The following is a 72089-nucleotide window of genomic DNA, read 5'->3' as shown; positions in this document are numbered from 1 at the left end:
CAGGATATGATTTATTACTTCTCTGCTAAATATTTCCCTGCTCATAAGAAACAAGCTGCCTTAAGGGATATATATAATTTTGTGCAAATTGAAGAAGAGAGTCTCCCACAAGCTCGGAGGAGGCTTCTCCAATTACTTAATGCTTTGCCTGATCATCCTCTTAAGAAAAATGAAATACTTGATATCTTTTATAATGGACTAACCGATGCTTCCAGAGATTACCTGGATAGTTGTGTTGGTTCTGTTTTCAGGGAAAGAACACCAGATGAAGCTGGAATTCTATTGAATAATATGTTGAAAAATGAAAATAATTGGACACTTCCTGAGCCATGTCCTGAGCCTATTCCTAAACCAACTCCGAAGAAAAGGTGTTGGGGATATAGCTATCAGTTATGATCCGCCCAGGAGGGGCCGGATCAGTCCCAATGACAGATCACAAAGGAAGCCCAATAAACATTCAAGGTGATAGTTTATTAAGGCCTATAGAAGGCCTAAGTCCAGAGGCGGCTTAAGGCCCAATATTGTAAACCGCCGTATGTAAAGAAAGACTTGTAAGGAAAGGCATGTAAAAGAAGTCACCGAGCCGGACACGCTTTATGAGCCGGCCGGGACTCTGTAGGCCACCAGGCGTTAGCCCGTGTATATAAGGGGACAGCCCGGTGGCTGCTTAGGGCAAGAAAGAAGAGATCGAGAACCAAGCTGGCGAATTAGCCTCTTGGTGATCGACACCCCAGCAATTCCAACACAACTAGACGTAGGCTTTTACCTTCATCATAAGGGGCCGAACTAGTATAAAACCTCTCATGTCCTTTGTCCCGATTAACCCCTTTAAGCTTCCTAGTTGCAATGGCCCTACGACTAAGTCCTTTTGCTAGGACATCTGCCATTACGATTCCACGACAAAAGGGGTGTTCTATTTCTCAGTCCCGAAGATGTGCAAGAGGCAAAGAAATCCATGAAAGAAAAGGGTATTAAAGCTGAAGATGTTAAGAATTTACCTCCTATTGAAGAAATACATGGTCTTAATTTACTGCATGTTGAAGAAATATATTGTTTTAATCCATCACCTATTGAAGAAACACATGGTCTTGATAACCCGACACAGGTAGTAAAAGTAAATTCTCTCTCTATATATGATAAAGCTGAAATCCCTCCTACTAAGTTTGCTAGCCAATGTTTGAATGAGTTTTATGGTTAAGCAAGAAGACTTAAATGCTTATTTTGGTAGAAAATTGAAACAAAATGCTTATATGATTGAACACTTGGGTGATTATATGTCTAGAGTTAAAGGTGAACTTAAACTCATTAGTAAACATGCTTCTATGGTTACCACTCAAGTAGAACAAGTACTTAAAGCTCAGAATGATTTGCTCAATGAATTAAATAGTAAGAAAAATGATAATGTTGTTAGAGTTATGACTAGAGGTGGTAAAATAACTCAGGAACCTTTGTGTCCTGAAGGCCATCCTAAGAGAATTGAGCAAGATTGTCAGAGAAATATATAGATGCACCTAGTCCTTCTAAAAGGAAGAAAAAGAAAAATGATAGGACTTTGCATGCTTCTAGTGAACCTGTTATTGACACACCTGAGAATCCCAATGATATCTCTATTTCTGATGCTGAAACACAATCTGGTAATGAACATGAAACTAGTGATAATGTTAATGATGATGTTCATGTTGATGCTCAACCTAGTAATGATAATGATATAGAAATTGAACCTGTTGTTGATCTTGATAACCCACAATCAAAGAATCAACGTTATGATAAGAAAGACTTTGTTGCTAGGAAGCACGTAAAGAAAGAGAACCATGGGTTCAGAAACCCATGCCTTTTCCACCCAAACCATCCAAGAAAAAGGATGATGAGGATTTTGAGCGCTTTGCTGAAATGATTAGACCTATCTTTTTGCGTATGCGATTAACTGATATGCTCAAAATGAATCCTTATGCTAAGTATATGAAAGAAATTGTCACTAATAAAAGAAAGATACCGGAAGCTGAAATTTCCACCATGCTTGCTAATTATACTTTTAAGGGTGGAATACCTAAGAAACTAGGAGATCCAGGAGTACCAACTATACTATGCTCCATTAAAAGAAACTATGTTAATTAAAAACTTATTTGTGTGATCTTGGAGCCGATGTTAGTGTTATGCCTCTCTCTTTATATCATAGACTTTATTTGAACAAGTTGACACCTACTGAAATATCTTTGCAAATGGCAGATAAATCAACCGCTATACCTGTCTGTATTTGTGAGGATGTGCCTGTTGTGGTTGCAAATGATACTATTTTAACGGACTTTGTTATTCTTGATATTCTTGAGGACGATAATATGTCTATTATTCTTGGAAGACCCTTTTTGAATACTGTAGGGGCTGTTATTGATTGCACCAAAGGCAATGTCACTTTTCATGTTAATGGTAATGAGCATACGGTAGACTTTTCGAGGAAACAACCTCAAGTCCACAGTATCAATTCTATTGGAAAAATTCCATCGATTATTTTTGGAGGTTTTGAATTTCCTCTTCCTACTGTCAAGAAGAAATATGATATTCTTATTGTTGGGGATGTGCATATCCCCGTTGAGGTAACCTAGTGTTATTCGAAAATTCTCCGGTTCCATGTTATTCGGAATGAGTTTGTTAACAAGACCTGATCAACCTTGTTAGTGGATTCCTTTTGATGAGCATGAGATGGATGAATTTAGAAAACAGAATTCGCTGTACCATCCTTTTACTTTCTGTTATTTGGTTGAAATAAAGTAAAAATAGTATTTTTCTGTCTGTTTTCTGATTTAACCGTGCAATATAAAAATACCCCAAAAATAAGAGTTCTCCAAATGCCCTGAAATTTAAATATGATTTTTTCTGGAATATTTGAGAATATCTGGCACTGAGAACACAGCAGGGGGAGCAAGCACCTGGCCACGAGGGTCCACGGTGCGCCCCCTTGCCTCGTGGGCCCATGGTGGCTCCCCTCCACTTATTCCTGCACCCACACACTTCTTCTTCCTCCCAAAAAAATCACCATCCAGCTCAAGCACGAGTTCTAGCTCATTTTGCTACGATTTTTGATCTCCTTGCTCAAAGCACCTCTCACAAAACTGCTTTGGGGGATTGTTCCTTGGTATGTGACTCCTCCATTGGTCCAATTAGTTTTTGTTCTAATGCTTTATTCATTACAAATTTGTGCTACCTAGGTGACCATGTTCTTGAGCTTGCATGTCAAATTTATATGGTTCCAAGTAGTTCTAATGCATGATATAGGCTCTAAGCACTTGTAGGAGTAGTTGCTATCAATTTTGTTGAGTTTGGTTTACTTTTATTTGAAGTTACTAAAAATTTCAGAAATTTTTAAGCAGAAGAAATATGTTTAGGAAAATGTACCAAGGAGGTCCATCAAGGAAGCAAGGACCCAGGCTTGCAATGCGTGATGATGATGATGAGCCACCAAGGGACGCTCCAGTGCGGCCTTGTGAGTGGCCTTCAGAGGACTTCATGGATCGAGCAGGAATTAAGGAAGAATTTAACACATATTTGCGTAACATTGATCTTGTGAGCTTCGAGGCAGAAAAGTGCCGTCAGTACCACTATCTCACTAGTTCCTTTGTGAGGAGGTTTGAATTTTCATCTTCACGCAATTCTCAAACTGTCCTGTTTGATCTTTATGAAAATTCTTATACTATGGACTTGGAGGATTTTACCACTGCTTGCAAATTTCCACAATGGGGTAGTACTTGTGAACCTTGCAAATCTGAGTTTAGAGATTTTCTTGCTAGTATAACTGTGGGGGAATCTAGAGATATAGCACAAGCTACCATAGGGAGCATTCATTTCCTGCTATACATTATTTCACTCTCTTCATAGGTAGGTGCATAAATGGTAAAGATGAAGCATGTCATATGTGTGTCCCTGACCTCAGTATTCTTAGGAGTGTTGTGTTAGGAGATAAATCTTATAACTTGGGAGCCATTGTTGCATGTAGGTTTAATGGAGATTAATGGAGATTTCTTTGATGGAATTTATGCAACCCATATAGCTAGTTTTCTTGGTATAACCATACGTGAGGATGATATTGAGTTGCCTCCTGCTTATTTGGATTATCGGGCTATGTTTCGTCATCATTTTGTTGAGAGGAACGATCAGTTCCTCCAGTATCGACTAATCTTTGACAGACGACGCACCTATCACGTCGCTCTCCCTGCTTCTACTTTCTTTGACTTTCGGGCAAAAGGAGATATTTTATAACCAGAGAGGAGGCGTAAGAGTATAAGAGGAGGGCTGAGATAGCTCGCCTCCAAGCTGCAGCCCACGATGCAATGACTGTTGCATCTCAGTACGACCCCAACTGCAACTTTGGATATCCGCCAGGCCATCCGTGGCATTAGACCAACTTAGGCCAAAAGCCTAAGCTTGGGGGAGTACGTATTTCTCACCGACATTACATTTATGTTCACACACTCATTGCTAGATATCGGTGCTCATACTTTTTCATTGTATCATCCATGCTAGTTTATTTCCTTTTTATGCTTTCTTCTTGTGTGTTTGATAAACCTTAAGAAAAACAACAACAAAATTAGTAGTATCTTTTATCTATTTTATTTTTCTTGCTGTAGTAGTAATAACTAAAAAGAAAACTCAAAAAGATTTCCGTTTCTTCTTTTGTTTGTTGGGAGCTTTCCCGTGTAAATAGTTTTATTCTTTTCTTTTCTTTGGGGGTCGGGAGGACAAAACCATAATGAAAATGTTGAGTGGCTCATATATGCATTATTGTTGATCTAACAAAGAGCCCATATTACCTTGTCTTCTCTCTTGAATTGAATGCTTGCAGATTCCAGCTTAGTCCAATGCACGTGCACTATTATTATTATTCACATCATTCGCTCGTGCAAGTGAAAGGCAATTATGACGATATATGATGGACTGATTGAGATGGGAGAAGCTGGTATGAACTCGACCTCTCTTGTTTTTGTAAATATGATTAGTTCATCATTCCTGATTCAGCCTATTATGAATAAACATGTTTGCAATGACAATTAGAGATTATAGTTGCTTATGCCATGATTAATTAGCTAGGAGCTTATAATGGTTTACCTTGCGTGCCAACATGCTATTAAAATGGTTGTGATGTGGTATGATAGGGTGGTATCCTTTTTTGAACAATTCGAGTGGCTTGACTTGGCACATGTTCACACATGTAGTTGAAACAAAATCAACATAGCCTCTACGATATTTATGTTCATGGTGCATTATATCCTACTCATGCTTGCATTCGGTGTTGATTAATTTTAATGCATGTTCATGACTGTTGTCGCTCTCTAGCTGGTCGCTTCCTAGTCTTTTTCTAGCCTTCACCTGTACTAAGCGGGAATACTGCTTGTGCATCCAATCCCATAAACCCCAAAGTTATTCCATATGAGTCCACCATACCTACCTATATACGATATCTACCTGCCGTTCCAAGTAAATTTGTATGTGCCAAACTCTAAACCTTCAAATAAACATTCTGTTTTGTATGCTCGAATAGCTCGTGTATCAACTAGGGTTGTCCTTATCTTCCATGTTAGGCGGGTTATTCTCAAGAGGAGTGGACTCCGCTCCTCACTCACGAGAAAATGGCTGGTCACCGGGATGCCCAGTGTAACACCCCGGATGTATCCTACCTTATTTGTACTCCAACTCTTGCCGTTTCCGGCACTAAGTTATGATATTTCCTCGTTGTTGGGTTTTGCCTTCGTGTGCTTTTGTCTTTGTCATGCATCTCATATCATGTCATCATGTGCATTGCATTTGCATACGTGTTCGTCTCATGCATCCGAGCATTTTCCCCGTTGTCCGTTTTGCATTCCGGCGCTCCTATGTCCTCTGGTGTCCCTTTCTACCTCTTTTCGTGTGCGGGTGTTAAATGTTTTCGGATTGGAACGAGACTTGTCATGCGGCCTTGGTTTACTACCGGTAGACCGCCTGTCAAGTTTCGTGCCATTTGGACTTCGTTTGATACTCCAACGGTTAACCGAGGGACCGAAAAGTCCTCGTGTGTGTTGCAGCCCAACACCCCTCCAAAGTGGTCCAAACCCCACCTAAACCTCCTCCATCACCTAGGTCATTCGATCACGATCGCGTGGCCGCAAACCGCACCTCATTTGGAGCCTCCTAGCTCCTCCTACCTCTATATATAGACCTTCCCCAAATTTCGGATCCATTCCAGCCGAAACCCTAGTCTCCCCCTCTCCTCGCGCGCCGGACACAAGTCCCGCCGACGGACACGTCCGGCTTGCCCCGACGCCGCCACGTGTCACGACGCGGTTGGCCCGGCCGCATCTCCCCCGCCGCCGGCCCGGGAAGCCCGAGCGCGGCCCTCCCGGCCCACGTCCTCGCTTGCGCCGCCCGGTGCCGCCTCCTTCGCCCCGCCGCCCGCTAGCTCATGCCGGAGCTGCGCGCTGCCGCCGCCGACATCGCCGCACCGCTGCCTCGCCCGGTCAACACCGCCCCGTCCTCGCCGCTGCTGCCACCGACGAACTCCTCTGGTGCCGCCGACGATCTGCACCGGCCGACCCCCTCTCCGATCCGGCGATCCCCGACGTCTCGGGCGACCTCGAAGCTGCGGCCGGCGATCCTCGAACTCCGCGCAGCTACAGTGCCCGATCTGGATCTGAGATCCGCGTGGTTGACTTTTTCCCTCCCAACCCTAATTATTTTGCATACTTCGTCAGCTCATAACTCTGCAACTGTTGCTCCGATTCGTGCGTGTAGCATATCGAAATGTTCGTCTCGACGAGTACATCATTGCATCATTCTCATCTGAGCTCATCTTGATGCCCGAAATGCTGTTGGAAGAGGGCTATGTGATGATAGTTTCAGATCTGTTTCAGCAAATGCACTTTTGTCATTTTTGCCATGATTAATATGTGCATGCTATGATCTTGAGCTCTACATGTGTTTTGTAGAATGCCATGCCATCTTTACAGGGGTGTATGCCATGTATTTTTGTGATCTTTGTGGTGACTAGCACAAGCATGCAAAGTAGCTTACTCAATGATGCTGATTTCGGGGACTTAGAATTTCACTAAGTCCTTGCCCTGTCATTATTAGTATGCCATATGTTCATGTTGTTTCCTAGTGATCCGTGCCTCTTTTGAGCATGATCAGTAAGGATGTTTTGTAGATAATGTTGTGCTCTATCCATCCATGTCTTTCTTTGCAATTATGGAGCACCCTAGCTTGAGTCAATCGAGCTCTACTTTTGCTATAAAATGTTCCTGGCAGATTGTTAACATGTTTTGCAATTTTGCCGAGCTTGTTGTTGTTGATCCATGCATGCTATGTTGTTGTTCTTGCCATGTATAGCTTCTATGCCATGTCTATTTGCTGGGTGTATGCTTAGTTTGTCATGCAATGCCTCGTAGTGAGTGCATCGAGCTCGTAAACATGCCTATTCGTTATCTGTTTTGCATGCTCCAGTTTTTCACTAAGTCGGAATCTGTTTATGTTTTTGCTATGTTCACATGCTTGCAATTGTATTTTCTGATCCCTTTTGGCTCATGGTCACTAAGGGACTTTTGTTGTATGCTTTGAGTAGCTTCATGCCATGCCTTGCTTTGCCATGATATGTTCCTGTAGCATGTAGTTATCGTGCTCTAAACATTGCTTCCTGATGATAAATTCCTGACTTGCTATTAATTTCACTAAGTCTGAAACCTGTTATCTTTTGCACTTTTGCCATGCTTGTTTGAGCTTGCTATTGAGTGAATTAGCCGTAGCTCAGTGTTCATCTTTTGTCAAGAATTATGAGTGGATCCCTGACATGTATTTTGTTGCCATGTTTGAGTGCAGTAGCTTATTTATCTTGATGCATTTACAAGGCTACTTGCTGTTAATCGTAGATCGGAGCCATATTTGTTTTGCTTGCCATTTCCAAACCGTGCATCCGATTCCGGTGATCTTTATATCAATTTCAGCCGAAATCACCTCCCCTTTCCAGTGGCACTCTTGGTGTTCCAAGTTGAGGCCAGGTTCAATCATTCCTTTCCAAATCATGCCTATGCATCACATATCGCATCCCGCATATCATACCATGTTTGCATCATGTTGCTTGAGCTTTGCACGTGGTTGATTGTGTTCCTTCTTGTTTGTTGTTCTTGCTTGGGTAGAACCAGGAGACGAGTACATGAACGAGGAGCCCGTTGAGTATGCTTACGAGGATCAAGTCAACTCTGAGAACTTTGCAGGCAAGATGACCATACCCTCGAAATCACTTCTATCTTTGCTTGCTAGATGCTCGCTCTTTTGCTATGCCTATGCTACGATACCTACCAATTGCTTATCATGCCCCCCAATTGCCATGTCAAACCTCTAACCCACCATGTCCTAGCAAACCGTTGTTTGGCTATGTTACCGCTTTGCTCAGCCCCTCTTATAGCGTTGCTAGTTGCAGGTGAAGATTGGAGTTTTGTTCCTTGTTGGAACATGTTTATTGTTGGGATATCATCATATTATCTTGTTTATCTTAATGCACCTATATAGTGGGTAAAGGGTGGAAGGCTCGGCCTTATGCCTGGTGTTTTGTTCCACTCTTGCCGCCCTAGTTTCCGTCATATCAGTGTTATGTTCCCGGATTTTGGTTCCTTACACGGTTGGGTTATAATGGGAACCCCTTGACAGTTCGCCTTGAATAAAACTCTTCCAGCAATGCCCAACTTTGGTTTTACCATTCGCCACCTAGCCTTTTCCCTTGGGTTTCGTGGACTCAAGGGTCATCTTTATTTTAACCCCCCCCCCCCGGGCCAGTGCTTCTATAAGTGTTGGTCCAACTGAGCAATGTCCGGGGCTACCAGGGGCAACTCTGGGCTGGCCTACCCGACGTCTTGCTCATCCGGTGTGCCCTGAGAATGATATATGTGCAGCTCCTATCGGGATTTGTCGGCACATCTGGGTGGTGTTGCTGGTTTAGTTTTACCATTGTCGAGATGTCTTGTAACCGGGATGCCGAGCCTGATCGGATTATCTTGGGAGAAGGAATATCCTTCGTTGACCATGAGAGCTTGTGATGGGCTAAGTTAGGACTCCCCTGCAAGGATTTGAACTTTCGAAAGCCGTGCCCGCGGTTATGGGAAGATGGGAATTTGTTAATGTCCGGTTGTAGAAAACCTGAAACTTAACTTAATTAAAATGTATCAACCGCGTGTGTAACCGTGATGGTCTCTTCTCGGCGGAGTCCGGGAAGTGAACACAGTGTTGGAGTAATGCTTGACGTAGGTTGTTCTAGGATCACTTCTTGATCATAGTTGTTCGACCGTGCTTTTGCCTTCTCTTCTCGCTCTCATTTGCGTCTGTTAGCCACCATATATGCTAGTCGCTTGCTGCAGCTCCACATCATACCTTTACCTTACCTATAAGCTTATATAGTCTTGATCGCGAGGTTGTGAGATTACTGAGTCCCCGTGACTCACAGATTACTTCAAAAACCAGATGCAGGGACCGATGATACCGCTCCAGGTGATTCAACTGAGCTCAAGTGGCTATTCGATGAGGACTCAGGACAATACTATGTGTCTTTCCCAGATGATCAGTAGTGGTGCCCAGTTGGGGCGATCGGGGACTATGTTGCATTTGGGGTTTATCTTCATTTTGGTTCTGTAGTCGGACCTTGAGTGTATTTGGATGAATGTAATGTTATTTATGCTATTTGTGTGACGTGGCGAGTGTAAGCCAACTATGTATCCTTTCTCCCTTATTGTATTACATGGGTTGTTTGCGAAGGTTACCTCACTTGCGACATTGCTTTCAATGCGGTTATGCCTCTAAGTCATGCTTCGACACGTGGGAGATATAGCCGCATCGAGGGCGTTACACCCAGTCCCATGCTTTATGCAAATCAAATCAAAATAATTGCAAACAAAACTCCCCCGGGACTATTCTTAGTTGGAGGCACTTGTTGTTTCGAGCAAGCCATGGATTGATGCTTGTTGGTGGAGGGGGGGTATAAACTTTACCATTCTGTTTGTGAACCACCTATAATGTGTGTAGTATGGAAGATATCGCCATCTCTTGGTTGTTATGTTGACAATGAAAGTATACCGCTCAAAATATTATTCACCTCTATTTCAAAACCGAGCTCTGGCACCTCTACAAATCCCTGCTTCCCTCTGCGAAGGGCCTATCTATTTACTTTTATGTTGAGTCATCATCCTCTTATTAAAAAGCACCAGTTGGAGAGCACCACTGTCATTTGCATTCATTACTGTTAGTTTACATTGAGTATGACTTGACTGGATCTCTTTTACCATGAATTACAATGTCTAGTCAGTCCTTGATCTTTAAAGGTGCTCTGCATTTATGTTTTGCGGTCTCAGAAAGGGCTAGCGAGATACCATCTTGTTATATCATATTATGATTGTTTTGAGAAAGTGTTGTCATCCGAGATTTATTATTATTGCTCGCTAGTTGATTATGCAATTGATATGAGTAAACATGAGACCTAAGAGTTATTGAGAATATGGTTAGTTCATAATCTTTGCCGAAAACTTGAATGCTGGCTTTACATATTTACAACAAAAAGGGCAAACAGAGTTTGTAAAAGATTTTCTTTATCACTTTCAGTTTATCAACTAAATTGCTTGAGCACCTAAGAGTATTGAGAATATGGTTAGTTCATAATCTTTGCCGAAAACTTGAATGCTGGCTTTACATGTTTACAACAACAAGGGCAAACAGAATTTGTAAATTTTTTTCTTTATCACTTTCAGTTTATCAACTGAATTGCTTGAGGACAAGCAAAGGTTTAAGCTTGGGGAGTTGATACATCTCCGTCGTATCTACTTTTCCAAACACTTTTTCCCTTGTTTTGGACTCTAACTTGCATGATTTGAATGGAACTAACCCGGACTGACGCTGTTTTCAGCAGAATTGCCATGGTGTTATTTATGTGCAGAAACAAAAGTTCTCCGAATGACCTGAAACTCCACGGATATTATTTTTGGAAATAATAAAAAATACTGGCAAAGAATCAAGGCCAGGGGGCCCACACCCTAGCCACGAGGGTGGAGGCGCGCCTGCCCCCCTGGGCGCGCCCCCTGCCTCGTGGGCCCCCTGGAGCTCCACCGACCTCAACTCCAACTCCATATATTCGTGTTCGGGGAGAAAAAATAAGGAAGAAGGATTCATCGCGTTTTACGATACGGAGCTGCCGCCAAGCCCTAAACTCTTGCAGGAGGGCTGATCTGGAGTCCATTCGGGGCTCCGAAGAGGGGAATCCGTCGCCGTCATCATCAACCATCCTCCATCACCAATTTCATGATGCTCACCGCCGTGCGTGAGTAATTCCATCATAGGCTTGCTGGACGGTGATGGGTTGGATGAGATTTATCATGTAATCGAGTTAGTTTTGTTAGGGTTTGATCCCTAGTATCCACTATGTTATGAGATTGATGTTGCTATGACATTGCTGTGCTTAATGCTTGTCACTAGGGCCCGAGTGCCATGATTTCAGATATGAACCTATTATGTTTTCATGAATATATGTGAGTTCTTGATCCTATCTTGCAAGTCTATAGTCACCTACTATGTGTTATGATCCGGCAACCCCGAAGTGACAATAATCGGGACCACTCCCAGTGATGACCGTAGTTTGAGGAGTCCATGTATTCACTATATGTTAATGCTTTGGTCCGGTACTCTATTAAAAGGAGGCCTTAATATCCCTTAGTTTCCGTTAGGACCCCGCTGCCACGGGAGGGTAGGACAAAAGATGTCATGCAAGTTCTTTTCTATAAGCATGTATGACTATATTCGGAATACATGCCTACATCACATTGATGAATTGGAGCTAGTTCTGTGTCACCCTATGTTATGACTGTTACATGATGAACCACATCCGGCATAATTCTCCATCACCGATCCAATGCCTACGAGCTTTTCACATATTGTTCTTCGCTCATTTACTTTTCCGTTGCTATTGTTACGATCACTATAAAACACCAAAAATATTACTTTTGCTACCGTTACCTTTTACCACCATTGCCACTACTATCATATTACTTTGCTACTAAACACTTTGTTGTAGATATTAAGTTTCTAGGTGTGGTTGAATTGACAACTCAGCTGCTAATACTTGAGAATATTCTTTGGATCCCCTTGTGTCGAATCAATAAATTTGGGTTGAATACTTGTGGGTTATCAGAGGGGGAAAGGAAGGGGGAGAAGGAGAAGGAAAGGGGGGCGCCCCCTCTCCTAGTCCAATTCGGACCAGAGGGAGAGGGGGCACACGACCTACCCTGGCCGGCCCCTCACTCCCTCTCTCTCTCTCCACTAGGGCCCAATAAGGCCCATTAACCCTTGGAGGGTTTCGGTAACCCCTCCAGCACTCCGGTAAAATCACAATTTCACCTGGAACTCTTCTGATGTCCAAATGTAGGCTTCCAATATATCAATCTTTATGTCTCGACCATTTCAAGACTCCTCGTCATGTCCGTGATCATATCCGGGACTCTGAACTACCTTCGGTACATCAAAACATATAAACTCGTAATACCGATCGTCACAGAACTTTAAGCGTGCGGACCCTACGGGTTCGAGAATTATGTAGGCATGACCGAGACACGTCTCTGGTCAATAAACAATAGAGGAACCTGGATGTTCATATTGGTTCCTACATATTCTACGAAGATCTTTATCGGTCAAACCGCATAACAACATACATTGTTCCCTTTGTCATCGGTATGTTACTTGCCCGAGATTCGATTGTCGGTATCTCAATACCTAGTTCAATCTCGTTACTGGAAAGTCTCTTTACTCATTCCGTAATGCACTATCCCGCAACTAACTCAGTAGTTGCATTGCTTGCAAGGCTTATAGTGATGTGCATTACCGAGAGGGCCTAGAGATACCTCTCCGATAATCGGAGTGACAAATCCTAATCTCGATCTATGCCAACTCAACAAGTACCATCAGAGACACCTGTAGAGATCACCCAGTTACGTTGTGAGGTTTGGTAGCACACAAAGTGTTCTTCTGATAATCGGGAGTTACATAATCTCATAGTCATAGGAACATGTATAAGTCATGAAGAAAGCAATAGCAGTAAACTAAAACGATCAAGTGCTAAGCTAACGGAATGGGTCAAGTCAATCACATCATTCTCTAATGATGTGATCCCGTCAATCAAATGATAACTCATGTCTATGGTTAGGAAACATAACCATCATTGATTCAACGAGCTAGTCAAGTAGAGGCAAACTAGTGACACTCTGTTTGTCTATGTATTCACACATGTACAAAGTTTTTGGTTAATACAATTCTAGCATGAATAATAAGCATTTATCATGATATAAGGAAATAAATAATAACTTTATTATTGCCTCTAGGGCATATTTCCTTCAAGACTCACAGTTACTATGGTTACTATGACTTCACACTGAATCATGTTACTAAAGACGGGTCGACCCTGAGGGGTACCCGCGCGAGCTTAATTGCGAGTGATGTGGAGTTGGGTTGACCTGGAAGGTGACTGCGAGATACTTACGTGGCGTGGCCGGGCATTCTTAACCCTTGCCGCAAGTACTCGAGACGGGGCGACGGGGTCACATCTTTCGTGAGTCTCTACTCGTGACCGCACTACAAACACACTAACGGTTTGGATATTTGATCCGAGGGGTCTCTGGCCTGATAGCACTAGCCATCATGTGGGCATAGTATGGGTGTTCTGCGTCGTATGCATCAGCCGAAGCATAATAAACGTTATGCGACTGAGCGGCGCGCGCCGGGTTGGACTGCGTAAGCACCTGCCTTTTTAAGGAGGTAGTTAGGTCTGCTCACCGGCCGCCCACACAACATGCAGGAGTTCCTGGGGCGATGGCCCAAGACCCCTGGGGGCATAGGTTTAGTCCGACGTGCTGACCTCTATTAAGCCTAGGTCGGGTTGCGGCGTATTGTTTGGCCGAGGCCGGGCATGACCGAGGAAAGTGTGTCCGGCCGGAGTTAATCGAGCGTGGTGGGTAAGTTGGTGCACCCCTGCAGGGAAGAAAACATCTATCGATAGCCTGTCCTATGGTAACGGACACTTAGAGTTGTATCCCGATCGATTCAACTAGAACTAGATACTTGAGGTGATAATTGAATAGTATGGCTCTGGGATTGCTTTCTCGTAGGGAGTCGAGAAAGGATCTCTGGCCGAGGTTGATCACACTGCTACTACTTTACTTTATGCCACTCTTATCTCTTCTGATGCTGCAAGACGCTTGAAGATGCTAGTCTTCGATAGGCTAGGCTTTCCCCTTCTTTTCTGGCATTCTGTAGTTTAGTCCACAGATACAACCCATTCCTTTGATACAGATGCATACTTAGTTTAGATCTGATGTAAGTCTTGCGACTACTTTGGATGAGTACTCACAGTTGCTTTGCTACCTCTTTTTCTCCCATACCCGATTGTTGCGACCAGATGACGGATCCCAGGAGCCAGACGACCCCACTGATGACTACTACTACTACTCCGAGGGTGCCTACTACTACATGACGGCCGCTGATGACCTGGATTAGTTAGGAGGCTCCCAGGCAGGAGGCCTTGCCTTTTCGATCGATGCGCTTTTGCGCTAGCCTTCTTAAGGCAAACTTGTCTAACTTATGTTTGTACTCAGATATTGTTGCTTCCGCTGACTCTTGTGTATTTGAGCTTATGTATTCGAGCCCTCGAGGCCCATGGCTTGTAATATAAAGATTGTATTATTTATTTTGTGTCTAGAGTTGTGTTGTGATATCTTTCCGTAAGTTCTTAATCTTATCGTACACATTTGTATGTATGATTAGTGTATGATTGAATCGAGAGTGTCACAATCGCCTCATTCGAGCTCGACGCGGCGCTTATATGCAGCTTTACGTACCAAAAGTGAAGCCATTTCCGTTGAACGAATCAGACCGGAGCAACACCTCAAACACGTCATCGAACTCCAGATCCGACACCCCACCACGACTAAGACATCGAATGAGGAAACCATACCTGCCATCCACAAACCACGAGCCTAGCACACGTTCCGTCTTCCAGATAATGTCGATGCATACCACAATCTACATCCGCTCCTGGACTATCTCCCAAACTCTGCGCCGACGCTGGAGCAAACGCTATCGCAATGGTGGAGCCAGACGACACAAGTTCAGCACAAGGATGCCGCCGCCGCCACACCATCCTTACTTGAACAGACTGATTTCCAAATCCATCTCCAACCATTGGACCGATGGCCTCGTCAGACAAGAATCCGAAGAATCTTTATTCAGGGCCGTCATCATCACCGCCGAAACCAAGACGATGAACAACGTAAAAATCTAGACTACAAGGGAGTAAAAATGATCCACGCGCGTGGATCCGGCGACCCCCTCACCATCAACGACTGAGGTCGCCGGCGGAGGAAAGCCGCCGGAGGACGGCGCTGAAAGATTATCCTCTTTTGGCGGCGGCAAGGGTTTCTTTCATGCAAGCAGGTCTGACCCCACGGACCATGTACTTGACTTGCATACGTTACTCCGTCTCTACCGGAAATATACCCGTACGATTATTCGTTGCGTGAGATATTGGCCTCTTCGCTGCCACGGCGTGCACGAGGTGCACGCGACGGTGACCCCACACCCGCACCACACCACTCACCACTATTAACCACTGCTTTGGTTCTTGACCCAAGCCAACCACCAGTCCCCACGTCGCCGCCCGCGCGAGACCCACAGCCTGCACAGCTACACTCACTCCGGCGCCGCCGCCGCCGTCGCCACCAGCCCGCGATGTCGGGCGCCTCCGGGCCCCTGGCCGTTCTGCTCCTCGTCCTCGTCGCGGCCGTCTCCGCGTCGTCGACGGGGAAGGGGGAGTCTTGGCGGGCGGAGCAGGAGCGGGACCGGGTGCCGCGGGTGCCGGGGCAGGCGTTCAACGCCAGCTTCGCGCACTACGCGGGCTACGTCACCGTCAGCGAGGAGCGCGGCGCCGCGCTCTTCTACTGGTTCTTCGAGGCCGCGCACGACCCGGCCTCCAAGCCGCTCGTGCTCTGGCTCAACGGAGGTACTACTCCCCTTACCGCCGCCGCCCATTCCTTCTGCGATCCGCTCCTAATTAGAATATCGTAATAATCTGTTTGGTTTCTACGGCTGAGGTTACTGCTACTGCTACAGTGCTAGCACTAGGTAGTGGTGGATACCTGAACATCTGTATGTTGTTGGATGGATCATGGATGCGTTGCACCCTCAGCTGGCTTACTGGCATGATGGTGTTCTTTTAGGAACGCTGCCTTGCCAAAGTATGAAACTGCTATTACAAAGGTTTGTGTAGTCTGTGAACTGTGATACATCTAGGATTGGTATCTGGCCACTGAACAACTGTTTGTGGTATTGCTTTACAAGCGGCTAGAATCTTTAAGTTCATATGTACTACGTGCCTATCCAATCCGGTCATCAAGCCTGTCATCTGGAAGATGACCTAATAAAATTTTCCATGAGGAATGTCAACTTACTTGGCATCAAATGATTGTGAAGTTTTGTGCACGTATTCATAAATCTATCTGGGATGTTGACTTCTACTTCGTTCATCAAGTTCATTTTTTAACAAGACTGTAAATAGACTGAGAGTATAATGGTGGCTTACTGCGTTTCATTTGTCAGGGCCTGGTTGCTCATCAATCGCTTTTGGTCTCGGGGAAGAAGTGGGTCCTTTCCATGTCAATGCCGACGGAAAGGGTGTGCATATGAATCCTTACTCTTGGAACCAAGGTACCATTCAACAGAAGCAAATTTATATTCTTGATGAATATTCTTAATTCAAATTTAGATGCTGCTACATTCTTGTTCCAACCCTTCCGTTTCTTGTTTCTAAAAATGTAGATGTTAGCAGTAATATCAAGCCTTTTTCTCTTAACAGGGAACCCTTCGTTCTTCCTCTTTTATCGAGAACAAGGCCCTTAGTAAATATTTTGACCAGAAGTTCCCAAATTAATCAACTCTAACAATAGTTTTTTATTGCTAAAAGCAACAAGAGGCTTGGTAATGGATCACAACATTTGTGATAAGTGGAGTGCTTCACTTTTGCCCATAGCCCATATGTATCATCATTGCAATTAAGTTCTGAAAGAGCTTTCCCATGTTTTCTGTATTATAAATTGAGGTTTAGCTGTGTTGTAGTCATTCATGGAAAATATGTTTTTTTTTCTTCTAAAGAATTGAAAGCTAGAGAACCGACTCCTGAGTCTGCCCCGTATTTTGCTAGAGTACTGAAAACTGATTGGTTATTAAACTGGAAGCTCAGCTTTCTTGGCACAAATCATTGCTTGCAATTGGCTATGAAATTTGATCAACTGGTGGATGGAAAGTGCCAGATCTAATTTGACAAAGCTTGAATGTACCACACTTGTGCAAAACAAGTACCTTATACATTTTGCCATCGGATGCTCACCTTCACCACTGACTGAGTGCACAAAAGTCGACTGCTTGCCTTTGTTTAGTAGTATTTTAGTTTTGATGAATTGGATTCTTGAACTGCTACTTACACGCATATTGGAGTACAGCCTTAGTTTTCAGTCTTACAACCCTTTTTTTGTTTCATATCAGTTCCCATTTTCTTTTGCTAAACTTCTGAGAGTGTGCTGTTCCTTGCACCCCAGCTTGGTTTGGAAGATATGTATTTTAACAGTTTCTTATATTTGCAGTTGCAAATATCTTGTTCATTGATTCACCGGTTGGCGTTGGTTATTCATATTCAAACACCTCTGCTGATATTTTAAGCAATGGGGATGAGAGGACTGGTACTGCAACCCCATTCACTATGTCTATCATTTGGTTTACATGAAATTCACATCCTCCAAAATAATGATATATTATTGTTGGATTTCACTCATTTTTATTCTCAATATATTGTAGCCAAGGATTCGTTGGTGTTCCTAACAAAGTGGCTTGAACGATTTCCTCAATACAAGGAGCGTGAATTTTATTTAACTGGAGAGAGTTATGCTGGTCTGTAGAATCTTTACAGGCTTTTGTTTCTTCATACGCAGTCTACTGCTTCTTTCTTTCCTTTTCCCTTTTGGAAAGTTTCTGAAACTTATTTATGACTCTGGTTTGGTTAGGACACTACGTTCCTCAGTTGGCTCAAGCCATAAAGAGGCACCACGAGGCCACTGGAGACAAAACAATCAATCTCAAGGGTTATATGGTATGGCTTTGGTACTTCTGCATTTTGATTATTGAATTCCATCACATATTTTCTTTTTATTGTTTAGATAGAACTATATTTCTGCTGTCGGGCCTTGGACTAAAATGCCTTCGGTGTTCTGTTGTCGGCTTGTTGCATACCACTGCCCTTACCAATGACCTACGACACATAATGAAATGATTCTCAACTAAGTCCAATAGCGTTTCCTCAACTACCTTGTAGCTTGCCTTTTGACTTGATTATTTTGTTTATGCTTTTGTATCTTACTATGTTTTCGTTGATTGCGTTATAAAATTTCTAGGGACAACAATCAGATAATCAGTAAGTTCACTCTGTTAGAGTTATAATATAAGTCATGTACCCCTTTGTATTTATCCCGTTGTATGAGGGGTTTCCTGCATATGTTCCATACCTGTACATGTATATATATATATATCGGCCTATGGCCTCATGGGAATACAAGTTGCTTATTCCTAACATGGTATTAGAGCTAGGTCAATTTTTTGCACGCTGCAACTCGTGCGTTTGATCCGTCTGTTCGATCGAAGCAATCCGCTCGATCTCCTCTCCGTCTCTCGATCGAAGCAGGGGGCTCGTCCGCAGGAGCCCCGCTCTCCTCTCCAGCCGGCCGCTCGCAGGGCTTCTGCTGCCGGCCCGTCCCGATCGGGAGTCATCCAAGCCGCCCGTCCCGCAGGCGCCCAGGGAGCTCGGCTGCCGGCCCGTCACGATCGGGAGTCACCCAGCCGCCCGTCCCGCAGGCGCCCAGGGAGCTCGTCCTAGGGGGCTCGTCTCGCTGGCGCTCTTGATCCCTCTCCAGCTGGCTTCCGCTGCTCCAGTAGCCAGCGCCTGATCCCGATCTGGTCGTTCTCGTCGGATCTAAAAAAAAATGTCTGCTGCATCGGGTTATGTTGCTGTCCCTCGCTGTCCGGTGATCTTTGATGGTACTAACTACACCGAGCTCACTGGCTTCATGCGCATTCACATGCGTGGCATCCGTCTTTGGGGTGTTCTTTCTGGCGAGGTCTGCTGTCCGCCACGTCCAGTTCCTCCGGTGGCCCCTACTCCGCCAACTCCATCGGTTCTTCCTACGGATGCTAATCAGGCCGCCAAGGATGCGGCTAAGGTTGCTGATGAGGCTGCTGATCGTGCTTATGATGAGAGGGTTTTGGCTTATGAGGAGGCTCTTCAGTTGTATCATGGTGCTCTGTATGCTTACACCCAGTGGCTTGATGATGATGCTCGTGCTGCAGCTGTTCTCACTGCTAGTGTTCTGCCTCAGTTTGCTTCTGAATTTCTGGGTCTTTCTACTGTCTTTGAGATGTGGACCCGTCTTCGTGAGCGCTATCAGCCCTCTGGTGATGCCTTATACCTCTCTGTGATCCGTCACTCTTCAGCAGGGTGACTCTACTGTTGATGACTTCTATGCACAGAGTTCTGCTATCTGGCGCCAACTTGATTCTCTCCGTAGTGCTGGGTGTCGTACCTGCCCCTGTTGCCAGGCTGTCCAGGCCAATTTGGAGTTTCATCGCGTCTATGAGTTCCTGTCTCGGCTCCGTAAGGAGTTTGAGCCCCGGCGTGCTCAGTTGTTTGCTCGTGGCCGTATTTCTCTCATGGAGGCGCTTTCTGAGATTCGTGCTGAGGAGACTCGCTTACGTGGTGCTGGTTTGCTGGAGGTTCCCTCTGTGCTCGCTACTCGTGCTCCTACGCCACCTGCTCCATCGACCCCTTCTCGCTCGAGTGCTCCGCCGCTCTTGCCCACTCCTTCTGGAGGCTCAGGTCGCCCCCGTCCACATTGCGCCTATTGCAACAATGATGGTCATCTTGAGTCTCAGTGCTACACGAAGAAGAAACACCTGCGCAAGGCTCGATCATCATCTTCAGGGACTTCGTCATCTACCTCGACAGCTTCAGCCATTGCTTTGACTGAGCAGGATATTCTGAGACTTAAGCGTCTGCTCGCGGCTTCAGGTTCTTCCTCGACGGGTACTGCCGGTTCTGTGACTGATGCTTCCCGCACTGAGAAATCACCCTCTACACAGTCAGGTACATCCCCATGGGTTCTGGACTCTGGAGCTTCTTTTCATATGTCTTCTCATTCTTCCACTTTGTCCTCTCTTCGATCACTGGATTCTCCTATTCATGTCTTCACTGCTGATGGTACTCCACTTTCTGTTGCTAGTAGAGGCAATCTTACTACTCCTTCTTATTCTGTTCCTGATGTTGCTCATGTTCCTCGACTTACCATGAATTTGTTTTCTGCTGGTCAACTTACGGATTCTGGTTGTCGCGTCATCCTTGATGTTGACTCTTGTTCTGTCCAGGACCGTCACACGCACACTCTGGTTGGGGTTGGCCCTCGCCGCCGTGATTCTCAGGGTCTTTGGGAGTTGGACTGGCTTCATGTTCCTTCTGCTGCCACCACCATCGCCAGTTCTTCCGCTTCTGTCGCCTCCGTCACTGGTTCCTTCCAGCAGTGGCATCATCGACTTGGTCATCTGTGTGGTTCTCGGTTGTCTTCTTTAGTTCGTCGAGGCCTTCTGGGGTCTGTCTCAGGAGATGTCTCTTTAGAGTGTCAGGGTTGTCGCCTTGGCAAGCAGATTCAGTTACCATATTCACATAGTGAGTCAGTGTCTAAGCGTCCTTTCGATTTAGTCCATTCTGATGTATGGGGTCCGGCCCCTTTCGCTTCGAAAGGTGGTCATAAATACTATATTATTTTCATAGATGATTTCTCTCGTTACACATGGCTTTATTTCATGACTTCTCGTTCTGAGGTGTTGTCTATTTATAAGCGTTTTGCTGCCATGGTTCATACTCAGTTCTCTTCACCCATTCGTGTTTTTCGTGCTGACTCCGCTGGCGAGTATATCTCTAAGATGTTGCGTGGTGTTCTTGCTGAGCACGGGACTCTCTCTCAATTCTCTTGTCCTGGTGCTCATGCTCAGAATGGTGTGGCTGAGCGAAAGCATCGACATCTTCTTGAGACGGCTCGTGCATTGATGATTGCTGCCTCTCTCCCGCCTCATTTTTGGGCTGAGGCCGTCTCCACATCCACCTATCTTATCAATATACAGCCTTCCGCTGCTCTACAGGGTGGTGTTCCTTTCGAGCGACTTTTTGATCGTTCTCCCGATTATTCGATGCTTCGCTCGTTTGGTTGTGTTTGCTATGTTCTTCTTGCCCCTCGCGAACGCACCAAACTGACCGCTCAGTCTGTTGAGTGTGTCTTCTTAGGCTACAGTGATGAGCATAAGGGCTATCGTTGTTGGGATCCTATTGGTCGTCGGATGCGTATCTCTCGAGATGTGACTTTTGAAGAGTCTCGTCCCTTCTACCCACGCCCATCTTCCTCGACTTTTTCAGTGCAGGATATCTCTTTCCTCACTTTTCCTGACTCACCTATCACCCCCGCCGAGACTGTACCTCTCCGTTCCACTTCCTCTCCTTCTCCACATCTAGTTGATTTGCAGCCACCATCCTCCCCGGTCTCCTCGCCTAGCATGTCACCGGGTTCTCCACCTTCATCTCCGGTGACTTCCTCCCCGGTCTCCTCTCCCAGCCTGTCACCGGATTCTACACCTTCATCTCCGGTGACTTCTTCGTCGCCACCCCCTGATTCTACCTTGCCGATTCCTCCTTCTATTATTCCATCTTTTCCTCAGCATTACACTCGTCGTCCACGACCAGTCGATGCCTCTGTGGATGGGTCGTCATCTTCCTCTCAGCCTACTTATGGCTTGCGTTCTCGTCCTCGTCCGCCTGTTGATCGCTTTGGATTTCCCACCGCTGGTGCTGCTGTTCTTGAGCCGACTTCTTACCGTCAGGCTGTTGTTCATCCTGAATGGCAGTTTGCGATGGCAGAGGAGATTGCTGCTCTTGAACGCACTGGTACCTGGGATCTTGTTTCTCTTCCTCCCGGAGTCCGTCCGATCACTTGTAAGTGGGTCTACAAGGTTAAGACTCGCTCCGATGGTTCTCTTGAGCGTCACAAAGCTCGTCTTGTGGCTCGTGGTTTTCAGCAGGAGCATGGTCGTGATTATGACGAGACTTTTGCTCCTGTGGCTCATATGACCACTGTTCGTACACTTCTTGCCGTTGCCTCTGCACGCCACTGGTCTATATCTCAGCTTGATGTTAAGAATGCCTTTCTTAATGGTGAGCTGCGTGAGGAGGTGTACATGCAGCCACCACCTGGGTATTCTGTTCCTGATGGCATGGTATGTCGTCTTCGTCGCTCTCTCTATGGCCTTAAGCAAGCCCCCCGCGCCTGGTTTGAGCGCTTTGCCTCTGTGATCACTGCTGCTGGTTTTTTAGCAAGTGCTCATGATCCAGCATTGTTTATTCACCTTTCTCCTCGTGGTCGGACTCTTCTTCTTCTTTATGTTGATGACATGATCATCACGGGGGATGACCCCGAGTATATTGCCTTTGTAAAGGCCCGTCTTAGTGAGCAGTTTCTTATGTCTGATCTTGGACCTCTTCGCTACTTTCTTGGGATTGAAGTCTCTTCTACCTCTGATGGCTTTTTTATATCCCAGGAAAAGTATATCCAGGATCTTCTTGCTCGTGCTGCTCTTACTGACGAGCGCGTTGTTGAGACTCCTATGGAGCTCAATGTTCACCTCCGTGCTACTGATGGTGATCCTCTCCCTGACCCGACGCGTTATCGTCATCTTGTTGGCAGTCTTGTCTATCTAGCTGTCACTCGTCCGGACATCTCTTATCCGGTTCATATTCTGAGTCAGTTTGTCTCTGCCCCCACCTCGGTTCACTATAGTCATCTCCTTCGTGTTCTTCGATATCTTCGAGGCACGATCTCTCACCGTCTATTCTTTCCTCGCTCCAGTTCTTTACAGCTCCAGGCCTATTCGGATGCTACGTGGGCTAGTGATCCTTCTGATCGCCGTTCACTTTCTGCTTACTGTGTTTTTCTTGGTGGTTCTCTCATTGCCTGGAAGACGAAGAAACAGCTTGCAGTTTCCCGTTCGAGTGCCGAGGCTGAGTTGCGAGCAATGGCTCTTTTGACGGCAGAGGTGACTTGGTTACGGTGGTTACTTCAGGATTTTGGTGTTTCTGTCACTACACCGACTCTGCTTTATCTGACAGTACAGGTGCTATCAGCATTGCACGCGATCCTGTGAAGCATGAGCTCACCAAGCATATTGGTGTTGATGCTTTCTATGTGCGTGCTGCTGTGCAGGATCAGGTTATTGCTCTTCAGTATGTGCCTTCCGAGTTACAGTTGGCGGATTTCTTGACGAAGGCTCAGACTAGAGCACAACATGGCTTTTATCTCTCCAAACTCAGTGTTGTTCATCCACCATGAGTTTGAGGGGGGGTGTTAGAGTTATAATATAAGTCATGTACCCCTTTGTATTTATCCCGTTGTATGAGGGGTTTCCTGCATATGTTCCATACCTGTACATGTATATATATATCGGCCTATGGCCTCATGGGAATACAAGTTGCTTATTCCTAACACACTCAACTCTTTTTTTGTATCTAATGTCATTTCTTACAGGTGGGAAATGCCCTGACTGATGATTTCCATGACCACTATGGAATATTTCAATATATGTGGACCACTGGCTTGATTTCTGATCAAACATACAAGCTACTGAACATTTTCTGTGATTTCGAGTCCTTTGTGCATTCATCTCCACAGTGCGATAAGATTCTTGACATTGCTAGCACTGAAGCTGGGAACATTGATTCATATAGCATCTTCACACCTACTTGTCATTCATCTTTTGCCTCCTCAAGGAACAAAGTGGTGAAAAGGCTTCGGGTACGTTTTGAGGCTCCTGCAACTCAAAGTCATGTTAAACAAACAGTGTGCCATTTTACCTGATAATTTAATTGTTATATAATTTACTCATCCATGCCTTCCTACCTGAGGAGTTGCTAAGTTTTGTACACCAATTTTTTAAAGAAAGAATCTTAAGAGTTTTGCGCTTTGGCGTGAATATCGACTTGTATGAACTAAGTGGGGGAATGTTGCCTTGATCTGTACTACTGTCCATAAGTGCATACCATGTTTCATTTTTTTTGAAGACAAGGGACCTTGTCACCAAATTCATCAACAGAAGTACAGAACCATGAACAAGAAATACTTACCACATTTCATATCATGTGACGCACACTTATTGCTCATAAAATAAGTTTTCTAATGCTAAATGAATTCACACGTTTTGAGTACATGTGATTCATATCATGATGTGTTTTGACAGTCTGTTGGAAAAATGGGAGAGCAATATGATCCATGCACTGAACAACATTCAATCGTATATTTCAATCTGCATGAGGTGCAGAAGGTACTTCATGTTAATCCGGTCATTGGCAAATCTAAGTGGGAGACCTGCAGGTAATGTATGGAGCAGCTTTTTACCTATTGAATTGATTTCACCATCCTTACGATGTAAGTTTGTCCATTGCATTGCTATCATAAGTTTGTGGGAAAATCGTTTTTCCCCACAAATGATCAGTAATTACTTTGATTCCACGCTCCATAATGTAGGGTTGTTCGCTGAATTCTTATCCTATAAAATTATGATTAGACTTTAAAAATTTATATTGTCATGTTTATGCTTAGTATTAAGGGCGTGTATAGTGGTTGAGAAGGCAACATTCTCTTTCCCTTCCGCCATATAGAGATGACAATAAATATGTTGTACCATCAGCTATTATCTCTCAGTATTATATTTAGCATATCATCAGTTATCTCTCAGTATTATCTTTAGCAATCAATGTTCACATGTCTTTAAATTTATGTGGTGATCAAATTTTAATTAAAAACATGCTAAGAGACGACACCTAGAGGTTAATCTTAGTAACTGTAACTGGAAAACGTGAAATGCCAGTGACATGTAATTCCGATAAGCAGATCCGCTAACATGTTTCCCGTTCTTGTTTACTCTTTTAACATGTTGGTATTACTGATATTCTTTCAGTGAAGTTATTAACACCAACTGGAAGGACTGTGAAAGATCTGTACTGCATATCTATCATGAACTTATTCAATATGGGCTTCGTATATGGATGTTCAGGTTATTCCTTACTCTCTGAAGCTTTACCCACTCAGGCACTCAAAGATGGCTCTGTACTAAACTATGCTCTATGCCGTAGCCTTAGGATTCGTTAGTTTATTTCCCTAAAACTGTAACATATTGTCACCGTGGAAAAGTGGGTTTATAGGATGGTTGTGTACAACCTAGTTCAATGTCAATTAATTTTTGTCAGTCTCTGTTCACATTTAGCATGGTTTGTAATTTTGACCTACCATAAGATGCTGCTAAAGCCTTTGTCACTTTTCCCACTCTATGTACTTCAAACATCATGTAAGAATGGCTTGTATAAATGATATGATATATAAGTATATTCTGTTTTAATCTTTTCTTTACTTGGTCCAGTGGAGACACAGATGCAGTAATTCCAGTAACATCAACTAGATACAGCATTGATGCCCTCAAGCTTCCAACAGTGATCCCGTGGCATGCTTGGTATGATGATGATGGCGAGGTAAGGCTTGTTCTTGATCAAAACGCCCATGATTCCATGAATGTTCAGTACCCTGAAGCTTTGTGGGTTTTTTGTGTGCATAATTTGTACATCCTCAGACCATCATATGTTTTGGACTTGGTTATGTGTCTATGTGGAACCTCTGTCCTTATAGTTTACTGACGTATTACTGTAAGTAGAGAAGTCTCGCAATCTATATGTGATACCCGGAGGCCATCGCAGGCATGATATGCTTTCATTTTGATTTCCAGCCTGCCATGGCGGTAACTTGCTATATACATGAATCGTAGTACTTTTGTTCCCTTTTCAACTAGTATAGGTTGTGTTCTATGTGCCTTTATAGTGCAACCTTTGTGTTCTCCTTTATTGTTTTGCTACTTGCTCCAGTATGTTTAGCTATTTAGGATATTCGTCTTCCATTCTGTTCCTAGCTTCTGAACTGTTCCGTGTTTAAACAGGTTGGTGGCTGGACCCAAGGGTACAAGGGTCTCAACTTTGTGACAGTAAGGGGTGCAGGTCACGAGGTTCCTCTTCATCGTCCCAAGCAGGCTCTTACGCTCATCAAATCATTCTTGGCCGGGAGCCCAATGCCTGTGCTGTCTGATCTACGCAGCGATATGTAATATGATACATTTGGTTTGAGACACGACCAGCACCACACGATTCCAGCTCACCAAGGCAGTTCAGTAGTTTAAGTTCCATGCAGAACTTTCACAATATAAGGATGGCCATAGCTGTTGTCATTTGTAAGTGCTATTGGCGCCAACCAATCCCCTAAGACAGGGAACAGAACTGTGGAACAGTTTTCCTGCCATTAATTGACACTACAGCACTGCCTGTTAAATTAATCTGAAATTAAGGATAAAGATGAATCGAATTTCATCGTCCGTCTTATACGCCATTTATAGCAAGCACTAGTATGTACTCCCTCCGTCTGAAAATACTTGTCATCAAAATGGATAAAAGAAAGAAGATGTATCTAGAACTAAAATACATCTAGATACATCCCCTTTTATCCATTTTGATGATGAGTATTTCCGAACGGAGGGAGTAGCATACAGAACGGATAGCAGGAGTACTCTTGCTGTCTTGCATCTGTGCAGGCTGCATCCGTTGCAACATTAGTCTTCATGTTTTCGGGAACCAGGGGTTATCTGATGAACTGTGTTAAACTATCCACGGTTATCCGACCTGCAAATTCCTTGCACCAGTTCAGTCTATACAGAGTGCAAAATGGCCAAAACTGTCAGTGGAATAACTGCACATGGAGCAGCTGGTGAAAGTAACTTCAATGGGATCCGAATGCAGATACTGTTCGTAGCTGTTAGATATCGACGCCTTAACATACCAAATGGCTGGAGTTGTCAACTGACGCTCATCTATGAGCAGCACAAGATAAGAGGTGATCCAATCTAGGATAGTGAATTATCAGGCTGAGGTATATCTCTCATATAGACACACTTCCCATGGCTTAAACTTGGAACCTTGGTCTCAACTCTGGTCAAGCCTTAATGTAACCTAATCCATTCCCATATCTGCAAAATATTGCCTCCGTAGTATGATAGTCTGTCTATCTTATTTCTCCCTCATGTGTTTGCCATTTAGATTTCTTGCTTCTGTGATTCCATTTATGACCAGACTCCTGAATATATATTTTCCCCCTCTGGAAGAGGTTTAAACCGAGATTCCATTATCATACGACGGAATACAACACCCCAGTCAGCAATATTGTTACTTTTTGTTCGTTTGATTTCAGAGGGGACGATTTGCTTACCTTTAATCATTTTAAGATAATTTCTTCAGCTTGTGCAACCTTTCTGCTCTCGAGTCTGTTTGGTTTCTCTTTCGCTCAAATGATTACTACTTCATCCATTCACTATTATAAGTTGTTCGAACTTTTTTTTTGAATCAGATGTATATAGATGTGTTTTATTGTATTTGTTCACTCATTTTAATCCATATATAGTCCATATTGAAATGTCCAAAACATCTTATAATCCAAATATAAAAGTTTTGAAAAATACCGATTTGTTTTGTACAAATATATATACATGTTTTTAAGTTTTATATTATGTGCACTTGCCAATTTGCCACCCTGTGAGAATGGATCTGTGTATTATTCACAATGAGCTTGGCGCTGGTTAATAACATACATGTTGACTGTTTCCTTTTATACTCCCTCCGTCCTCAAGCTTAGTACTACTTGATAACTTTTCATGGGCTTGCGTCTGAAAAATGTGAGAGGAAGAGAAATATACTGTAATTTTTGTCTATTAGTTGGGTTTGTGAACAATTAATTGTTTTTTTCTTCAGATTGTGCTGTTTTCACCTTAATAACTCAAAGCTATATGGATTTGTGTATGATGCTAAGCTTGATCAGTGTCTTTAGGTCTTAGTTTGTTTTATTCGGATCATGCCATTTCCTCCTTTATCTACAATTATATATTTTTTGTAATCCATCGGCTGTCAAACGAATGTGAGCCCTTACATTTGGAGGGGACACGTACTTCACTACAAGCAACTCTTATGCTTCTGAGAATGTCGTAATATCGGACATGGAGAAGCCATTGAAAATGGGAGCCGGAGCCAGAGCCGATGGAGTAGGGGCCCATGTCACAGAACACGAGCCAGTCCCCGCGCGTATCTCCGGCAGCCGGTACCGCGTCACCACCGTGTCGAGTGAGTCACACGTCGGCCTGAACACAGTCGATGTGTACGTCTCCTGGCCAGCGCGTGGGGTGGCGAGCGGCCTCGGGCGGGGCACGTAGTCGTCCATGAGGACGCAGTTGAGGGAGCCGTAGAGTCCATCGTCGATCCAGTACTCATGTACCTTGCCGGCCGTGTGCTTCCCGATGACGCGCACCATGAGCGCAAAGGCCGTCTCGATTGGCGAAGTACCATCCCGGCTTGCCGATCACCTCCACAAACGGGAGGTGTCGCGGATGGCTGTGGCGGCCTCGTCAAACACGCCACCGTTTGCCATAAAGTCGTTGCCCATGTCGAGCACACACAAGCATTGATGGCCCCGCGGTACACATTGGTGTGGGTCCCATAATAAAATAGTCAGCGCAACTGAAGCATCAGAGTTTTGAAATAACAATTTGGGGTTTACCACGACCTTAAGGCTAGTCATAGCGGGAGTAACTTAGCTAGTAACATAGTGCACTTCAAGAAATTTTTGCTTATGTGGCAAGTATTTAATGTGAGGTGGTAACATAATATGTTACTGTAACATAGCGCTTCCTAAGACAAATGAGTCTACAAGCTAATAAATGAAGCCATCTATGGCATTACTATTATGTTGCTTTGCATTATGAAGGTAGTAACTTAGACTAGTGTCATGCATATGACACTAGTCTAAGTTACTCCCCACTATGAACCATAGTACCAACAACAACACAAGGAGTCGCCTTAAAAGAACAACAACACAAGGAGTCAACCTCGGGAAGGTAAAATAGCTAACAACAAGGTACCAACACAATTAGGTTCCTCAAGAAGTCTTATTCAAAGTCATAATGACTAAACAACTGGTTCCAGCCACCCGCAGTTTCTCATAGTCAGGAGTTTAACAAGGTGATTTTGCATCAGGTACCCTACTGTTCTTACTCTTCCGCCTTCTTGTGAAGCTCCAATATCATATTGGCAGCTGCCGAGCACTTCGCCTCATGTGGGGTAGGACGAAGACCACCAGTGAGGCTCATCTCAAAATCAGGGCATCTCAAACATACACTGGCGTGGTACATTCCTGAAAAGATAGGAAAATAAACGGTGAAGAAGTGCTCAAAAGTCAACACGCACACACAGATGATAGTCAATCAAACATCAATTCTGGTTATTGCTAACTAGGGACCTAATCAGTCTGATCTAAGATAACCACTTATCGAATGTTAAACAAACCTAACACTTCAACGGAGCATAACATGTGATAAATAAACAAGCGGCTTATTTAGATTGCTACTTTGACATCAAGAGAGCAGCAAGCCCTGGCTATTGATCTGACACCTTGAAAACTCTTTTTATCCAAGCATGGTTAGCGCAACACACTATGTATGTTATCATCTCAATGCACAAAACGAATCAGTACCTATAGGGATTAAATTCGATAAATGAGAATCAGGAAGTATGTGGCACATGACCCATTCATATGATATTCCTAATTGTTATGCCTATATGGTCCAAGGACCTAATACTTGCCTATCTAGAATATCTAAGAGATAAAAGTAAACATTTGTACATACCATCTGATACTGAAGGTAATACTGTGTATCTTGGGAGTATCCAATGGCCCCCACGACAGATCTCATCAAGCTCCTGCATTGACAAGTGTCAAGGCACTAGTAGAAAAGAGGGCTTTGGTTTGGGCCGGGTCAGCCCATTAGTCCCGGTTCAGTCCAGAACCGGGACCCATGGGGGCATTGGTCCTGATTCGTGAGGCCAGGGGCCTGCCGGGCCTCGTGGGGGCATTGGTCCCGGTTCGTCTGGCCCCTTTGGTCCTGGTTGGTGGGACGAACCGGGACCAATGGGCCTCGCTCCTGGCCCACCACCATTGGTCCCGGTTGGTGGCTTGAACCGGGACCACATGCTTCCCTTTAGTCCCGGTTCATGCCACGAACCGGGACTAATGAGGTGCCTATATATACCCCTCGCCCGCAAGCAGAGCACTCCAGTGCTTTGTTTTTCTCTGGCCGGCGAGGGGAGGGCTTTGTGGTGCTCTAGCTCACCTCCTATGCACATGAGGTGTTCGATGAAATGCCCGAGCCACACTAGTTAAGCTTTCTCCTCTCGAAGCTCAACCTCAAAGCTCCATTTTCCTCGAGATTTGTCTAGGTTTAGCGGCCCGTCACGTCCCATTCCCGTCTTCACCGCCGTCGATCACCCGCGCCGGCACCACCGTGGTGAGCCTCCTGTTCTTATCTTCTTTCTGAAAGAAAAAAAATTCTTACTTTAGATAGATACTTGTCTAATTTTCTTACTTTTATTATTGCTTGTTATTATATAGTGCGATGGTTTTGGTATCCTCCCCCGTCGGCCCTCGTCCTGGCTATGATTCGGATGTGGTATATATTATCTTTTTATAACTATTTGGTTCATTTATTGTTTATGACAATTATGCCGACCAACGTGACATAGATTTTATTTATGTAGGAGGTAGTTGAACCAGAAATTCCAACCGACCCTATTGTCGAGAGGTTAAATTTAGTTGAAGAAGAAAACAATTACTTGAAGGAAAAAAAATTGAGGAGGAGAAGATGATATTGGAGTTGCATGTTGCGGATGTCATCGATGATCACAAGATCAAGATGGATGCAATGCGGTTGAAGATGAGAAAGATTAGAAAATATGCCACTCATACCGAGGCTTGGTATCATTATGCCGTTGGATCAATTGTTACCTTGGTTGCGATTATGATCGCATTTGTTTTCGCATTGAAATGTTTTATATAGTTTCAATGTATGGTTTAATTAATTAGATGCTTCGGAGAGCTATATGTTGTTAGATGAGAACTATGTATGTACTTTGGTTTTAGTGTGATGATGAACTTCTATTAATTTGGTCACTTAATTATCTATTCATGATGTTTTGTAATGGTTTTTGACACACTTAATTATATATAATGCACGCAGATGAACCGGCAATGGATGTACGGTGACAGACACACCTCCAAGTACATTAAGGGCATGCATGATTTTCTCGAAGTGGCTGAGGCAAACAAGCAGAATGGTTTTATGTGTTGTCCATGCCCTAAATGTGGGAATACGAAGTCTTACTCTGACCGGAAAATCCTTCACACCCACCTTCTTTACAATGGTTTCATGCTACACTATAATGTTTGGATGAGGCATGGAGAAATAGGGGTTATGATGGAAGACGACGAAGAGGCAGATGACGATGACAACTATGTGCCCCTGAATGCGGTGATGCTGCAATGGGGGAAGCTGCTGAAGATCAAGAGGAACTAGACGATGTGCCCAATGATGCTGCAACAGAGGAAGCTGCTGAAAATCATGAGGAACCAGACAATGTGCCCGATGATGATGATCTCCGCCGGGTCATTGTCCATGCAAGGACGCAATGTGAAAGTCAAAAGGAGAAGCTGAAGTTCGATCACATGTTAGAGGATCATAAAAAAGGGTTGTACCCCAATTGCGAAGATGGCAACACAAAGCTCGGTACCGTACTGGAATTGCTGCAGTGGAAGGCAGAGATGTTGTGCCTGACAAAGGATTTGAGAAGCTACTGAAAATATTGAAGAAGAAGCTTCCAAAGGATAATGAATTGCCCGACAGTACATACGCAGCAAAGAAGGTCGTATGCCCTCTAGGATTGGAGGTGCAGAAGATACATGCATGCCCTAATTGTTGGAAATATGCCCTAGAGGCAATAATAAAAGTATTATTATATTTCATTGTTCATGATAATTGTCTTTTATTCATGCTATAACTGTATTATCCGGAAATCGTAATACACGTGTGAATACTTAGACCACACTATGTCCCTGGTAAGCCTCTAGTTGACCAGCTCGTTGTGATCAACAGATAGTCATGGTTTCCTGACTATGGACATTGGATGTCGTTGATAACGGGATCACATCATTAGGAGAATGATGTGATGGACAAGACCCAATCCTAAGCATAGCATAAAAGATCGTGTAGTTCGTTTTGCTAGAGCTTTGCAAGTGTCAAGTATCTCTTCCTTCGACCATGAGATCGTGTAACTCCCGGATACCGTAAGAGTGCCTTGGGTGTATCAAACGTCACAACGTAACTGGGTGACTATAAAGGTGCATTACAGGTATCTCCGAAAGTAGCTGTTGGGTTGACACGGATCGAGACTGGGATTTGTCACTCCGTATGACGGAGAGGTATCTCTGGGCCCACTCGGTAATGCATCATCATATGAGCTCAATGTGACCAAGGTGTTGGACACGGGATCATGCATTACGGTACGAGTAAAGTGACTTGCCGGTAACGAGACTGAACAAGGTATTGGGATACCGACGATCGAGTCTCGGGCAAGTAACGTACCGATTGACAAAGGGAATTGCATACAGGGTTTGATCGAATCCTCGACATAGTGGTTCATCCGATGACAACATCGAGGAGCATGTGGGAGCCATCATGGGTATCCAGATCCCGCTGATGGTTATTGACTGAGAGCGTCTCGGTCATGTCTGCATGTCTCCCGAACCCGTAGGGTCTACACACTTAAGGTTCGGTGACGCTAGGGTTATGAAGATATGTATATGCAGAAACCCGAATGTTGTTCGGAGTCCCGGATGAGATCCCGGACGTCACGAGGAGTTCCGGAATGGTCCGGAGGTAAAGAATTATATATAGGAAGTGCTATTTCGGGCACCGGGACAAGTTTCGGGGTTATCGGTATTGTACCGGGACCACCGGAAGGGTCCCGGGGGTCCACCGGGTGGGGCCACCTGTCCCGGGGGCCACATGGGCTGTAGGGGGTGCGCCTTGGCCATCATGGGCCAAGGGCACCAGCCCCTATAGGCCCATGCGCCTAGGGTTTCCCCCTAGGAGGAGTCCTAGTGGTGGAAGGCACCCCTAGGTGCCTTGGGGGGGAGGGAAACCTCCCCTAGGCCGCCGCCCCCCTAGTAGATCTCATCTACTAGGGCCGGCGCCCCCCCCCTTGGCACCCCTATATATAGTGGGGGGGGGAGAGGAGGAGAACACACCAGCCCCTGGCGCCTCCACCTCCCCCCGTTACGTCTCTCCCTCGTAGTCTCGGCGAAGCCCTGCTGCTGTGACGCCCTGCATCCACCACCACGCCGTCGTGCTGCTGGATCTTCATCAACCTCTCCTTCCCCCTTGCTGGATCAAGAAGGAGGAGACGTCTCCCGTCCCGTACGTGTGTTGAACGCGGAGGTGCCGTCCGTTCGGCGCTGGTCATCGGTGATTTGGATCACGTCGAGTACGACTACATCATCACCTTGCAAGCTTCCGCACGCGATCTACAAGTGGTATGTAGATGCAAACTCTCTCCCTAGACTCGTTGCTTAGATGAACTCATAGATGGATCTTGGTGAAACCGTAGGAAAATTTTAATTTTCTGCAACGTTCCCCAACAGTGGCATCATGAGCTAGGTCTATGCGTAGTTCTCTTTGCACGAGTAGAACACAACTTTGTTGTGGGCGTGGATTTTGTCATCTTACTTGCCTCTACTAGTCTTTTCTTGCTCAACGGTATTGTGGGATGAAGCGGCCCGGACCAACCTTACACGTACTCTTACGTGAGACCGGTTCCACCGACTGACATGCACAAGTTGCATAAGGTGGCTGGCGGGTGTCTGTCTCTCCCACCTTAGTTGGAGCGGAATCGATGAACAGGGCCCTTATGAAGGGTAAATAGAAGTTGACAAAATCACGTTGTGGTGATTCGTAGGTAAGAAAACGTTCTTGCTAGAACCCAATTGCAGCCACGTAAAAGATGCAACAACAATTAGAGGACGTCTAACTTGTTTTTGCAGCGATTGATCATGTGATGTGATATGGCCAGAAGTTGTGATGAATGATGAATTGTGATGTATGAGATCATGTTCTTTGTAATAGGATTCACGACTTGCATGTCGATGAGTATGACAACCGGCAGGAGCCATAGGAGTTGTCATTATTTTTTGTATGACCTGCGTGTCATTGAATAACGTCATGTAAACTACTTTACTTTATTGCTAAACGTTAGTCATAGAAGTAGAAGTAGTCGTTGGCGTGACAACTTCATGAAGACACGATGATGGAGATCATGATGATGGAGATCATGGTGTCAAGCCGGTGACAAGATGATCATGGAGCCCCGAAGATGAAGATCAATGGAGCTATATGATATTGGCCATATCATGTCACAACTATATAATTGCATGTGATGTTTATTATGTATTATGCATCTTGTTTACTTAGGACGACGGTAGTAAATAAGATGATCCCTTATAAAATTTCAAGAAGTGTTCTCCCCTAACTGTGCACCGTTGCTACAGTTCGTCGTTTCTAAGCACCACGTGATGATCGGGTGTGATGGATTCTTACGTTCACATACAACGGGTGTAAGACAGTTTTACACAGCGAAAACACTTAGGGTTAACTTGACGAGCCTAGCATGTGCAGACATGGCCTCGGAACACGGAGACCGAAAGGTCGAACACGAGTCGTATGGAAGATACGATCAACATGAAAATGTTCACCGACGATGACTAGTCCGTCTCACGTGATGATCGGACACGGGCTAGTCGACTCGGATCGTGTAACACTTAGATGACTAAAGGGATGTCTAATCTAAGTGGGAGTTCATAATTTGATTAGAACTTTATTATCATGAACTTAGTCTAAAACCTTTGCAAATATGTCTTGTAGATCAATGGCCAACGCTAATGTCAACATGAACTTCAACGCGTTCCTAGAGAAAACCAAGCTGAAAGATGATGGCAGCAACTATACGGACTGGGTCCGGAACCTGAGGATCATCCTCATAGCTGCCAGGAAACAATATGTCCTAGAAGGACCGCTAGGTGACGCTCCCGTCCCAGAGAACCAAGACATTATGAATGCTTGGCAGTCTCGCGCTGATGATTACTCCCTCGTTCAGTGCGGCATGCTTTACAGCTTAGAACCGGGGCTCCAAAAGCGTTTTGAGCATCACGGAGCATATGAGATGTTCGAAGAGCTGAAACTAGTTTTTCAAGCTCATGCCCGGGTCGAGAGATATGATGTCTCCGACAAGTTCTACAGTTGTAAGATGGAGGAAAACAGTTCTGTCAGTGAGCACATCCTGAAGATGTCTGGGTTGCACAACCGTATGACCCAGCTGAACATTAACCTCCCAGATGAGGCGGTCATTGACAGAATCCTCCAGTCGCTCCCACCAAGCTACAAGAGCTTTGTGATGAACTACAACATGCAGGGAATGGAAAAGACCATTCCTGAAGTGTTCTCGATGCTGAAGTCAGCAGAGGCTGAAATCAAGAAAGAACATCAAGTGTTGATGGTCAATAAGACCACTAAGTTCAAGAAGGGCAAGGGTAAGAAGAACTTCAAGAAGGACGGCAAAGATGTTGCCGCGCCTGGTAAGCCAGTTACCGGGAAGAAGTCAAAGAATGGACCCAAGCCTGAGACTGAGTGCTTTTATTGCAAGGGGAAGGGTCACTGGAAGCGGAACTGCCCCAAATACTTAGCGGATAAGAAGGCCGGCAACACCAAAGGTATATTTGATATACATGTGATTGATGTGTACCTTACCAGTAATCGTAGTAACTCCTGGGTATTTGATACCGGTGCCGTTGCTCATATTTGTAACTCACAGCAGGAGCTGCGGAATAAACGGAGACTGGCAAAGGACGAGGTGACGATGCGCGTCGGGAATGGTTCCAGAGTCGATGTGATCGCCGTCGGCACGCTGCCTCTACATTTACCTACGGGATTAGTTTTGAACCTTAATAATTGTTATTTAGTGCCAAGTTTGAGCATGAACATTGTATCTGGATCTCGTTTAATACGAGATGGCTACTCATTTAAGTCTGAGAATAATGGTTGTTCGATTTATATGAGAGATATGTTTTATGGTCATGCTCCGATGGTCAATGGTTTATTCTTAATGAATCTCGAGCGTAATATTACACATGTTCATAGTGTAGATGCCAAAAGATTTAAAGTTGATAACGATAGTCCCACATACTTGTGGCACTGCCGCCTTGGTCACATTGGTGTCAAGCGCATGAAGAAGCTCCATGCCGATGGACTTTTAGAGTCTCTTGATTATGAATCGTTTGACACGTGCGAACCATGCCTCTTGGGCAAAATGACCAAGACTCCGTTCTCCGGAACAATGGAGCGAGCAACCAACTTGTTGGAAATCATACATACCGATGTGTGCGGTCCAATGAGCGTTGAGGCTCGCGGAGGATATCGTTATGTTCTCACTCTCACAGATGACTTGAGTAGATATGGGTATGTCTACTTAATGAAACACAAGTCTGAGACCTTTGAAAAGTTCAAGGAATTTCAGAATGAGGTGGAGAATCAACGTGACCGAAAGATAAAATTCTTACGATCAGATCGTGGAGGAGAATACTTAAGTCACGAATTTGGTACACACTTAAAGAAATGTGGAATCGTTTCACAGCTCACGCCGCCTGGAACACCTCAGCGAAACGGTGTGTCCGAACGTCGTAATCGCACTCTATTGGATATGGTGCGGTCTATGATGTCTCTTACCGATTTACCGCTATCATTTTGGGGATACGCTCTAGAGACAGCTACATTCACTTTAAATAGGGCACCGTCTAAATCCGTTGAGACGACACCGTATGAATTATGGTTTGGAAAGAAACCTAAGCTGTCGTTTCTAAAAGTTTGGGGATGCGAAGCTTATGTCAAGAAACTTCAACCTGAAAAGCTCGAACCCAAGTCGGAAAAATGCGTATTCATAGGATACCCTAAGGAAACTGTAGGGTATACCTTCTACTTAAGATCCGAAGGCAAGATCTTTGTTGCCAAGAACGGATGCTTTCTGGAAAAAGAGTTTCTCTCGAAAGAAGTAAGTGGGAGGAAAGTAGAACTCGATGAAGTACTACCTCTTGAGCGGGATAGTGACGCAGCACAGGAAACCGTTCCTGTGATGCCCACACCAACTGAAGAGGAAAACCATGATAATGATCAAGGTACTTCGGATCAAGTTACTGCTGAACTTCGTAGGTCCACAAGGACACGTTCCGCACCAGAGTGGTACGGCAACCCTGTCCTGGAAATCATGTTGTTAGACAACAATGAACCTTCGAACTATGAAGAAGCAATGGCGGGCCCGGATTCCAACAAATGGCTTGAAGCCATGAAATCCGAGATAGAATCCATGTATGAAAACAAAGTATGGACTTTGACAGACTTGCCCGATGATCGGCGAGCGATAGAAAACAAATGGATCTTTAAGAAGAAGACGGACGCGGATGGTAATGTTACCATCTATAAAGCTCGACTTGTCGCTAAGGGTTATCGACAGGTTCAAGGGATTGACTACGACGAGACATTCTCTCCCGTAGCGAAGCTAAAGTCCGTCCGAATCATGTTAGCAATTGCCGCATACTATGATTATGAGATATGGCAGATGGACGTCAAAACAGCATTCCTTAACGGGCATCTTAAGGAAGAACTGTATATGATGCAGCCGGAAGGTTTTGTCGATCCTCGGAACGCTAACAAAGTATGCAAGCTCCAGCGATCCATTTATGGACTGGTGCAAGCATCTCGGAGTTGGAACATTCGCTTTGATGAGATGATCAAAGCGTTTGGGTTTATGCAGACTTATGGAGAAGCCTGCGTTTACAAGAAAGTGAGTGGGAGCTCTGTAGCATTTCTCATATTATATGTAGATGACATACTCCTGATGGGAAATAATATAGAATTTCTGGACAGCATTAAGGCCTACTTGAATAAGTGTTTTTCAATGAAGGACCTTGGAGAAGCTGCTTATATATTAGGCATCAAGATCTATAGAGATAGATCGAGACGCCTCATAGGTCTTTCACAAAGCACATACCTTGATAAGATTTTGAAGAGATTCAGAATGGATCAGTCCAAGAAGGGGTTCTTGCCTATGTTACAAGGTGTGAGACTGAGCTCAGCTCAGTCACCGACCACGGCAAAAGATAAAGAAGAGATGAGTGTCATCCCCTATGCTTCAGCCATAGGATCTATTATGTATGCCATGCTGTGTACCAGACCCGATGTAAACCTTGCCGTAAGTTTGGTAGCAAGATACCAAAGTAATCCCGGCAAGGAACACTGGACAGCGGTCAAGAATATCCTGAAGTACCTGAAAAGGACAAAGGACATGTTTCTCGTTTATGGAGGAGACGAAGAGCTCGTCGTAAAGGGTTACGTCGACGCTAGCTTCGACTCAGATCTGGATGACTCTAAGTCACAAACCGGATACGTGTATATGTTGAATGGTGGAGCAGTAAGCTGGTGCAGCTGCAAGCAGAGCGTCGTGGCGGGATCTACGTGTGAAGCGGAGTACATGGCAGCCTCGGAGGCAGCACATGAAGCGATTTGGGTGAAGGAGTTCATCACCGACCTAGGAGTCATACCCAATGCGTCGGGGCCGATCAAACTCTTCTGTGACAACACTGGAGCTATTGCCCTCGCAAGGAGCCCAGGTTTCACAAGAAGACCAGGCACATCAAGCGTCGTTTCAACTCCATCCGTGAAAATGTTCAAGATGGAGACATAGAGATTTGCAAAGTGCACACGGATCTGAATGTCGCAGATCCGCTGACTAAACCTCTCTCGCGTGCAAAACATGATCAACACCAGAACTCTATGGGTGTTCGATTCATCACAATGTAACTAGATTGGTGACTCTAGTGCAAGTGGGAGACTGTTGGAAATATGCCCTAGAGGCAATAATAAAAGTATTATTATATTTCATTGTTCATGATAATTGTCTTTTATTCATGCTATAACTGTATTATCCGGAAATCGTAATACACGTGTGAATACTTAGACCACACTATGTCCCTGGTAAGCCTCTAGTTGACCAGCTCGTTGTGATCAACAGATAGTCATGGTTTCCTGACTATGGACATTGGATGTCGTTGATAACGGGATCACATCATTAGGAGAATGATGTGATGGACAAGACCCAATCCTAAGCATAGCATAAAAGATCGTGTAGTTCGTTTTGCTAGAGCTTTGCAAGTGTCAAGTATCTCTTCCTTCGACCATGAGATCGTGTAACTCCCGGATACCGTAAGAGTGCCTTGGGTGTATCAAACGTCACAACGTAACTGGGTGACTATAAAGGTGCATTACAGGTATCTCCGAAAGTAGCTGTTGGGTTGACACGGATCGAGACTGGGATTTGTCACTCCGTATGACGGAGAGGTATCTCTGGGCCCACTCGGTAATGCATCATCATATGAGCTCAATGTGACCAAGGTGTTGGACACGGGATCATGCATTACGGTACGAGTAAAGTGACTTGCCGGTAACGAGACTGAACAAGGTATTGGGATACCGACGATCGAGTCTCGGGCAAGTAACGTACCGATTGACAAAGGGAATTGCATACAGGGTTTGATCGAATCCTCGACATAGTGGTTCATCCGATGACAACATCGAGGAGCATGTGGGAGCCATCATGGGTATCCAGATCCCGCTGATGGTTATTGACTGAGAGCGTCTCGGTCATGTCTGCATGTCTCCCGAACCCGTAGGGTCTACACACTTAAGGTTCGGTGACGCTAGGGTTATGAAGATATGTATATGCAGAAACCCGAATATTGTTCGGAGTCCCGGATGAGATCCCGGACGTCACGAGGAGTTCCGGAATGGTCCGGAGGTAAAGAATTATATATAGGAAGTGCTGTTTCGGGCACCGGGACAAGTTTCGGGGTTATCGGTATTGTACCGGGACCACCGGAGGGGTCCCATGGGCCCACCGGGTGGGGCCACCTGTCCCGGGGGCCACATGGGCTGTAGGGGGTGCGCCTTGGCCTAGATGGGCCAAGGGCACCAGCCCCTATAGGCCCATGCGCCTAGGGTTTCCCCCTAGGAGGAGTCCTAGTGGTGGAAGGCACCCCTAGGTGCTCTGGGGGGGAGGGAAACCTCCCCTAGGCCGCCGCCCCCCCTAGTAGATCTCATCTACTAGGGCCGGCGCCCCCCCCCTTGGCACCCCTATATATAGTGGGGGGGGGAGAGGAGGAGAACACACCAGCCCCTGGCGCCTCCACCTCCCCCCGTTACGTCTCTCCCTCGTAGCCTCGGCGAAGCCCTGCTGCTGTGACGCCCTGCATCCACCACCACGCCGTCGTGCTGCTGGATCTTCATCAACCTCTCCTTCCCCCTTGCTGGATCAAGAAGGAGGAGACGTCTCCCGTCCCGTACGTGTGTTGAACGCGGAGGTGCCGTCCGTTCGGCGCTGGTCATCGGTGATTTGGATCACGTCGAGTACGACTACATCATCACCTTGCAAGCTTCCGCACGCGATCTACAAGTGGTATGTAGATGCAAACTCTCTCCCTAGACTTGTTGCTTAGATGAACTCATAGATGGATCTTGGTGAAACCGTAGGAAAATTTTAATTTTCTGCAACGTTCCCCAACACTAATGACTGCATCCTCTACCGCGGTGCGAACAAGGATCTGAACGCATGCCCGGTATGCGGTGCATTGCGGTATAAGATCAGACGAGATGACCCTGGTGATGTTGACGGCGAGCCCCCCAGGAAGAGGGTTCCTGCGAAGGTGATGTGGTATGCTCCTATAATACCATGGTTGAAACGTCTGTTCAGAAATGAAGAGCATGCCAAGTTGATGCGATGGCATAGTGAGGACCGTAAGAAAGACGGGAAGTTGAGAGCACCCGCTGACGGGTCGCAGTGGAGAAAAATCGAGAGAAAGTACTGGCCTGAGTTTCAAGTGACCCAAGGAACGTATGGTTTGGTTTAAGCGCGGATGGCATTAATCCTTTCGGGGAGCAGAGCAGCAATCACAGCACCTGGCCCGTGACTCTATGTATGTATAACCTTCCTCCTTGGATGTGCATGAAGCGTAAGTTCATTATGATGCCAATTCTCATCCAAGGCCCTAAGCAACCCGACAACGACATTGATGTGTTCCTAAGGCCATTAGTTGAAGAACTTTTACAGTTGTGGAATGGAAACGGTGTACGTATGTGGGATGGGCACAAACAGGAGGAATTTAATCTGCACGCATTGCTGTTTGTAACCATCAACGATTGACCCGCTCTCAGTAACCTTTCAGGACAGACAAACAAGGGATACCATGCATGCACGCACTGTTTAGAAGAAACTGAAAGTATATACCTGGACAAATGCAGGAAGAATGTGTACCTGGGCCATTGTCGATTTCTTCCGACCAACCATCAATGTCGAAAGAAAGGCAATCATTTCAAAGGCGAGGCAGATCACCGGAAGAAGCCCGCCATGCGTACCGGTGATCATGTACTTGCTATGGTCAATGATTTACACGTAATCTTTGGAAAGGGTCCTGGCGGACTAGCTGTTCTGAATGACGCTGAGGGACACGCACCCATGTGGAAGAAGAAATCTATATTTTGGGACCTACCCTACTGGAAAGACCTAGAGGTCCGCTCTTCAATTGACGTGATGCACATGACGAAGAACCTTTGCGTGAACCTGCTAGGCGTGTATGGGAAGACAAAAGATACACTTGAGGCACGGGAGGACCTGCAAAGTTTGCACGAAAAAGACGGCATGCCTCCGAAGCAGTATGAAGGTCCTGCCAGCTACGCTCTTACGAAAGAAGAGAAAGAAATCTTCTTTGAATGCCTGCTCAGTATGAAGGTCACGACTGGCTTCTCGTCGAATATAAAGGGAATAATAAATATGCCAGAGAAAAAGTTCCAGAACTTAAAGTCTCATGACTGCCACGTGATTATGACGCAACTGCTTCCGGTTGCATTGAGGGGGCTTCTACTGGAAAACGTCCGATTAGCCATTGTGAAGCTATGTGCATTCCTCAATGCAATCTCTCAGAAGGTGATCGATCCAAAAACCGTACCAAGGCTAAGGAGTTATGTGGCGCAATGTCTTGTCAGTTTCGAGCTGGTGTTCCCACCATCCTTCTTCAATATCATGACGCACGTCCTAGTTCATCTAGTCGACGAAATTGTCATTCTGGGGCCCGTATTTCTACACAATATGTTCCCCTTTGAGAGGTTCATGGGAGTCCTAAAGAAATATGTCTGTAATCGCGCTAGGACAGAAGGAAGCATCTCCATGGGCCATCAAACAGAGGATGTCATTGGGTTTTGTGTTGACTTCATTCCTGACCTTAAGAAGATAGGTCTCCCTAAATCGCGGTATGAGGGGAGACTGACTGGAAAAGGCACGCTAGGAGGGGACTCAATAATATGCAGGGACGGATATTCTTGGTCTCAAGCACACTACACAGTTCTACAGAACTCTACCTTGGTGACCCCGTATGTCGATGAACACAAGAATAGTCTGCGCTCCAAACACCCGGAGCAGTGCGACGACTGGATTACATGTGAACACATCAAGACTTTCAGCAGTTGGTTGGAAACACGTCTCAGAGGTGACAACACTGTTTGTGATGAGCTATACTTTTTGTCCAGGGGACCATCTTTGACTGTATTGACTTACAAAGGATACGAGATAAATGGGAATACATTTTACATGATCGCCCAAGATCAAAAGAGCACCAACCAAAACAGCGGTGTCCGCTTTGATGCAGCAACCGAGAGGGGAAAGGACACATATTATGGTTACATAGTGGACATATGGGAACTTGACTACGGACATGATTTTAAGGTCCCTTTGTTTAAGTGCAAATGGGTCAATCTGTCAGGAGGCGGGGTACAGGTAGACCCACAGTACGGAATGACAATAGTGGATCTAAAAAATCTTGGGTACACTGAAGAACCGTTCGTCCTAGCCAATGATGTGGCACAGGTTATCTATGTGAAGGACATGTCTACCAAACCGAGAAAAAGAAAAGATAAGGAAGCGAATACATCATACGATGAGCTAAAGCGCCACATAGTTCTTTCAGGAAAAAGGGACATCGTGGGAGTGGAGGGCAAGACAGACATGTCTGAAGATTATGAAAAGTTTCATGAAATTCCTCCCTTCAAAGTCAAGGCTGACCCAAGCATCCTGATAAACGATGAAGATTGTCCATGGTTACGACGCAATAAGCAAATGACACAAGCGAAGAAAAAGTGAAGACTTTCTCCCGCAACTATTATGATGATACCATGCCAACTTTGTAACAGACGAGTATGATACCATTGTCCGTTTTGTACATGCACATGCTATGTGGGTGAAATTATGATACCATGCCAACTTTCACATTTTTCAGAGTTCATTTGAAATGCTTTAATGTCTTACGGTTCGGCCCTCGTAATACCATTATTCAAATTTTAACTATTCAAATTTGAAAACTAATGTCACTAACAGAAAGTATAAACAAAATTTGAAAATAAACTTTAATAAAATAAATAAAAATAAAAACAATAAGTATTTTGTTGTAAGTAGAAACAAAATTTGAAAACTTGTGATTCACACAAATTTATAAACAATAAGTTTGTAAGTAGAAACAAAATTTGAAAACTTGTGATTCACAAACAATAAGTTTATAAGTATTTTATAGTAAAGTTAATCACAAACTTGTGATTCACACAAATTTCAAAGAATTCAAATTTTAACTATTCAAATTTGAAAACTAATGGCACTAACAGAAAGTTTATAATTTTTCTAAAACTAATGGCACTAACAGAAAGTTTATAATTTTGCTGACCTAAAAGCAAAAAGAATTAAAAAAAGCAAAAAACAAAAGAAAATAAATAATGCAAAAAACAAAAAAAATGAAAAAAAAACTATTTTTATAGTAAAGTTAATCACAAACTTGTGATTCACATAAATTTCAAAGAATTCAAATTTTAACTATTCAAATTTGAAAACTAATGGCACTAACAGAAAGTTTATAATTTTTTTGACCTAAAAGCAAAAAGAATTTAAAAATAAAGCAAGAAATAAAAGAAAATAAATAATGCAAAAAACAAAACAAAAAAATGAAAAAAAACAAAAAAAACCGCCACTTATTGGGCCACCACGGACTGAATACGACTAGAAACCCAACCTAGGCCAGGATTCAGGCCCGCAGAAGGCCCAATAGGCCCACAAACAGCATAGTGTGAGATTAGGCCCGTAAGCCTGAATTTGAGAGGAGCTCGAGAGGGCAGCCGCAGTTGGGCTTATAAACCACTCCGAGCCCCTCTCAACTAGCGAGGTGGGACTAAACTTTTGGCCACGGGCAGCGCAAGGCCTTTGGCCCCGGTTGGTGGCACCAACCGGGACCAAAGGTCTCTGTTTGCCGCCCTTTGGGCTGCCGAAAATGACATTTGGTCCCGGTTGGTGACTAAAGGTGGGCATTGGTACCGGTTGGTGGCACCAACCGGGACTAAAGGCTTTGGTATATAAGCAAACACAAGTGAAAATTTCACTTATCATCTCGCAGTTGCCGCCCCGACGCCGCCAGGCTGCCCCGACGCTGTCCGCCGCCCTCATCGTCGCTGTCGCCCGCGCCGTCGCCGTCACTCACCGTCACCGTCGCCCGCATCCTCACCGTCGCCACTGCCCTCTGCCCTGACGTCGCTGCCGCCACTCCCCGCGCCCCTGCTCGCCCCGGCGCCGCCCGCCGCACGCCCCTGCTCGCCCCGACGCCGCCCGCCGCTCGCCCCTGCCCGCCCCGCCGCCGCCCTCTGTGAGCACCGCGCGCCCCTGCCGGCCCCGCCGCCGCCGTCGTGCTTTTTAGTTATATGCTATTTTTACATGTTTTTAGATGTTTTTAGATTTTCATATATATGTATGTATTTTTTTAGATATATGTATTTCTTATGTATGTTCATATATATATGTATGTATTTTTACATGTTTTTGTACGTGTGTATGTATTTTTTCAATTGTAATATGCATGGTGTTTTAAAAATACATTAATTTTAGTACATTAATGTTCTCTGATTTAGTACATTAATTTTAGGTTAGTTTCATTTTTAGAAAAGTTTTATATATTTAGGAAGAAGGAAGAGAAGGAAGAAGGAAGAAGAAGAAAAAGTTTTATATATGCAAAAGTTACAGTTTTAGAAAAGTTTTATATATCTAGCTAGAAAGAAGGAAGAAGAAGAAAAAGTAGGAGAGGAAAAAGGAAAATAAGAAGAGGAAGAACGGAGAAGAAGAGGCGAGGAAGAAGAGGAGAAATAAATAAGAAGAAGAAAAAAGAAGAAAAAGAAGAGGAGAAGAAGAAAGGAATAGAGGAGAACAAGAAAAAAATAGAAAAGATTCTATTTTTTTCTTCTTCTCCTCCTTTTTTTCTTCTTTTTTACTTCGATCTTCTCCTCTATTCCTTTCTTCTTCTTCTCTTTTTATATCTTCTTCGTTTTCTTATGTTTTATCGGGTCTGTCGTCGTCGACATACCACGTGTCCCGATAACTTCAACACGAGGGGGGGGGGGTTCGACCTACCCCCTCCCCGATAATATTATTTTTCCATGTATGTATGCAGAAGTTACATTTTTAGAAAAGTTATATATATCTAGCTAGGAAAGGAAGAAGAAGAAAGAGAATGAGAGGAAAAAGGAAAATAAGAAGAGGAAGAAAGGAGAAGAAGAGGAGAGGAAGAAGAGGAAAAATAAATAAGAAGAAGAAAAAAGAAGAAAAAGAAGAGGAGAAGAAGAGAAAATAGAATATTCTATTTTCTATTCTTCTCCTCTATTTCTTTCTTCTACTCCTCTTTTTTTCTTCTTTTTTTCTTCAATCTTCTCCTCTATTAATATCTTCTTCTCCTCTTTTTATTTCTTCTTCATCTTCTTATTTTTTATCGGATATGTCGTTGTCGATATATCCCGTGTCCCGATAACTTCAACATGAGGGGGGGGGGGGTTCGACCTACCCCCTCCCCGATAACATTATTTTCCCATGTATGTATGTCGTCGTTGTTGATATAACCCCCTCCCGGATAACTTCGACCGCGATAACTTATACCACGGGAGCACCCCCGGCCCTCTCGATCGACCAAAACTCTTGAGGACACCCAAACCCTAGAAAAAATGATGTCGGTCTCCTACCCCTCCCGCCGCACCCATACCCTTGAAGCGTTGCCGAGGCCACCCCAAACCCGGAATAAGCTAGGTCTACGTTTGCCACTAATATATCCACATGCTGTCATGTTTGTGTAATAATTGCCATGTTGTAATATTTGTAGAAACAATGGAGTTCAGACGAGACGAGGAACAAGAACAGGTGTTGGGGGACATAATCTTAGCCGGAGGTGATGTCATGTCGTCTTAACGACAATGATGGTCTGGAAGCAGAACAGGGTGAAGAAGAAGCAGGCTACGGTGATCGAAGAATGGAGGAGGAAAGACATGATTATGATGGCTCCGGTGACCCAATGCTGGTGCAAGAAGGAGCCCGTGGTGACGGCTCCGGTGACCGAACAGAGTCCGGCCAGGTAAATATATTAGTTAAGCCTATGATGACTAGCTAATTGATGCATTCATTGTTTTGGTATGTACACATATTAATTAACTCTTGTCTAATTCTTCTTTTTTCTATCCCTCTGGATCGAGCACAACTTCGGTAAAGAGATGAGGCCCGAAGAAAAAGTTGCGCTCAAATGAAAGGTTTGAGATCACAGCAATCGCGCGTGATGGCATGCCGATTGAACCCATCCGGACAAAGGAATCATTTGCTGCTTAGTGCGGGGTTCTTGTTAGGGACAAGATCCCGATCAGCATCCAGCAATGGTGTAAGCCTAAGAACGAAGACCCTGAGGTGTCTTATGTCAATGATATGCAGAAAGATGATCTTTGGACTGAGCTGAAGGCAAATTTCACCCTACCTCCAGAGGAGGATCCGGAGAAGCCAGTTAAAGAGCAATTAATCAAGTCTCATGCTCTTAAGAAGATGGCAGACCTATTCAGGAGGTGGAAGAATGAGCTGAAAACGTTTGTCGACAAAGAAGAGACACCAGAATTCATCGGCAGATATGAGAAGATCAGAGATCACTGGCCCGCATTTGTGGCCTACAAGACATCGGAAAAGAGTAAGAAGATGTCGGCGACAAACAAGAAAAATGCTGCAAAGAAGAAGCTTCACCATCGCACGGGATCAGGTGGCTACCTCAAAGCCCGGCCTAAGTGGGCCAAGGCTGAGAATGATCTGCTTGATAAATGGATCGAACCAGAGAAAATGAACTGGCCAGATCGTTGCCGGACTTGGTTCTTTGGGGCTGGCGGAACCTTGGACCCTGTATCAGGGAAATGCGTTTGGACGGACGAGCAAATGAACATACCAGCCAAGAAGCTAAAGCACTATATCGATGCAGCGTAGCAAGGGACATTCGTTCCAGACAAAGAGAACGACGAGCTCACAATGGCCCTCGGGAATCCTGAGCACCCTGGACAGACATGAGGCACGCCAGGCTCCGTTTCGTGGAAGGCTGGTTTTCCGGACGCAGGCGGTTACAAATGCCAGGAGAGGAGAAAAAAAGTGGAGCATGCCCAAATTCAGACGCTGCACGAAAGGGTTCAAGCGCTAGGGGAACGAGAAGTAGCTCGCAGAAAGTGACCTGCCGAAACTACCTCCGAAGCTACCCCTCCATCTCAGCGGAGAAGCAACGTGGCTTCCACCGAGTTGCTTTAGCCGGAGCATGTCTTGACGGCTCCTGCTAGCTACCCCATGGATGCTATCACGGAGTCTCAACATTGCCACCTTATGACGCAATGGCAGAACTTCAAAGTCAAGGCAGCTGTCGGCTCTATTCGACCTACTGAACCTGGCGCAACTTTTCACTGTAGTCCGATTCCAGAAGGATATGCCAGGGTGACGGTGGACGAAATAACGGAGGGATTTGAGGACCTCCAGCTTGACTACCTATCGGTGAAGGGGAGACTCGGCTGGGTTCTTGTCTATTGACTCCATGCCTATGGCGGAAGGAGCTCATCAAGCTTCTGAACTGGACGCCTCCTCCTCCGCCTCCTCCTCCGGCGAGTGATCAGGGCACTCAGCCTCCTTCTCCGGCACGTGGCGGCACTCCGCCTCCTTCTCCGCCTGTGCCAGCACGCCCGAGCAGCCAACCTCCTCCTTCTCCGCCTCGCCAGCAAGGGCGGAAGAGACCCGCCGCCGCTCCGGCTTCTCTGGCACGTCGTAGTCCTTCTCCTCCGCCTCATAAGCAAGGAAAGAAGACAGTCACAGTCGCTCCATCTGCTCTGCCGGCGTCTAGCAGTACAGCCAGAGGCGGGAGGCAATACAGATTCGGTCCTTCTCTGAAGACTCCAGAGAAGTTACCATACGAGAGGACCCTGGAGGAGAACGCGAAGATCACGCGAGCCGAAGTGACAAACTTCTTTGAAGGGGTGAAAGCAAAGAAACATCCACCTCCGGAGGAGAAGGTAGATCCGGTGAAAGCGAAGCGCACTCTGGCTGCCCTGAAAAAACCAGCAAAGTCTCCACCGAAAGGCAACTATGATCGCATTATTGCAAAGAAATTTGTCGAAGCGGAGCGGTCGGGAAGTACTGTCAGTGATCAAAGGATAAAAGAACGACGAGCTGGGAAAAAAATTTCCCAGCTCGGCGAACAAGTGAACCAATCGTGCCCCCCGATCAAGGTGTCTAGCGACATCATCGCTAATGATCCGAGGATGGTGCCCGGTTATAGCAATCTTGGAGATTACCTGCCCGACGATGTACATTATGATTTCTTGGAGGTGGAGGAACACAAATACGAGTACGGGAAGCCTCTCGTCAAAGATGAAAGATCTCTAACAACGATGATGCGAAGATTCCATGATTGGTACATGTAAACTTGCAGAGAGTCTGGGGGGATGAATACTTTGACGCTGAGAGTTAGAGAGGAGCATGACCTCGTTGGAATTGAACTGTTGAATGTTCCATTTGAGGAGTTCTTCCAGTTTTTCGATCAAAAGGCCCTCGATAAAGCAACGATCACTTGCTACTATCTGTAAGTAGTACTACTTCTGTCATTAAGTCTCTCTATATAGGCCAGCTCTTTCATTGCATGTATTTATAATTATCCTCACTATATTATGCAGATTGAAGATCGCCGAATTGAAGAAAAGACAAATCGGTGATATTGGGTTCATTAACACAAATCTCATAGATGCAACTGAGGTTAAATATCGTGCCGAAGATACCGAGGCCAACTTGCTACGATCATTGGTAATAAATGAAAACAAAGATATAATACTCTTTCCTTACAACTTCAAGTGAGTGTTATTGTCTTGTGCATATTCGGTTTCCCTTATTAGTCCAGGTTATAGTAATAAATGAACATCATCAGCCAATAAGATTTCAAAAAATAGCAAAGGTGAGGGGATCGTTGGGTCAGAGCAATTTCCGGCTATAGAAGAATAGCATGGACGATGCGAGGAAGACGGTCTGGCGATTACGACGGCGAGCTTCTCCGGGTTGAGTAGTTGTAGGAGCGGCCACCCTCGCTCTTCCCGGTGATGGGTACGGCCAAGATTGACACGGGAGGGGGGAGGGGGCAGCGGCTATGGTGAGAAGCCAGAGCTGCAGGTGAAGAGAGGGAGCGGCGGCGAGGAAGGAGGAAGGAGTCGGAGAGGCGGCGCGGGCTGGAAAGAGGGAGTGCAGGGAGGGGGTTTCTGCGGAAGAACCTGACCTGCGGCTTGACGGTGAGGAGGGGCGCACCGATATATCTTGATAGTGGCGGCGTGTGAGAGTAGGGGATGGTGGTCAGCGATGCAAGGCTCGGGGGCCGAAGTGCGCACCGAACCAGCCCCCGTCACCGTGTTCCCTTCCCCCAGACGGGCACGCGGCGGATCTGGTCGATTCCCCCATGGTCGTCGCCTCGCATGCTTGTTCTTCTCCTCCCGACGCTCACCAGATCTGCCGACGCTGAGATCGACTGTGTTGGCATGCGGAAAGAGACGAGGTTACGTGCGTGGGGAGAACACGAGGGGCTGGCCAATCAGGAAGGACAAAACACGTGAATTCTCTCTCTCTCTCTCTCTCTCTCTCTCACACACACACACACATGCGCGCGCGCACACACACACACACACAAAGACACGTGTTCACTGCACGCACAATGTACCTCTCTCGCCATTCGCTGCACCGCACAATGCCCTCTGCCAATGTGAACATAGTGAGAGGGTACCCTTGCATTCGGCCATATTGTGTTTGATTCTAGTATAGCTAGCTGACTCAAACATGCCTAATAAATTGACAGAACAAAACTTTCTCCTTGGTTTGCAAAACTTGCCTTCTATATCTTGCATTTTTTTCCAAGTCCTAGTATTTATCAATTTTATTGGTCATATGTCTCCTCCGGCGGGCCCTATCCAATCTCGTGCATAGACATGCTTTTTTTTCCTTTTGCGAGGGAGAGACATGCTTGTCCATGTTGAAAACTTGTCCCACTTGCGTGTCAACTAATCTGGTGGTCGTTGCCATCTAAAGTTGCAGCTTTAGCACCATAGCCTCCTTGATGATGTTCCTTTAAAGTAAGATGCACCACCGTGTTATCTCTGCAGTACTTGTTTGAGCATATGATGTGCAATGATGTGCAATGCATCAACATGCATGCGTGTAACATTAACTAATGTCATTTTGCCAATATATTTGACACATATTTTTCTGGAAAGTATACATCACTATATCTTTATCCTGACTCAGTTGTACATTGTCATTGTGATCGATGTATCTTGATCCTGGCCCTGACACACAAGGAGCCACAATATCTTGATCCTGACTCACGTCCTGTACATGTTGACTATACGAGCAGATTTCTTATTAAATTAATTCAGGTATAAATCATGAGCATAGCGCTGACATCACTAAGCACATACTGATTTCTAACCAGATAATCATGTACTAGGCAGACAGTAGAAACATTTACGCAAATAGCTAGTACTGCACCCACACGAAAATAAACGGGAACAGGAATAAACGTGTTAAGCCATGGCGACAGCGGTCTCCTCGGCGGCTTCTCGTCAGCGAATCAATCGGCTTCGGTGGTGGTGGACATGGTGATGACGAAGGTGACACGGACGTAGACGAAGTAGAGGAACAGATCTTGCAAAAAAGAAGAAGTAGAGGAACGGTGGCGAGCACTCCCGCCTCCCCTCCCTTCGTTGCCGTCGGGCTACGCCCGGGGCCTGACGGTGATGGCAGGGGACTCCCTCTCTTTCGCGTCTTAGGGGTGGTGTGGGGCCCCTACACATGTGGAGGCGCGTCCGATCCTGCAGAGTGTGGCGATGGGTGTGGCGACGACGGTGGTGGCCGGCCCTGCCTCGGGTGACGGCGGCTGCAGGCGCGTCGGGCAGCCCGGTCACGCGCGGCGTGCGGCGACTGGCTTGGTTCAGGCGGTGGCGTGAGGCCGTCGGCAGCGGCGCGCCATCTGGCTTCGGATTGACGATGGCATGGAGGGCCTAGTGGACTGCTCGACGGCACCTCCGATCAGATCTGTTCTAGCCGGTGCAGCCGGCGGTGGGGGTCATCTCCTCCATTGGAGTTGGTCGACAGCGGCGGCTGGCTATCTTGTGATGGTGCGCCATCTGGCTATGGATCGACGATGGCATGGAGGACCTGGTAGACTGCTCGGCGGCACCTTCGGTCAGATCTGTTCTGCCTGGTGCAGCCAGCAGTGGTGGTTATCTCCTCCGGCGGAGGTAGTCGCACTAGTAGAAAACAGGGCTTTGGTTGAGGCCTGGCCAGCCCATTAGTCCCGGTTCGGTCATGAACCGGGACCAATGGAGGCATGCGTCCCAGTTCGTGAGCCCAGGGGGCCGGCCGGGCCTCGTGGGGCATTGGTCGCGGTTCGTCTGGACCCATTTGTCCCGGTTCCAGACACGAACTGGGACCAATGGTCCTTGCTCCTAGCCCACAACCACTGGTCCCGGTTCGTGGCTCGAACCAGGACAGAAGGGGGGCCTTTAGTCCCGGTTCCAGCCACGAATCGGGACCAATGGGGTGCCTATATATACCCCATCGTCGGCGAGTAGAGAACTTCACACTGCTCTGTTTTTTCTGACTGGTGAGGGAAGAGCTTTGTGGTGCTCTAGCTCACCTCCTATGCACATGAGGTGTTCGATGAAATGCCCGAGCCACACTAGTTAAGATTTCTCCTCTCGAAGCTCGACCTCCAAGCTCCATTTTCCTCAAGATTTGTCTAGGTTTAGCGGTCCGTCACGTCCCGTCCCCGTCTTCACCGCCGTCGATCGCCCGCGCCGATATCGTCGCCGGCACCACCATGGTGAGCCTCTTGTTCTTATCTTCTTTCCGAAAGAAAAAAATTCTTACTTGTATGATTAGATAAATACTTGTCTAATTTTCTTAATTTGCTTATTGCTTGTTATTATATAGTGCGATGGTTTTGATATCCGCCCTGTTGGGGATATAACTATTGAGTATAAACCGCCTTGGAGGGGCCTGTTTATGCCCATAGTGATTCACCCGTATTGAAGCCCATGAAGACATGAAGGATGGCGCTTTACGAAGGAAACTTAATAGTAAGGCCCAAGGCCCAGAGATGGGTTAGGGCCCATAGATGTAATCCGCCGTAAAGTGTATGACTTGTATTGTATGTTAGGAAAGAGTAGATACCGAGCCGGACACGATTATGAGCCGGTCGGGAATCTGTAAACCGACTGGGCGTCAACCTCTATATATAAAGGGACGACCCGACGGCGGTTTAGGGACAAGAAACAACAGATCGAGAGCCAGGTCAAGCATATTCGCTCCCTGGTCATCGAAACCCTAGCAATACCACCTCAACTGGATTAGGCTTTTACCTTCACCGCAAGGGGCTGAACCAGTATAAAATCCTCGTGTCCTTTGCCCTGATTAACCCCTTTAAGCTAACCTTGTTGTGATGGCTCCACGCCTAAGTCCTCACACTAGGACATCTGCCGTGACAATTCCACGACAGTTGGCGCCCACCGTGGGGCCAGCACACGGTGGTTTCGAGTTCTTAAAGGGCAGCTTTGAAGGGATCAAGGGGTACGCTGTGGGCCGGATGACTAAGAGTCGTCGCGGCAAGCTCTACATCGATGACGCAGGCTGGGGCCCTGACGCCGGCTCCATTGAGTACGGGTATCGGGTCCCCTTTGGTGGAATTCATGTCTTCATTGGCAAGATCGGCGAACCAGGCACTGAGCCGGACATCTGCACCGACATCATCGAGACTGCTCAACGTGCGAGACCCGCCCGGGTTCAGCCTGCCATGAAGCGTGCCTTGATGGGATTTATCCATGGGGCGGAATCTAAGGATAGATCGGTATCTACTGGTGAGACCGTCGTTTACTCCGATGGCGAGTCATCTACTGGAGAAACCGAGTCGTTGTACCAACTACAAGACGACCATCTTGGGGGCTATTCCGATGGTGACAGTATTCCGGATCCCTACAAGCCGCCGATCTGAGTCGCAATCTTCATGGCCGGTACACAGCCAGGGTAGAATTCCTCAACTGCGGCAGCGTTGATTTCCGGATCAGCGGTGACAATGGCGGCTGGGGCAGGTGGCCCTGCGCACCTGTCGGCTCAAGTCTTGTCCGGTTTACTTGACGCTTTAGCAACGCTGATGACGGCCGAGGTTAGCGCGGCAAACCGGGACGAGCATAATGCGGAAGTCGCCAAGGTGAGAGACCAGATAACTCAAGCCAAGGAAGACCTGGCAACCGAGGATGTGAGGATGGCCATGATGCGGGCCAAGTTGGAGGCTCAGGCGCAGCGGATTCAATCAGAGTCCTTCCGGCTTATGCTAGATCAAAACGCATCGAATGATGTCATGAGGAGAAGGCATCAGACCCACCTACCTTCGGTTTACAAGGCGAGAAACCTCTTCAACACGCCCGGAGCAGGGACCAGTAACCAGCCAGTGGTAAACCGGACTGAAACACCAGGAACAAGGGCGCCGGTTCAACCGCACATGATGGACCCGCCTTGTCAAGACAATAACCCGCCGCAGCATGTGCCGACGCCGACGGGTCATTATTCTAACCCCTTGGATAACATGGTTGCCGCCTCTTCAGATTGGCGACTCTCTCCCAGTGGAAGGCGAGTCCCCAATAGCGGTTGAGACGCGGCGGGCTAGAGAGCTCCTTCAGACAGCCTTGGCTCAGCAGTAGGCTTATTCGTACAACGGTGAGAGGATTCATTCCACTCCTCGCCCAAGCCGGAGTTACAGTAGACATATTGATGAGCCGGCCGTGTCAAGCAGTGCGCGGAATCGTAATCCGCCTCGTGGCCATAACCGAGTAGGCGGTGGTGCCGATGCTCAGAACGTGGTGGACCAAGGTAGAGCACGATGAGAGGCCGAGCTGATGGTGCAGTACATGGCCCATCAACCTTCTCCGGTTCGTCCGACGACTTCGGTCGAGACAGGTGTAACTTTCAGGACTTTGGGTGTGCCGTGTTTGGCCCCGGCTTTGCGTAACGTACGGTTGCCCAAGGATTTCAAAGGTCCCCGTAAGGTGCCCAACTACACTGCCGATTTACCTCCTGAAGCATGGATTGAGAGTTATGAGATGGCAATGGAACTGTTGGATGTTGATGAGGCTGCATGCGCTAAATACATCACCATGATGTTGGAAGGGACGACTCATACTTGGTTAAAGGGATTACCGGCTAACTCCGTTGGGTCATGGGCCGAGTTAAAAGCCCGGTTTATCCAGAATTTCAAGGACACGTGCAAGCAGCCCATGTCAATTGTGGATTTGGCCTCCTGTGTCCAGGAAGAAGGTGAGTCGACAACCCATTGGGTGCACCGGGTTTCAACGATCCTGCACTCATCGGACCGGATCAATGCCGATTCAGCAGTCTTGACGTTGGAGAAAAATTTCCGTTTTACGCCCCTCAAGCAGAAATTAGGGTGGCTAAAACGCCACTGCAATGACATGGGGACGCTCATGGCGGCTCTGGTAAAATACGCTGACTCTGATGGTACCAAGGACCCTGTGTTTGACGATGAAAAGACAGGAAAGGGAAAGAAGAGCAGCAGCACCAGAGGGTACCAGCATAACCCGGTGGTGAATCAAGGAGGTAATGGTAAGCACAAAGCTGATAATAGTTTGGACTTTGTGGCAAATACCAATGCACATAATAATGGCCAGGGTCGTAAGAGTAGACTGCCCCCACAGACCGGAGGATCAGGCATTAATCTTGAGCATCTGTTGAATCAGCCCTGCCCAAGGCATGGTACGCGACAAAGACCATCTACTCATCTCTAGAAGGATTGTTTCATTATGAAGGAGTTCAAAAATTCAAATCTTTTTCAAGGCAACCATGGACCGGGTGGCGGTTCAGGATCCGGTTCTCAGGGTCCGGGTTACGGTGGTGGCGGTTCAAGCTCTGGGTTCCAAGGTCATCAAGGTCATCAAGGCAATCAGGGTGGCTACCATCAACAGTCAGGTCAGGGGAATCAACAACAGCAGTCTGGGTATCAGAGTAACCTGAAATAGTTGAATAGTGGGCAGTACCACGTCTTCACCACAAGTTTGTGCAAGTGGGATCAAAAGGTTCATAAAAGGGCAGTAAACTCCATTGAACCGGCAGTGCCTCGTTACTTGCGCTGGTCTGAGAAGCCCATTGTGTGGAGTCGAGAGGATCATCTGCCCCGGGTTGATAATCCGGGTCATCTGGCATTGGTGGTTGCACCTCAGGTTGGAGGGTATAAGTTCACTAAGGTGCTCATGGACGGAGGGAGCAGTGATACGTCTCCGTCGTATCTATAATTTTTGATTGTTCCATGCCAATATTCTACAACTTTCATATATTTTTGGCAACTTTTTATACTATTTTTGGGGACTAACATATTGATCCAGTGCCCAGTGCCAGTTCCTGTTTGTTGCATGTTTTTGTTTCGCAGAATATCCATATCAAACGGAGTCCAAACAGGATAAAAACGGACGAAGAATATTTTTGGAATATTTGGAGAATTCCGGAAGAAAAATCCACGCGAGACGTTGCACGAGGGAGGCACGAGGTAGGGGGGCGCGCCCCACCCCCGTGGGCGCGCCCCTGACCCTCCTGGGCTCCCCGTAAGGTGGTTGATGCCCTTCTTCGGCCACAAGAAAGCTAATTTTTGGGGGAAAATCATGGCGAAGGTTTCAGTCCAATCGGAGCTACGGATCTCCATATATATATATATATATATATATATATATATATATATATATATATATATATATATATACGAAACGGTGAAAGGGCAGCATAAGAGAACGCAGAAACAGAGAGAGACAGAGAGACAGATCCAATCTCGGAGGGGCTCTCGCCCCTCCCATGCCATGGAGACCATGGACCAGAGGGGAAACCCTTCTCCCATCTAGGGAGGAGGTCAAGGAAGAAGAAGAAGGAGGGGGACTCTCTCCCCCTCGCTTCCGGTGGCGCCGGAGTGCCACCGGGGGCCATCATCATCACTGCAATCTTCACCAACAACTTCACCGCCATCAGCACCAACTCTTCCCCCCTCTATGCAGCCGTGTAACCCCTCTTTTACCCGCTGTAATCTCTACTTAAACATCGTGCTCAACGCTATATATTATTTTCCCAATGATGTATGGCTATCCTATGATGTGTGAGTAGATCCATTTTGTCCTATGGGTTATTTGAAGATCATGATTGGTTTGAGTTGCATGTTTTATTATTGGTGCTGTCCTATGGTGCTCTCCGTATCGTGCAAGCGTGAGGGATTCCCACTATAAGGTTTGCAATATGTTCATGATTTCCTTATGGTGGGTGGCGTGAGTGACAGAAGCATAGACCCAAGTAAGTAGGTTGTTTGCGTATGGGATAAAGAGGACTTGATACTTTAATGCTATGGTTGGGTTTTACCTTAATGATCTTTAGTAGTTGCAGATGCTTGCTAGAGTTCCAATCATAAGTGCATATGATCCAAGTAGATAAAGTATGTTAGCTTATGCCCCTCCCTCAAATAAAATTGCAATAATGATTACCGGTCTAGTTATCGATTGCCTAGGGACAAATAACTTTCTCGTAACAAAAAGCTCTTTACTAAAACTAACTTAGTTGTGTCTTTATCTAAACAGCCCCTACTTTTTATTTACTTGCTCTTTATTATCTTGCAAACCTATCCAAAAACACCTACAAAGTACTTCTAGTTTCATACTTGTTCTAGGTAAAGCGAACGTCCAGCGTGCGTACAGTTGTATCGGTGGTTGATAGAACTTGAGGGAATATTTGTTCTACCTTTAGCTCCTCGTTGGGTTCGACACTCTTACTTATTTAAAACTATTGCGATCCCTATACTTGTGGGTTATCAAGATCTTTTTCTGGCGCCGTTGTCGGGGAGTTCTAGCATGGGGTGAATATTCTCGTGTGTGCTTGTTTGCTTTATCACTAAGTAATTTTTATTTGTTGTTCTAAGTTGTTTTCTATCTTTAGTTATGGGTAGGAAATGCAAAATATCAAAAAAATAGTTGTACCTGCTACACCAATGGTTGAAGTTCCACTGAAAATCTATCACACTCCTGAAGCTTTTTACCTGGATCATCTTCGATCCCTATGTGCTCGTGCTAAAACCCCAACTAGCTTAGTTGAGGTCAAATCTTTAGATGAGCATGCTTGTTATGTGTGACACCACTTATCTCAAAAAGGGAAACTTTTATTGGATCAAATTCATCGTTTGCAATGCTATGCTTGGAATTTATGTGAAATTTATGATTTTACTTGTTGTTCTGAAGACCCTAAGAAACACCTTCCCAAGCAATGTGAGTTTAGCGATAATGGAATCGTATCTTCGTATGCTAAGGGTGTTTATAATTACTATGATGTTCAACAAATTGAAGAATTTGTTGCTTTTAAGGGTGCTTATGAAATTGCTTCTTTGATTGAAAAGTATGATGCTACTCTTTACAAATCTGAAAATTTTCCCATACTTAAATATTGTTATGATAATTATGCTTCTAATGCCTATGTTAAACCATATATTGAGGACTCCTCCGCTGTCCAAGAAGAGCCTAATATTTTGCAGGAGTCTATGGAAGAAGGAATTGATGAAACTGTGGGCTCATTGGATGAAAAAGATGATGAGGAGAGCGAAGAACAAAAGGGGGAATAGTGGATTGATCACCCGTGCCCACCTTCTAATGAGAGTAACTCTTCAACTCATACATTGTTTAATTTCCTTTCGTGCTTACTGAAGGATGATTGCTATGATGATTGTTATGATCCCGTTGATTCTTTTGAAATATCCCTTTTTGATGATGCTTGCTATGCTTGTGGCCAAGATGCCAATATGAATTATGCTTATGGATATGAACTTGCTATAGTTCCTTATGTTAAACATGAAATTGTTGCTATTTCACCCACACATGATAGTCCCATTATCTTTTTGAATTCTCCAAACTACACTATATCGGAGAAGTTTGTGCTTATTAAGGATTATATTGCTGGGTTGACTTTTACTACTACACATGATGATTTTGATAGATATAATATGCATGTGCTTTCTGCTCCTACTTGCAATTATTATGAGAGAGGAACTACATCTCTGCCTCTTTATGTTTCCAACACGATAAAATTGCAAGAAAATGTTTATACTATGCATTGGCCTTTACTATGTGTGCATGAATTGTTATTTTATGACATGCCGATGCATAGGAAGAGAGTTAGACTTCGTCTTTGCTTGATATATGTTTCTTTGTGCTCACTACTAAATAACAAATCATTGTTAATTAAAATTGGCTTTGATATACCTTGGTATCCGGGTGGATGCACTACTTGAGCACTATATGCCTAGCTTAATGGCTTTAAAGAAAGCGCTGCCAGGGAGACAACCCGGAAGTTTTAGAGAGTCATTTATTTCTGTTGAGTGCTTTTATAAAGTTTAAAACAAAAAAATAAAGAGGGGGACCTAAATCTTTTTCAAAAAGGAAAGTGAAAGTGACAGAGACAAGCATTGTTGAAGTGGGAGCTAGCCTTGAACTTTGTTCACGCTCACAGAAAATTTGTGAATCTTGATTACAGAAACTTTTCAACAGAAAAAATTATCCCCTTGTACAATTCCATTGTATTATAAAAATAATGTTCCAAGGTTTGCCTTTAGGATGTTTACTTTGCTTGTTGGTTTGTACGGTGCAGGACAGAAACTTTGGCTGTAGTGCGCGATTTTACATTTTTTACTGGAACGTCAAATGGTTCTGATTCTTTTTGCACTCTCTTTATGTACAAATGTTTTTATTTTAATTAATTTTGTAATAATTTTTCAAGTATCGTAAGTATGGCGAATGTTCAGATTATTACAGACTGTTCTGTTTTAGACAGATTCTGTTTTTGATGCATAGTTTGCTTGTTTTGATGAAACTATCGATTTATATCAGTGGATTAAGCCATGAAAAAGTTATATTACAGTAGCTAAAATGCCAAAACAAAATATGAATTGGTTTTCAACAATACTTAGAGTAGTGATTTGCTTTATTATACTAACGGATCTTACCGAGTTTTTCTGTTGAAGTTTCGTGTGGATGAAGTGTTCGATGATCGAGAAGGTCTCGATGTGAGAAGAAGGAAGAGAGGCAAGATCTCAAGCTTGGGGATGCCTGAGGAACCCCAAGTAAATATTCAAGGAGACTCAAGTGTCTAAACTTGGGGATGCCCCGGAAGGCATCCCCTCTTTCTTCAACAAGTATCGGTATGTTTTCGGATTCGTTTTGTTCATGCGATATGTGCAAATCTTGGAGCATCTTTTGCATTTAGTTTTCACTTTTATTTTATGCACCATGCTGGTATGAGGTATTCCTTGGTTGATTTATATAATTGTCATTGCACTTCACTTATATTCTTTGAGTATGGCTTTATAGAATGCTTCATGTGCTTCACTTATATCATTTGAAGTTTGGATTGCCTGTTTCTCTTCACTTAGACAACCGCCATTTGTAGAATGCTGTTTTGCTTCACTTATATTTGTTAGAGCGTGGGCATATATTTTGTAGAAAGAATTAAACTCTCTTGCTTCACTTATATCTATTTAGAGAGATGACAGGAATTGGTCATTCACATGGTTAGTCATAAAATCCTACATAAAACTTGTAGATCACTGAATATGATATGTTTGATTCCTTGCAATAGTTTTGCGATATAAAGATGGTGATATTAGAGTCATGCTAGTGGGTAGTTGTGGATTAGTAGAAATACTTGTGTTGAGGTTTGTGATTCCCATAGCATGCACGTATGGTGAACTGTTATGTAACGAAGTCGGAGCATGATTTATTTATTGATTGTCTTCCTTATGAGTGGCAGTCGGGGAGGAGCGATGGTCTTTTCCTACCAATCTATCCCCCTAGGGGCATGCGTAGTAGTACTTTGCTTAGAGGGCTAATAAACTTTTGCAATAAGTATGTGAGTTCTTTATGACTAATGTTGAGTCCATGGATTATACGCACTCTCACCCTTCCATCATTGCTAGCCTCTTCGGTACCGTGCATTGCCCTTTCTCACCTATAGAGTTGGTGCAAACTTCGCCGGTGCATCCAAACCCCGTGATATGATACACTCTGTCACATGTAAGCCTCCTTATATCTTCCTCAAAACAGCCACCATACCTACCTATTATGGCATTCCCATAGCCATTCTGAGATATATTGCCATGCAACTTCCATCATCATCATATACATGACTTCAACATTCATTGTCATATTGCTTTGCATGATCGTAAGATAGCTAGCATGATGTTTTCATGGGTTGTCCATTTTTTGATGTCATTGCTACGCTATATCATTGCACATCCCGGTACACCGCTGGAGGCATTCATATAGAGTCATATCTTTGTTCTAGCATCGAGTTGTAATATTGAGTTGTAAGTAAATAAAAGTGTGATGATCATCATTATTAGAGCATTGCCCCATCAAAAAAAAGAGAGGCCAAAGAAGCCTAAACAAAAAAGGGGGCAATGTTACTATCCTTTTACCACACTTGTGCTTCAAAGTAGCACCATGTTCTTCATATAGAGAGTCTCTTGAGTTATCACTTTCATATACTAGTGGGAATTTTCATTATAGAACTTGGCTTGTATGTTCCGATGATGGGCTTCCTCAAATGCCCGAGGTCTTCATGAGCAGGCAAGCAAGTTGGATGCACACCCACTTAGTTTCAGTTTGAGCTTTCATACACTTATAGCTCTAGTGCATCCGTTGCATGGCAATCCTTACTCCTCACATTGACATCAATTGATGGGCATCTCCATAGCCCGTTGATTAGCCGCGTCGATGTGAGACTTTCTCCCCTTTTGTGTTCTCCACACAACCTCCACCATCATATTCTATTCCACCTATAGTGCTATGTCCATGGCTCACGCTCATGTATTGCGTGAGGGTTGAAAAAGCTGAAGCGCGTTAAAAGATATGAACCAATTACTCGGCTTGTCATTGGGGTTGTGCATGATGTGAATATTTTGTGTGGTGAAGATAGAGCATAGCCAGACTATATGGTTTTGTAGGGATAACTTTCTTTGGCCTTGTTATTTTGAAAAGACATGATTGCTTTATTAGTAGGCTTGAAGTATTATTGTTTTTATGTCAAATGATAGACTATTGCTTTGAATCACTCATGTCTTAATATTCATGCCATGATTAGATATACGATCAAGATTATGCTAGGTAGCATTCCACATCAAAAATTATCTTTTTTATCATTTACCTACTCGAGGACGAGCAGGAATTAAGCTTGGGGATGCTGACATGTCTCCATCGTATCTATAATTTTTTATTGTTCCATGCCAATATTCTACAACTTTCATATATTATTGGCAACTTTTTATACTATTTTTGGGGACTAACATATTGATCCAGTGCCCAGTGCCAGTTCCTGTTTGTTGCATGTTTTTGTTTTGCATAATATCCATATCAAACGGAGTCCAAATGGGATAAAAACGGTCGGAGAATATTTTTGGAATATTTGGAGAATTCTGGAAGAAAAATCCACGCGAGACGGTGCCCGAGGGAGGCACGAGGCCGGGGGGCGCACCCTACCCCCCTGGGCGCGCCCCTGACCCTCGTGGGATCCCCGTAAGGCGGTTGATGCCCTTCTTCAGCCGCAAGAAAGCTAATTTTTGGGAAAAAAATCACGGAGAAGGTTTCAGTCCAATCGGAGCTGCGGATCTCCATATATATACGAAACGGTGATAGGGAAGTAGAAGAGAACGCAGAAACAGAGAGAGACAGAGAGACAGATCCAATCTCGGAGGGGCTCTCGCCCCTCCTATGCCATGGAGACCAAGGACCAGAGGGGAAACCCTTCTCCCATCTAGGGAGGAGGTCAAGGAAGAAGAAGAAGGAGGGGGCTCTCTCCCCCTCGCTTCTGGTGGCGCCGGAGTGCCACCGGGGGCCATCATCATCACCGCCATCATCACCAACTCTTCCCCCCTCTATGCAGCGGTCTAACCCCAATTTTACCCGCTGTAATCTCTACTTAAACATGGTGCTCAATGCTATATATTATTTCCCAATGATGTATGGCTATCCTATGATGTTTGAGTAGATCCATTTGTCCTATGGGTTATTTGATGATCGTGATTGGTTTGAGTTGCATGTTTTATTATTGGTGCTGTCCTATGGTGCTCTCCGTGTCGCGCAAGCGTGAGGGATTCCCGCTGTAGGGTTTGCAATATGTTCATGATTTGCTTATGATGGGTGGCGTGAGTGACAGAAGCACATACCCGAGTAAGTAGGTTGTTTGCGTATGGGATAGAGAGGACTTGATACTTTAATGCTATGGTTGGGTTTTACCTTAATGATCTTTAGTAGTTGCGAATGCTTGCTAGAGTTCCAATCATAAGTGCATATGATCCAAGTAGAGAAAGTATGTTAGCTTATGCCTCTCCCTCAAATAAAATTGCAATAATGATTACCGGTCTAGTTATCGATTGCCTAGGGACAAATAACTTTCTCGTAACAAAAAGCTCTTTACTAAAACTAACTTAGTTGTGTCTTTATCTAAACAGCCCCTAATTTTTATTTACTTGCTCTTTATTATCTTGCAAACCTATCCAAAAACACCTACAAAATACTTCTAGTTTCATACTTGTTCTAGGTGAAGCGAACGTCAAGCGTGCATACAGTTGTATCGGTGGTCGATAGAACTTGAGGGAATATTTGTTCTACCTTTAGCTCCTCGTTGGGTTCGACACTCTTACTTATCGAAAACTATTGCGATCCCCTATACCTGTGGGTTATCAAGCAGCATCAATATTCTTTATTATGAAACCTTCTGTCGCATGGGGTTGACAGATAAAAATCTTAAACCGTCGAACACTGTTTTCCATGGTGTGGTGCCTGGTAAGTCGGCGTATCCGGTTGGTAAGATAGCTCTGGAAGTTGCTTTTGGAGATGACCATGACTCTAGATCAGAGACATTGACCTTTGAAGTGGTGAAAATCATGAGCCCTTATCATGCCCTGTTTGGACAGCCGGCTTATGATAAGTTCATCACAAGGCCCTGTTATGTTTATCTGCAGCTCAAGATGCCGGGTCATAAGGGGACCATCACAATGCATGGGAGCTGGAAGATAGCTTTGGAGTGTGAAGAAGGTGATGCGGCTTATGCTGAGTCGGTTTGTGCAATAGAGGAGTTGAAGTTTTATAAGAACAATGTTGATCCGGCGGACATGACTTCTTTGAAAAAACCAACTACAAAGCATGATCCGGCCCTGAAGTTTAAATCGGCTGATGAGACTAAGCTAGTTGACTTCGTTCCCGGCGATTCATCCAAGCAGTTCAACATCAGCGCCAATTTGGATCCAAAATAGGAAAGCGCGCTCATCGAGTTCATCCGTGAGAACCGGGATATCTTTGCATGGAAACCTTCTGGCATGCCAGGTGTACGGAGGGAACTCGTTGAGAACACTCTCAATATTGATCCCAAGTTTAAACCGGTCAAGCAGTTTCTTCGGTGTTTCAATGAAGAAAGGTGCAAGGCCATTGGTGAGGAGGTAGCCCGGCGCTTGGAGGCTGGGTTCATTATCGAGGTTTTTCATCCTGAGTGGTTGGCTAACCCGGTGCTGGTACTTAAGAAGAATGGCACTTGGCACATGTGTGTGGACTACACAGATTTAAACAAGGCTTGTCCAGCTGATCCTTTTGTTGTCCCTCGTATTGATCAGATTATTGATGCTATGGCAGGTTGTGAGCGGTTGAGTTTTTTGGATGCTTACTTTGGTTATCATCAGATCAAGATGGCAGTTAAGGACCAGGAGAAGACAACTTCTATAACTCCCTTTGGAGCCTTCTACTATGTGTCTATGCCTTTTGGGCTCAAGAGTGCCCAGGCGATGTACCAGCGGTGTGTGCAGAATTGTCTTCATACTCAGATTGGGCGCAATGTTCATGCTTATGTGGATGATATTGTGGTGAAGTCCAGAAAGAAGGAGACGTTGATAGATGATTTGAAGGAAACCTTTGATAATCTTCGGGTTTATAAGATGATGCTTAACCCGGCCAAGTGTGTCTTTGGTGTACCGGCAGGCAAGCTCTTGGGTTTTCTGGTGTCTAACAGGGGCATCGAGGCTAATCCGGAGAAGATCAAGGCCATTACTTCTCTGGCTAAACCAGTGTGTATCAATGACGTTCAACGTCTGGTGGGTCGTATTGCGGCGCTAAGCCTGTTCATAAGCCGGTTGGGGGAGAAGGCTATCCCTCTGTATCAGATGATGAAAAAGACAGATAATTTTGTCTGGAGTGATGCTGCTAATGCGGCGTTTGAGGATTTGAAAAAACAGTTGGCCGAGCCGTCGGTTCTTGCGGCCCCCGTTGATAAAGAGCCATTGTTGTTATACGTGGCTGCCAATGCCCGGGCTGTTAGTGTAGCTATTGTGGTGGAACGGAAGGAGACAGGCAAAGAATATCCGGTTGAACGACCGGTTTACTACATCAGTGAGGTGCTTATTGAGTCCAAGAAGAGATATCCACACTGACATAAGCTTGTATATGGGTTTTTTATGTCCAGCCGAAAGCTTAAGCAATATTTTCAGGGTCATCCCATCACTGTGGTTAGCTCCGCTCCTTTGGGAGATATCATCCAAAACAGGGAAGCAACTGGCCAGGTTGCTAAGTGGGCTATTGAGCTTGGACCTCACGGTTTAAAGTATGTGCCTCATAAGGCTGTCAAGTCCCAAGCACTGGTGGATTTCATCAATGATTGGACAGAGTTCCAGGCGCCGGAGGAAAATCCAGATAACACGTATTGGACTATTCATTTTGATGGGTCCAGGCAATTGGAGGGCTCGGGGGTTGGAGTTGTGCTTGCTTCCCCTCGAGGTGATAAATTTTGTTATGTTCTCCATTTGATGTTCCCTTGCACTAACAATGCAGCTGAATATGAGGCCTTGCTCCACGGTCTTCGGATGGCTAAGGAGATGAACTTAAGCCGGGTAAGGTGCTTTGGTGACTCGGATTTGGTGGCTCAACAGGTCTCTGGTACTTGGGATTCCAAGGATCCACTCACGGCGGCTTATCGATGAGAGGTGGATGTTATCGCTGGTCACTTCAAGGGTTATCAAGTTGAGCACGTTGACCGGAGAAAGAATGAAGCGGCTGATGCCTTAAGCCATTTGGGTTCTGAACGTAAAACTGTGCCCCCTAATGTTTTTCTTGACGTTCTTCATAACCTGTCGGTCAAGTTACCCACAGAGGAGGATTTGGCTATTCCTGACCCGGAGGCTCAGTTGGTGGCGGCTCTTCATGTCATCCCTGATTGGACAGTTCCCTATTTGGCATATATGACCCGGGGTGAGTTACCTGAGGATGAAACTTTGGCCAGGCAGATAATCCGGTAGTCCAAGTCAATGACCATTGCCAACGGGGAGTTGCATGATTGCAGTGTCACAGGGGCGTTTCAGCGTTGCATGTCCCCTGAAGAAGGCTGTGTGATTCTGCGTGAGATCCACGAAGGAGAGTGTGGTCATCATGCCGGTTCAAAATCTCTAGTAGCCTAATCTTGTCGTCATGGTTTTTATTGGCTGACGGCTCATGTTGATGCTGAAGACTTGGTTAGAAAGTGTGACGGTTGTCAGAAGTTTTCACGTCGAGCTCATGTTTCGGCTCAGGAGTTGAGGATGATTCCAATTACTTGGCCGTTTGCAGTCTGGGGGCTTGATATGGTTGGGACTTTTAAGAGACCCAAGGATAAGAAGACTCATCTCTTGGTGGCAGTTGATAAGTTCGCTAAATGGGTAGAGGCAGAGCCAGTGAGTAAGTGTGATGCAGCAACGACGGTTCAATTCATGAAGAAGGTGATCTTCCGCTTTGGCATTCCACACAGCATTATAGCAGACAATGGCACTAACCTCTCCAAGGGTGCTATGAAGGACTTTTGTCAACGTGAGCATATCCGACTTGATGTATCATCAGTGGCTCACCCCCAATCTAATGGTCAAGTTGAGAGAGCCAATCAATAGATCTTGAGAGGTATCAATCCCCGGCTTATGATTCCCCTGCAGAGGACGCCGGGTTGTTGGGTGGAGGAATTACCTTCCATGTTATGGAGCATTAATACCACCCCCAACAGGTCTAGGGGTTGCACGCCTTTCTTCATGGTTTATGGAGCAGAGACGGTTCTTCCTAGTGACATCCGTCATGACTCGCCCCACGTGGCAGTTTATGTTGAAGCTGACAATGAAAAAGCACGTCAGGAAGCACTTGACATGTTAGATGAAGAGTGTGACATCGCAGCGGCTTGTTCGGTGATTTACTAGCAAGATCTGCGCCGTTACCACAGCCGTCGGGTTAAAACCAGAATTTCTCAAGAAGGCGATCTGGTGCTCCGGCTCATCCAGGACCATACTGATATGCACAAGTTATCCCCACTTTGGGAAGGACCCTTTGTGGTCAGCAAGAATCTCAACAACGGGTCGTACTACCTTATCGATGTTCGAGAGCACAAAGACTCACGCAAATCGGAGGAGGAGACCCACTGGCCATGGAATATTGCTCATCTTCGGCCTTACTACACCTGAGCCACATGCTCTCCTTATTTACATATTTAAGACAATGTATATATTATGATTGACAAAATAAACCGGCATCCCTGCTAAAGCAGGGCCTCTGTCGTTTTACCTTAAATGAGTTTTTGGTTACATGGGGCTTCCGGCTTAGGCATGAAGTTATGATTACCCTTTGAACCGGCTTATAAGCCAATTAAAAAAAAACTTGGGGCTTGCTACCCAGGTTAAAGGGACCAAAGAGAGTCTGTTGTAAAAGCACAACTCAAACATAGGTGCCCCTTGGGCACAGCCCACAATATCACTTGGGGGCTTGGTCGTATTCGAACCACAACTTATACCCTCTTGATTGGCATAAGGCCGCCAGGATAATCACTTGGGGGCTTGGTCGTATTTGAACCACAACTTATACCCTCTTGATTGGCATAAGGCCACCAGAATAATCACTTGGGGGCTTGGCCGTATTCGAACCACAGCTTATACCCTCTTGATTGGCGTAAGGCCACCAGGATGATCACTTGGGGGCTTTGGTCATATTCAAACCAAAGCTTATACCCTCTTGATCGGCGTAAGGCCACCAGGATGATCACTTGGGGGCTTTTGGTCATATCCAAACCATAGCTTATACCCTCTTGATCGGCGCAATGCCACAATTATGACTACCTAAATCCTCTTGATTTTTTAGGTTTATTTAATGCGACTTATCATGCTTTATGATTATAATGAACCGGTGTTTATTAACCCGGCCCGGTTTATTTCGTAAACCGGCAATATAATTACCAGTGTTCAAATTTTGGGCTATCACCCTTACTAGCTTGATAAACCAACAGTGTGATCAAATATCACAGGTATGCTATATGCTCAATTATATGGTTATTCTTAAGTCCGGCCTTGGTTATAAACTATGTTATTGGGCATGATAACCTGTCTAGCAGTAAATCGCGAGGACACCTTTTTCTTTCTGTTATATGCAGGAGCAGATTTCATATTACTAAATACCATGAGCAAACATAAGCATATCTTAACATGGCGTGTCCTGCAACAAATATGTGAACGATGGCATAGCAGATAAAGAGTTCAAACTAGCCTATTACAAGGCGGTTTGATGCCCATAAGAATAATTGTTTTTCAACAAGTCTTGCAGAAGGAAGAAGCTAAACTAGCTACCGATTTATGAATCTTGCTTGGGCTGGCTTGAAGGTTGCGGATCATCTTGTGCCGGTTCATCCTCCTCTTCTCTACCCAGTTGCTGGAAGTCAGTGGTTGATCAATCGATCCCAGTTAAGGCTTTGAATACAGCTTCATCACTTATAAGTGAGGTGGGATCAACGTCAGGAGCATAAGTGTGCTTACGGATTGGCGGAATAAGATTTGGAGCATTGCAACTTGGCGCATTAACTTTCTTGTTTTTGGCATCATAAATCGACTGATAATGTGAAAGATCAGTTTCTTCAGCCAATTTGCTAGCCAATGGACGCATTTCCTTCGTCAAATCTCTGATTTCATCATTATCAAAATCTGACCCGTCCTCTTTTATGCTCGGATAGCCGTTTCCAATATCGGCCGGGTCAAGATCAGATATACATGCTTAGCCCGAGTTAACGCAGTAAGAGCACCCGCCCTAGTGATACGTCTCCAACGTATCTATAGTTTTGATTGCTCCATGCTATATTATCTACTGTTTTGGACATTATTGGGCTTTATTATCCACTTTTATATTATTTTTGGTACTAACCTATTAACCGGAGGCCCAGCCCAGAATTGCTGTTTTTTGCTTGTTTTAGGGTTTCGAAGAAAAGGAATATCAAACGGAGTCCAAATGTAATGAAACCTTCGGGAACGTGATTTTCTTAACGAACAAGACCCGGGAGACTTGGACCCTATGTCAAGACACAAAAGAGGAGGCCACGAGGTAGGGGGCGCGCCTACCCCCCCAGGAACGCCCTCCACCCTCGTGGGCCCCCTGTTGCTCCACCGACGTACTCCTTCCTCCTATATATACCTACATACCCCCAAACGATCAGATATAGAGCCAAAACCCTAATTCCATCGCCATAACTTTCTGTATCCACGAGATCCCATCTTGGGGCCTGTTCCGGAGCTCCGCCGGAGGGGGCATCGATCACGGAGGGCTTCTACATCAACACCATAGCCCTTCCGATGAAGTGTGAGTAGTTCACCTCAGACCTACTGGTCCATAGTTAGTAGCTAGATGGCCTCTTCTCTCTTTTTGGATCTCAATACAATGTTCTCCCCCTCTCTTGTGGAGAACTATTCGATGTAATCTTCTTTTTGCGGTGTGTTTGTTGAGACCGATGAATTGTGGGTTTATGATCAAGTCTATCTATGAACAATATTTGAATCTTCTCTGAATTATTTTATGTATGATTGGTTATCTTTGCAAGTCTCTTCGAATTATCAGTTTGGTTTGGCCTACTAGATTGATCATTCTTGCAATGGGAGAAGTGCTTAGCTTTGGGTTCAATCTTGCGGTGTCCTTTCCCAGTGACAGTAGGGGCAGCAAGGCACGTATTGTATTGTTGCCATCGAGGATAACAAGATGGTGTTTTCATCATATTGCATGAGTTTATCCCTCTACATCATGTCATCTTGCTTAAGGCATTACTCTGTTTTCATTAACTTAATACTCTAGATGCATGCTGGATAGCGGTCGATGAGTGGAGTAATAGTAGTAGATGCAGGCAGAGTCGGTCTACTTGTCTCGGACGTGATGCCTATATACATGATCATACCTAGATATTCTCATAACTATGCTCAATTCTGTCAATTGCTCAATGGTAATTTGTTCCCCCACCGTAGAATACTTATGCTCTCGAGAGAAGCCACTAGTGAAACCTATGCCCCCGGGTCTATCTTCACCATATTAGTCTCCTACTACTTAGTTATTTCCTTTGCTTTTACTTTGCTTTTATTTTACTTTGCATCTTTATCACAAAAATACCAAAAATATTATCTTATCATATCTATCATATCTCACTCTTGTAAGTGGCCGTGTAGGGATTGACAACCCCTTATCACGTTGGTTGCAAGGATTTATTTGTTTTGTGCAGGTACGAGGGACTGGTGCGTAGCCTCCTACTGGATTGATACCTTGGTTCTCAAAAACTGAGGGAAATACTTACGCTACTTTGCTGCATCATCCCTTCCTCTTCGGGGAAAACCAACGCAGTGCTCAAGAGGTAGCAAGAAGGATTTCTGGCGCCGTTGCCGGGGAGGTCTACGCAAAAGTCAATATACCAAGTACTCATCACATACCCTTATCTCCCGCATTACATTATTTGCCATTTGCCTCTCGTTTTCCTCTCCCCCACTTCACCCTTGCCGTTTTATTCGCCCTCTCTCTATCCTCCCTCTCTTTCTCTATTGGCCTCTTTTTGCCCGCTTGCTTTTTGTTTGCTTGTGTGTTAGTTTGCTTGCTTGTCACGATGGCTCAAGATAACACTAAATTGTGTGACTTCACCAATACCAACAACAATGATTTTATTAGCACTCCGATTGCTCCTCTTGCCGATGCTGAATCTTGTGAAATTAATACTGCTTTGCTGAATCTTGTCATGAAAGATCCATTTTCCGGCCTTCCTAGTGAAGATGCCGCTACCCATCTAAATAGCTTCGTTGATTTGTGTGATTTGTTAGGTTTTCGTGATTTTGATGATTGCTCTCTAAACTTGCACCTTGCGGATTCCACTATTAAGAAACATATGGGAAGAATTAATGATGTTCTTATTGTTGCAAATAGGAATTATGTGCCCGTAGATTTTATTGTTCTTGACATAGATTGCAATCCTTCATGTCCTATTATTCTTGGTAGACCTTTCCTTAGAACGATTGGTGCAATTGTTGATATGAAGGAAGGAAATATTAGATTCCAATTTCCATTAAGGAAAGGCATGGAATACTTTCCTAGAAAGAAATTTTAAATTACCTTATGAATCTATTACGAGATCCAATTATGGATTGCCTACCAAAGATGGCAATACCTAGATCTATCCTTGTTTGCTATGCCTAGCTAGGGGCGTTAAACAATAGCGCTTGTTGGGAGGCAACCCAATTTTATTTTTATTTCTTTCTTTTTGCTCCTGTTTAGTAATAAATAATTTAACTATCCTCTGTTTTGGTTGTGTTTTTTGTGTTTAATTAGTGTTTGTGCCAAGTAGAACCGTTGGGAAGACTTGGGGAAAGTCTTGTTACACTTGCTGTAAAAAACAGAAACTTTAGCGCTCACGAGAACTGATGCCATTTTTATTTGGAAAGCGATATTTAATTAATTCTTTTTTAAGATGATTAATAGATAAATTCCTCACGTCCAGAAATTTATTTTAGAATTTTTGGGGTTCCAGATCTTGCGGTAGCTACAGATTACTACAGACTGTTCTGTTTTTGACAGATTCTGTTTTTCGTTTGTTGTTTGCTTATTTTGATGAATCTATGGCTAGTAAAATAGTTTATAAACCATAGAGAAGTTTGAATACAGTAGGTTTAACACCAATATAAATAAAGAATGAGTTCATTACAGTACCTTGAAGTGGTCTTTTGTTTTCTTTCGCTAACGGAGCTCACGAGATTTTCTACTTTAAGTTTTGTGTTGTGAACTTTTCAAGTTTTGGGTAAAGATTTGATGGATTATGGAGCAAGGAGTGGAAAGAGCCTAAGCTAGTGGATGCCCATGGCACCCCCAAGATAATCTAAGGACACCTAAAAGCCAAAGCTTGGGGATGCCCCGGAAGGCATCCCCTCTTTCGTCTACTTCTATCGGTAACTTTACTTGGAGCTATATTTTTATTCACCACATGATATGTGTTTTGCTTGGAGCGTCTTGTATGATTTGAGTCTTTATTTTTTTAGTTTACCACAATCATCCTTTCTGTACACACCTTT

The 72089-nt window shown here is 45.0% G+C and overlaps 1 protein-coding gene across 1 annotated transcript; it reads left to right on the top strand.

Annotated features, from left to right (window-relative positions):
* Positions 1 to 15619: 15619 nt before the first annotated feature.
* Positions 15620 to 26587, top strand: LOC123147553 (serine carboxypeptidase II-2). The gene is made up of 10 exons (XM_044566823.1): positions 15620 to 16036; positions 16633 to 16740; positions 17673 to 17768; positions 17884 to 17976; positions 18090 to 18175; positions 23697 to 23963; positions 24406 to 24539; positions 25126 to 25221; positions 25585 to 25693; positions 26152 to 26587. The coding sequence occupies exons 1-10, from the start codon at positions 15766 to 15768 to the stop codon at positions 26314 to 26316; spliced, it is 1425 nt and encodes a 474-aa protein (XP_044422758.1). The 5' UTR covers positions 15620 to 15765; the 3' UTR covers positions 26317 to 26587.
* Positions 26588 to 72089: the final 45502 nt, after the last annotated feature.

The sequence above is a fragment of the Triticum aestivum genome, chromosome 7A, assembly GCF_018294505.1.
Source record: "Triticum aestivum cultivar Chinese Spring chromosome 7A, IWGSC CS RefSeq v2.1, whole genome shotgun sequence".
Lineage (NCBI taxonomy): Eukaryota > Viridiplantae > Streptophyta > Magnoliopsida > Poales > Poaceae > Triticum > Triticum aestivum.
This window is presented reverse-complemented; position numbering and strand designations above follow the sequence as displayed.

What these genes read in the sequence shown, in the direction of transcription:
- LOC123147553 (XM_044566823.1), top strand. Translation starts at nt 15,766, where the DNA reads ATGTCGGGCGCCTCCGGGCCCCTGGCCGTTCTGCTCCTCGTCCTCGTC. An exon ending in AAGTGGTGAAAAGGCTTCGG is followed by an intron (nt 23,964 to 24,405) that starts GTACGTTTTGAG and finishes GTGTTTTGACAG; the next exon opens with TCTGTTGGAAAAATGGGAGA. An exon ending in GGTATGATGATGATGGCGAG is followed by an intron (nt 25,694 to 26,151) that starts GTAAGGCTTGTT and finishes GTGTTTAAACAG; the next exon opens with GTTGGTGGCTGGACCCAAGG.